The sequence below is a fragment of the Gallinula chloropus genome (assembly GCF_964237585.1).
Source record: "Gallinula chloropus genome assembly, chromosome: 17".
Classification (NCBI taxonomy): Eukaryota; Metazoa; Chordata; class Aves; order Gruiformes; family Rallidae; genus Gallinula; species Gallinula chloropus.
In genome coordinates, this window is record NC_140102.1 from 12815691 (window position 1) to 12887257 (window position 71567).

General features: G+C 50.1%; 1 protein-coding gene across 1 annotated transcript; it reads right to left on the minus strand.

The window, feature by feature from the left end:
* Positions 1-17520: 17520 nt before the first annotated feature.
* TBX5 (T-box transcription factor 5) lies at positions 17521-57185 on the minus strand (the record flags this gene model as incomplete). The annotated part of the gene is made up of 9 exons (XM_084271943.1): positions 57158-57185; positions 54407-54582; positions 52533-52627; positions 49593-49712; positions 48801-48948; positions 46462-46614; positions 37912-38003; positions 26241-26467; positions 17521-18104 (listed from the first exon to the last, which is right to left on the minus strand). Exons 1-9 carry the CDS (start codon positions 57174-57176, stop codon positions 17521-17523), a joined length of 1614 nt encoding a protein of 537 aa, XP_084128069.1. The 5' UTR covers positions 57177-57185.
* Between the last annotated feature and the right edge of the window lie 14382 nt (positions 57186-71567).

Sequence of the window (71567 nt, forward strand, 5' to 3'; positions counted from 1 at the left end):
TTGGACAGGTCACTTAGGCTCTTTGCCTAAATTCCAAAGTCCTAAAATCAGATAACAAGGACTCCCAACCCTGGTTGCAAGAACAGATGATATCTCCAGGAGTAACGTCTTCTCCCTCAAAGCAAGCACCAGAGAGAGTGGTGAGGGGCTGGAACAGGCTGCCCAGAGAGGTGGTGGATGCCCTGTCCCTGGGGGTGTTCAAGGCCAGGTTGGATGGGTCCCTGGGCAACCTTGTGTAGATCCAGGCCTGGAGGTTGGTGTCCCTGCCTGTAGCAGAGGGGTTGGAGCTCTGTGATCCTTGGGGTCCCTTCCAACCCAGACCAGTCTATGATTCTATGATCAGTGGGGATGGGGTAGCACTGCCAGACACCCCATTCTTCCCTGGAAGAGTGATGGATGCTCCTCTTGCCAGTGTATGGCAGGTGCTGGTACAGCCTATGCAAGGGGGAAGGCTTCCAAATATATTTTGGTTATTTTTAGTTCAGGACACAGATCACAAGAGACACCCGTACCGAGAGTTCTCAAAAAGGGCTGAGACCACCAAAACACATTTCTCTTCCAGCTTATTGCATCCCACCCCCCTTTACTTTCACTTCTTTCCCTCTGAGCTCCACAGACACTGTTCTTTTTCTATCAAAACGTCTAACTGGGTCTTGAAGGCACATACGGTCCTCGTGGCCTTCCTAGCAACTGCCCCCAGGGAAGCACTTTGCCTGTAATTCCCTCTTTACTAATGGCCAGACAGTGCCCCTCCCTCCCCCTTGACTTTGAACCTTCTCCCCAGAACCAGTACAAAGGATTCACTGTGCTTAGGTCCATTCCTGGTTTGAAAAACCTCAGTTTAAGGATATAGGTTCCCCTCTCAAAGAGTATGCTTTGGGCCTGGAGTCAACCAGATTGCCCCAGCCCATAGGACAGCAACATCCTCACAACCACAATGAAAAGCAGTCATCGTTTTAAGTATGGTCACCCTCCCAAAGCGATACCATAACTGCACCTCACTTAAGTTCCCAGCTGATTCCTGGGAACCCCAGTGTCCCATATCCTTTTTTTCACTGCAGATTTTACCCCAGTGTAGCTCTTGAGCTGAAGGCATCAAAAGATTTCTGTGATTTATGAGGAGGCTTTATGCCTTCCTGCTTTTCCTTTTGTTCTAATAGTCTGGCTTCTCAACATGACCTTGAAAGCATTCTGATGTCTCATCTTAAGGTTTCAGAAGTACACATTTTTGTGCCAAGAGGAATTATTATTGACCAGGAATAAAAGAGATCTTGTTATTCAGGCTCTGGAGAGCAGAACAGAAAGAAGCATCTTGGTACCTTGTCCTGAGTAAGAGCAGAAGCAAAGCCTATAAAGCTGTCTGCCTCTCTACCTCACTCCCTTCCAGACACATCTTTCAAAGCTTCACCTCCAAACATGAAATTCCCCAAAATACAACCTTATCAAAAGAGAGGGAACACAGCCCAGTCCCTGTGATTCCCTAGAGAATCCCAAATTACATAAAACCAAGTAAACTCAAAGATTACATTACAGAAAACTCTCCTGATGCATCTGAGAGACAATACATATAGAGCTGCATATTCCAGACTCTTGGGCACTGCAAGCTTCAGGGACACTTAAACTTCTTCCTTTTGCTCACTGCTCACACCAAAAGCCAAAGTTATCCAACTCTTATCTGCTCCCCTGCCTTTATCCAGCTGGGAAACACTGTGTATTCATTTGGCCATCTTTCACTAGGCACAGTCTAGCTAGTCATTAGATCTCAACGTGGTGGCTCCAGTGCCTCGGACAGCATGTTACCACTTGAAAGATGAGGGATGGATTTATCAGAGCTGTGGTTTTCCACTTGTGGCCATCATTCCCCAGGGGCTCTGTGGTTTATGTTCAAAGGGAAGGGCTGATGCCAGTGGGCTTATGCTCACCCCTGCATCAGGACACTTTTCAGAGATCTAGACAGGCCAATGATCAAAACAATGGTAGTAGAAGAAATAAAGGAGGGGATGGAAGCCCCCCAGGACATGGAGAAGAGCAGAGATGGGATGAGAATACAGCCCACTTGTATTGTGCTTCACTTCCAGCATAAATGCTGGCATTGTATTTACCCCAGTGGAAACCAGCTTGGGTGGACATAGACCTACAGAGCCACAGCAGACCAGGGAAGAGAGGCACTGCACTGACACTCACTGGGGTCCAGGTCCCCAGGTCAAAGCCAAATTTGCTGTGTGATTCCCAGCCAACATGCCCACTGCCCAGAGGGCTACTCACCAGTTGCCATTGCTCAAAACATGATGCCCCAGATTTCAGCTCCATCAGATGACACACAGGAGACCGGTCCTGCTCCGTGCACGAGAAAACCGATGGCAGAGGGGCAACCTGGGAGTCCCTGAAATAACCCTCTCCCAGCTGAAGACCCCATCCCTCCACCACACCAAATTGCTCACAGCTGCCAGGAAGGAGGAGCAGGAGCGATTGGTGTTAGTGGAGTAACTAGCTGGAGGGACAGACAGACGGAGGTAGATACAGATAAATAGACAGACACACTACACTGAGTTGGGTGCACAGAGAACATTACAGTTTCTGGAAGCAAGTTTCTCCCAACAGCTTATTTGACCTCATATTCTGTTTCTCCCTCACTAAGCTAATAATCTCACTTGTGGAACCTTATCAAGTGATGTTTGACAATCTGGTAACTATATGGCATCCAGGAGGCTTTTTGCCCTGCACCATAGCAGCAATATCTCCAAAGAACTCCTCCTAAAGCCAGGCCCACTCCTCATAAATCACACACACACATTGGCCATCTCTTAATCAATCTTCCCCAGGTGTTCCCTCACTCAGCCTTGCCACGATCATCTTGAGGGTCTTCCCAGCAACCCTGATTATTGTTTTTTTCTAAATCAACAGCCTGGCCATACTCAGGGTCTCTGGCTTTTGTGTTTTCTCCTTGGTAATGTCCTGTTCTACCACTTTCCTGGTTGTAGAAAGTCTCAACAGTCCAGAGATACCTACTTCAAACGCCTGATGAGGTTGTAATTCCTCCCAAAATTTTATGTTGGCATCTCTACCTCAGTGTTTGGTTGCCCACAATCAAGAAGATTAAAAATATTTTAGGGATACCTTACAAATACTATATATATACACACACACACACACACACACACCCCAAAAAAAAAATCAACCCACTTCATTCCTTTTCCCTATTAACCCAGCATGAAGCTACACATCTCCAGGAGCTCTTCATTGCTACCCAGAGAAAGCTTTTACTCTTGAAACATACATTTTTTCCAAAAGAAAAATGTAATTTTTCAACAGAATGATGATTTTCAACATAAATTGCCTGATATATTTGAAGACAGCTGATAAATCATTTAAAAAGTGAAACATTTATCTGCATTGAATCATTTTGTAATAAAAAAGATTAATTTTGGCAGAGCTTCACTTTTGGCAACTTTTTTTTTTGGTTTTGGCTTTCATCTAAGCCAAAAAGATACCTTTTGCTAATAAAACTTCTACAACTTTACATTTAGGAAAAAAAAAAAAGAAATTTAAAAAATTGTACATCTTTTTAATTCCTATTTTTGGTAATAGCTCAGGCTTAGCACCATGCTGACAGAGCTACATGCCTTCCAGCACAGATCTGGCTGACATCCAGCCAGCTGAGGGTATGGGCAAAGAAGGTCATGTCTGCTTGCGAAAGACCACATAGATGTCCCCTGAAATCCCCCTGAGGTTCTCACCCAAGTGCAAAGGGAGGCATCAAAAAAATACCCACCCAGCTCCCAATCCTGAGGTAGCTTTGATCATCTTCTGTAAACAGGAGCTAAGGAATGACCCACGGCTGCCCCTTCTCCATCCTGAACAGCTTTGTCCTGCCTCCCATCAGGCCCTGGGAAAACTCTTGCAAAGGGAAGAGATGCTGTGTGACACCCCTGGGCAGGGACACGGCTGCCCGTGTGTCTGCAGCAGCACAGAGCTCATTAAACCTGCCTCTCCCAGCCAGAACAGGGGCTACGAGACCGAGGGGCACCAAGCTGCTCCGGGTACACAGGCCACTTCACAGTGGTATTTGAAGTGCTTGAACACGTCCCAGAGAGCGAAGTGTCTTCTCCAGGGCAGCACGTGGTCCCCATGCAGAGCCAGGAGCTGCCGCCACTGTCGGCCGCCGCTTCCGATGCGCACACGAGCGGCTTCCCAAACGCCTGTGTCGAGCTGGGGACCAGATGTGTCCCTCTGCAGCCCTTCCACCAGCTGGGTGAAATGCAACAAGTGCCACAAGTCAGGCAAAGAAAAGCTTTCCAACATGGTGTTTCTCTGTTACTACCTGGGCATGTCTCAACTACCTTTTCCCCCTGACTGATAATAAAAGCTTGCTGTGCATAGAAAGTTGCATCCCACTCCCCTTCTCCCAGGACCATTTACATAAGAGTCCCTGCTCTGAGACATCACTGGAGCTGCCTGAAAAACCTCAAGCTGCCCCAACAATCCAAGCTTATGTGGGGTGTTTGTACACAAAGGATTTCCTAGAGAACAAATAAAATAAAGTCACATTTCTAAGCAGCTTTAATACACAGGCAAAGGAGAGCTGCTCCTCTGAAACCGAGCCTGTCGTGTCTGAAGTGTTAGCCACTTGAGATAGCACAGAGAAGTCACGGTCCCTGCCCTTTTTATATCTATTGCCTAGTTCTGGAAACCATCCTGTGAGTAGCCACTTGCACTTTATTAGGATGAATCATTGTTAAAACCATCATGCGCTTATAAATGTTTACATGAGTGAGCCTTAAATGGAGATGCTGGGGGGCTGGGAAGGGCAAAACAAGCTAAAAGCTGCAGCCAGAGCTGAAGGACCCTTGTCTGGAGGGTTTCAGATGTGCTATTTCTTGGTTTGAAATCAAACTTTCCACCCCCTCCTGGTCCAGAATAAATAACTGTAGCACTTGGGAGCTCCTCAGAGGCAATTTCCTCAGTTGATAAATGAGCCCAGTAACGGCAGCGCCCAATGCAGAAGTAGTGGCAATAGTAAAGAGATGAGGAATTCAAGGGAATAAATGTCTCCTGGCACCAGGGGTCACAGGAACACTCATTTGGAGGAAATGGCTCATGGGAAGGTCTAAACCCACAACAAGAAGCCCATGGTCATCCAAGAGAGATCACTGAGTAGCTGCAAAGAGCAGCAGAGAAGGGGCAGCACCTTTCCCCTGAAGAATATCCAAAGCACATGTACAGACACGTACTCCACTCCAGTGAATAATTTCACTCTCTGCCATCTGCCTGTAGAAGAAATTCCCATGGCCATTGGTCTGCCATGTCTTTCTGAGTTTATCCTTTACTCAGGGTATCACATTGGTTTTGCATATGTGAGATCAATTCTCATCTTGGACATAAGTTTAGGAAACTGTGAGGCCGTTTCTTGTAACCACATGTTATTTTTAAATAACATGTACACTCAGGGTACTGCCAGGCTGTGTGTGCTTAAGGGCACAGTAAAAAAAGTTCCTCAGGGTTAGTGGTGAGATTCCCACCAACTTCAGCAGCTTTCAGATCAAGCCTTCTACAAGATAAACCTTAGACCCATACCAGACTCCTCTGGCACGAGATCTGGGAGGTCTGCCCTTGGCTTTGAGACTTTGAATCGGGGCCAAATGATTGCAGCTCCTGGTTTAGGGGAAAAGGAAACAGAAAGGAGCTATGGGCTTAAAGGATTAGAAGGAAAGCTAAAAATAAAGTACCAGCAATGCCAGACCCCAAATTTTACTGCTTTCCTTGCAAAGAGACCAGGTTTTCCTGTTGTTTTACTGAGAGGAATCAGCCTTCTGTGTTACTTGGAAGAGCAGGACACTGATGGGAAGCTTAGTGGTATTACTGTCCAAAAACAGAGCTGTTCCTGTTGTTCTTCCTTCTTCCTGGGACTCATTCTTCAGCTAAACACAGAGAATGAATGATTCAGCCTCTTCCTGGTCATAATTTCTCAGCCATTTTGGCCCTTTTCAATGAAAACTACAGTCAAAATGGTAATAATGAGTAAAAGAAATGCTGAAAGATAATACTGTTAAAAGACATTGGGCATTTCTACTTAAGCAGTCTATGACAGGGATAGAGAATAGAAATAGCCTTCCCTTTGCTTCCTCCTGCCTTTTCTTTCAGATCTAAGTTGTCCTTTCTATATCACAAGAGACGACACTGGGACCACTAAACTGAGAGAGAAACCATAGGTTGGAAGGGAAGTGAGATGGGAGTCTAAACAGAGAAAAGCTACATGAATTATGCTATTTTTGAGACAGGGAAAGGCAGCTCCACAGGTACCTTGGGCTGGAGGAATATTGTCACCTACATACTGGAAACTAGACATAATTTCAACTGCAGAGACAAGCAGGTTCCAACATTGCAGTAAGCCTGTCTCCATCAGCCCAGTCATGGATGGTAGAACTCTCAGCATTCAAATCCAGAGCTGTGTGAGGCCTGACTCACAGTGAGGATTACCAAAATCCTTCCTGAGCCTTCAGACCAAAAACCCCAGTTTTCAATCTAGGTGACCCTGCCTTGAGGCCCAGATGACCTTTCAGGGTCCTTTGAATCACATCTCCTCCCCAATCCATTTCCAGGTCACCCCACTGCAGGGGAACGTGAGCAGGTGCCACCAGGACCCTGATCAGCCAATTAAAGCTCAATGAGGGTTTGTTTGGGTTTTTTTGGTGGGAGTGGAAGAACAGCAGAGAACCACATTCAAACTTTTCCTGAGCAGGCAGTTCACTCCTGAGAAGGAGCACAACACTTGGACCTAAAAACTACACACACAGAGATATGTTACATATTTATTCGAGGCAGAAATTGGCCAGGAAATGGCTATAAAGCACACATTCTGAATAAAAGAAGGGAGATTTATGGCTCTTTTGCGAATCTGAGTCATATCTTTCTGCATCCCCCAGGCAGGAATACCCTAATCACTAACATACCCCAAACATGTACGCACAGTGGGCCGAGAATTGCTTCCTTCTGGCCACAGCTCCAGCTAAAGACGTGATAGGGATTGAGCTACTTTATCTGACAGTTGGTAAATGAATTGCCAATTCATTCTGAGCTTGGAGGGGGATTTTTTTCCCCCTTTAAAAAAAAGGGTCCTTTTATATATGTCTTTGATCAGTCAAGGCCTTGACAAATTATTTTCCAAGGAATTTCTTGAGCCGTAATGCCACAAGGAGTTAAAAAAAAAGGGGGGGATTTGCTCTCAAAGAAAAGCTTTTATGTTTCAAAAATTACAGCAATGTAAGGGGGTTTCCTTCATTTCCCCTCATCTCCTTTGCTTCCAGAAATGGAGGCAGGTAGCCTGAGGCATTTTCCATCCCACCTAAAGCCAGGAGGTGGATGAGGAGGAAGCAGTGTTGGGTCTCCTGACTCGATTCCTTCCCAACCCGAGGGAGCACTGTGAACTCCAGCACTGACTGAACAGAAAGGTCATGATCATCAGTGACACCGCTGAAGAGGCCCTTCAGCACTCGCCTGAGCATCGGGAGCAGAGAACAGCTCAGGGTTGTGCTTGCCACTACCAGCAGCACTAAGCACTTTGGAAGGGCTGAGATCCAAGGAGCATCCTGCCACTGGTTGCCCCAAGCACGAGACTAAAGCAGTGTTTGCTTTGCTTCTAATAGCATCCGGGGGTGGGGGTGTGGGGAGTTGCCTGGGTTTGCCACTTGACTCTCTTTATCCTGTCATTTCACCTCTTGCAGGCAAGAGTCACATCCGTGGTTGAATCCCAAGCTGCACAGGCAATGAGTGGCACAAGCCAGGTCTGGACAATGGCTGCACTTTTCACTGTCACTGATGTACAAATAATGCTTACCCCCATAAGGATAAACATGAGGACAGACTTCCAAGAGCACAGGATTCAGCTAATGCAGTTCTTCTACAACAAACTTCATCAGGGTGGGTCAAACTCAAAAAAAAAGGAATCCCCACAACACCTCTTCTCCAACCAAACCCTGCATGCACACAAACATAACCTGTCTAGCAGAATCCCAATGACAACTCCACTGCAGACATCACAGAATCACAAGGTTGGAAAAGACTTTGAAGATCATCAAGTCCAATCATTCCCATCCTGTGCTAAACCATATCCCTAAGTACCTCATCTACCCTTTTTTTAAACACATCCAGACAAGACTGATGGATAAAGTTGTTCAGCTAGTTAGTCCAGAGAGTATGTTGTAGCTTCACTTCCTAAATAAAAGAGCATCATCAAATCTCTACAGATGTCTCTTAGGAGCTTTTCACCTTCATCAACAAAATTCAATTCTTTTTCATAAAAAGAATTAAAAAATTCAGGTTGAATATTGTTGAAGGTCCTGAGTAAGAAGACATTGAGCTACAAGAGCTCTTCAAGTTAATTTATTCTTTAAATAGTACCTGTTAATTTTTTCCTGGCTCGCAAACCCTCCAGATCTGGCTTCAGATTAAGTCCTAATTTAGGCTATGTATATCTCCACCTCTCGGGCATAGGGCCACCTCTCCTGCTTTTATAAGTCTGTCCTCCTGGAAAGGGCAGCAGCTGTCTGCCAGCCAGCAGGAATAGGAGACAGCACTACAAACTGGACCCAGCTAATGAACTGAGGGGGTTCATTCCCCATCCATCACTAGCTGATCAGGTTACTAAAGGTGTCCTAAAGCTGCCACGATCAGATGAGAAACGAGATATCATAGACAGCTTTCCCCATACTTTATTAACAGCTGTGTAAATATGAGTAAAATCTGAGTGAGCCAACATTAAAAATAATCCCATATAGGGACCAGTAATACCCTGTGACGGTGATAATCCTGCTCAGACCAAGAGCTCACTTCCTTATGAGCAAGAGCCTTCAAATGTTGGCACACAGACTGGCCCATGAAGTCTGGAAGACAGACAGTAGGAAAATATATAAAGCTTTAGAATTGCCTTTTTTTTTTCCCCTGATGCTACAGCAGAGCTAGGAACAAGGTGACCAGCTTTGGTTCCCAGTCCTGACTTTGCCATGTTTCATTGTTCTTTCACATACTGGTTAGAGATGAGTCATGGTTTTGGATGGTGGGGTAGCATGAGGTGAGGATTGTCTTTTCTTCCCCACAAAACTAAAAAAAAAGGCAGATGAGATTAAATTGCCCTTATAAAAGAATTCAGTGACTGCTATGAGAGCTACCCTCACCTCAAAGCTTAAGCAGTTCTGATGTTTCCTATTGTAGGAAACGCTTTACACAGAAACATACTTTATCTTTTCAGAGTATTTGTTTAAAAATGGAGGGAAATGTATAATTATTCCTTTTTAAGATAAGCAAATTATGTCATTCAAGCCTAAGCAGTGTTTTGGTGTTGATTAAATACACCCCCAAAAAAGCAGTTAACCACATTGACCCTACAGTGGTATTTAATTTCCTTGGCAAATTGTTTTCAGAGGCTCTGAAGGTGGCACCAGCAGTGCAAGGTGGCCTCATCTGTGGTCTGTGACCCTGGCTACACAGTGCTGCCTCCTCCCCTCGTTACACAATCTTACCATAGGACAATTGGAAAGGAACCAGAACAGAGTTTTATTATTTGCTCCCCACATAGGCAAGTGCTCCAGTCACTGCCAAGCTGGGTTTGTCGTCACCACCTTGGCTGGCGTGGACCCAGTAGTAATATTGGTGCCTGTCGCTCAGTGAGGCTGTTAAAGTGTCTGTGCACAGCCACACACCCTCATAATTCACTGACCAGCTCCAGACTCCTTACAGTATCACAGACCATCCGTGGTCCATTGACCTTCTGCCTTAAATTATAGTCTGTCCGAGTCTAGAATTACATCTCCTCTCCTGCCTGGGCATACCAAGCACCAAGCCCAGGCAGAGTAGCCAAGATGACTTGAACAGCAGCAAATACATCATCTTAACTCAGCTTTTCAGCCAGGTTCCATCATCCAGACTTGCTTTCCCCAGATAAGTGCCCCACGTTTCAGTGGGCTGCAGCATTTCTGATTAAAAGCTCTGAAGAAGGAGGAGCATGCTGACATCCTCAGGTTTGCAGTGAGCTTGAGATGGAAAATGTTGGGGGACACCCCAGCCTAAGTTTCAGATGAACATCATGACCTACAACTGCCTTTGATGGTCTCCCAGGCCCACACTGACATCTGGACTTGATAAACAGTCAACAAGGGAGGTGGAAAAGTAACCAGACCAGCAAGTGCCAAAGTCAATCATTAGCAGCAAAACATCCAACTGGTGGTTGGCTACTAGCATCATCCCTTAAGGATCAGCACTAGCCAATGCTCTTTCATACTAGCCATTAATTAATTAACAGCCAAGATGATGAGACAGAGCACACTCTCTCACGTTCACAAATGATACCGAACTAGGGGAGCAGCCCATACTCTGTGAGGCAGAGCTGCTATTCAGGGGGATCCCAACAAGCTGGAAAAGTGGGATGGTAGGAACTGCATCAAGTTCCAAGGCTAAGTCCTGCCTTTGGCATGGACAGCCCCACACAGCAGGACAGGCTGGGGCTAGAAAGCAGAAAATGGCCTGGGGGTCCTGGTGAATGAGTTGAACAGGAGCCAGCCACACATCCTTGCAGCAAAGGTCAACCACACCCTGAGATGTACAAGCAGAAATGCAGCCAGCAGGTCCTGGGATGTGATCATATAGGATGCATCAGACGTCCAAGAGCAGGAAAAGAGGAAATAATATTCCCCTGTGACCACCTCATTACCTTTTGATGAGAACGTTCCCCTGAAAACCCCAGGGACAAAACCACAGATCTCTGATTCATCACAACATGGGTCTAAGTAAAAGCTGAAATAAAATATTGATGACTTTGGGACCCCTGGAGCTAACCATGGGGATATCACCGCAGCACAAAGCCCTGCAGTGATACAGACACGCATTAGCAAAGGCATTCTCCACATGCCAGATCACACAAAGTAGAGAAAAAGCAACAGTATGTTGTTACCATTGTGGTAATAAAAATAACAATGGACTTGTTTGGCCTCATGCAACAAAACATCTCACCACCAGCTTTTATAAATACAAGTACTACCGGAGCCCTCAGTCCCTTGCTAGTAAGGAGCACCACAGCAGGTTTCTGCTTCTTCCCCCCACCAGCTTAGGGTTGTACTGTCTGTTCATAATTCAAGCAACATTTTCTTGCCCTGAGGCAGATTACATGTTATTTGTTAGGTCTTAAGTAGAGGCCAAATCTCCCTGACACATTATACCCCGAGTGAGAGCCCTACACGTTACACACAGACCTGTTCACAGGGACCCATTTCCATCTCCTCATCATATCCTCCTTCTTTACTTACTTGGACTTCAATGCAGTCCCAGGAGCAGCAGTGCTGAGCTGACAGCATCACCAGCAGCAAAACCTCCTCAGCAAAACCCAACTCTGGCCTTATCCCTGCCTTTAATCCCTGTGGTGGGTGGGCTCATCCAGGTGGAAAGGATGCTGGTGGGAAGCTTTGGCTAACTCAGGGCAGCTGTAAGCCCCACAGGACTCTCCTTCTGCTGATGGGCAGCAACAGGCCCAGGCATTCCCAGGGTGAGGGGTGATGCCTACACTGTCTGGGATGCCCAACCCAACAGCATTGCCCTACCACCAGCCCTCCTGATAGACAGGAGAAGTCACTATACCCGAACGTATTTCAGACACTTGCTGACTTTTAACTATATTTTCCTATAGCTGAGTCCTCACAGGTACAGGGCAAAGCCTGCAAAACCCCCAGCAAAGTGCAGCCAGAACCAGCTGCAGAGGCTGGTAGATTTGTTTCAATCAAAGAAACGAAGTAGAAGACATGGGAGCTGCAGGTGTGGTGGGTTCCAGGTGAAATGAGTCAGTCCCTTGCTCAGCTTGAGAAATTTCCTTTGGCATTTCAAAAGAGTGAAATCTCCTAAATGTAAACAAAATATTTCACCTTTTGGGGTCTAGGAATTTATTCCAGGCCCTTTCTGAACCCTTTCCATTCACTTAAAACTTTGAAATGTTTATTACTCAAAAAAAAAATGCAGAAAATGCATTCACTTTTCCAGCAAGAGCCCCTCCCAAAATCAAAAGGAGCTGAATAGGTTTTGTCTGGTGATGAGTTCTAGTCCCACCTCCAGACAAGTAATTTCTTTCCTCTGCCTTGCTTTCCTCAGTAGTAAAATTCCCAACTTTATTATATATTCTAAAAACCAACAAAAAGGAAAAAATAAGAGGAGGAGGGAAAAGAAAAAAAAACCCAAACCAACCTCTCAGAATCCTTTGAGAATCAAATATAATCACAGGACTCCAGGAACTGGAAACTTCAAGAGAAGAGGGAAAAGAAAAAAAAAACCAGAAACACTTCAGCAAATCACAGGAGACCCATCATAAAATTGTCAGGGTTGGCAGCACCATAAAATCTATGATATTGTGGGCTGGATTTATGAGCAAGGATCCTGAGGCTTTGGGATATTTTTTCCCCTCAGCCCTCGAGGCACAAAGGCTGTTTTCAGCCCCGGGAAGCAGAGGGAGAGGACGGCTCTGTCCCCAGAGCGTAGCCTGGACCAGCACCGAGAAGGAGAGGGGTGACAATGACCTTGTCCCTAAAAGAAAAACCTCACCAATGCATGTTTGGAGCTGCTGATCCCAGCAGGTACCACAGCGGGGGGGAAAGTCACCTCCCAAAACCACCCAGCATCCTGGCTGCTGAAACTAGAAACGTGGAGGTGAGCTGATAGGGACAAACAAAGGGCTCTCTGTGTCCACTCAGGGCATCTGCAGCCTCCCCAGGTACAAGCCACGGGGACTGTGGGGAGTATTTTAGCCCAGGAAGGCAGCTGAAAAAACAGCATTGTGACCACAGCCTGGGAATTCATGTTCCTTCTTTACAAGATGTTTTTAGCAGAGGTTGGGTTTCCTTCTCCCCTTGAAGGAATTGTACAACCTCAACTTATTTATGATGGCTCTTATATAAAACCCTGGTCGTCTTCTGCCTGGTGATTTTTCTCAGCTACTTTCCATACTGCTAGAGCAGTGAGCTTGCTCCAAGGCTGTCACCAAAAGGTTTATGGTCAGGAAGGTCCTCTGCCCACAAGGAGGATGGTGGACCACCATTGCCTTCTCCACCCTCTACACCAGCCCTCCTCTTCTACTAGCTCGGCAGGGCATCCTCCCTTGGTGCCCAAGCTCCCTCCTTGCCTGGGAACATGCTTCACCATTCAGGTCACTTCCCAGGAAGGGACCAGGACACTTCTACCATCTCTGTCCCCAGGCCCATGACAGAAGCATGGCAGGTCCAATCCAGCCCAGCCCAGCCCCAGCCCCCCCACTCCCCCCGCACATTCAGTGATGTCTGTGGAACTGGGAAGCCACCAGACAATGCTGAGGATTTTTATGGCTCCTGGGACTTGCAAGCAAGAAGGGAAAGGCTGGTGGTGGCCACATTGTGTTCCCTTGTACCATGCTGGGATGGGCTCCTTCAAGTTCCAAGGCCTCCTACGGATAAATTACCAGTTTAGCTCTGAATAGGGTGAATTTTGCACCCTCATTTTGTTTCACTGATGGTAACTCCTATTTATGTATTTTTTCCCTTTTTTTTTTGTTTGTTTATTGCTATCATTATCATACTCTGCTAAGGAGTAAGTCCATAAGAAGATAAATTAAGGAAGTCACTTCAGGTTCTTTGCAACATAAAAATCACAACCAAAGGGAGAGAACATCCTCCCTCCTTGACAGCTCCAGGTGTGTTTTGGACTGGTTGGGAAGAAGTACAAGCTGTTTCTCCAGGCTCAACACAGACCAGGCACTTTCACATCCTGGCTGGGAGTCACCATGGGCTTTTGAACAAGTCCCCTTTTCCTTTCACATCCTACCTGACTCCTCACAGTTCAACTCAATCAAACAGAAGAACAGACTGTGCTCACATGACACAATGGGGCTCCATCAGGGCTAAAGCCCAGAAACTCCACATTGAAGCAGTAGCCAATGACAAACTCTTCAAGAGGAGGAGGAGAAGGCTCTATCACATCCTCCCACCCACTTTTGCCTCCATCCCAGACACTGCCGGTGTGACAGGTCCATCCTCCTGCCACTGATGGCCTCCTTGCTCCTCATGCCAACATAGCCCACCAAGTCTGCATCCTTAGGGAGCTACCTGGATTTTCAGCAGCTGAACCCCAGCAATCAGAGCCCACCACGGCATCACAGGGAACACCAAAGAGCCTCAGCAGTTCCCTGAAGAGCTGAAAAACCAATGAGAGGAACTCAGAGCAAATTGAAAGCTTGAGGCTTTCCTTCCAATGCCTGAGAAATAATTTACCATGTGGGTTTAGTGTCCTCAGTGCTCTTTGGGATGCATAGCCCACATTTCTGGTAAGACCTCTTTACTTACAGAGTAACCACTGGCCATCTAATTACACGTAAATTACCATATAGTGATAAGATGATTACAAGATTAGCAGTGGGATAACAAAGCCTGGAAAGCACAATGTAATTGACAGCTAAATACAGTGTAATTTTTTATTCCTTAACTCAAAACACAATTTACTCAGTCATTAATCTTGGGACAACTGCATGTAGTGTAGGAACAGCTTGTGATTTACTGAGCAGCACAACATTTGAGCATTTCCCTGGGGGTGTCCATGAAGACAAACTGTTTTGCACATTACTTGAGGTCCCAGCCATGGTGCCTGCACCTCCTTCTGCCTGCACGTGTGGCCAATACCCAGACCAAGCTCCCAGCACAGCATTGTGGCTGGGTCTCACCCAACATTTGTGAAAACCAGTTGTTGCAAACAGAAACCAGTAGAAACAGAGGCAGCCAGAGGAAGGAAGCTGCGTTTTAGCCAGTAGATCCCATCCCTGGGATAGCCCCAGCAGATGCCACTCACCCCTCCCCTCCCAGGTCCCACCTGCCATGGGACAACTCAGCAGGAGCATCACCTGCAAAGGGGTTCTACTAGTCCAACTCACTGTCTGTCCCTTTGCGAGGTGTCCCTAGCTCTCTGGTGCACAGGAGGACACCAAGACTGCTGGCCATGTGTTGGCCAGGTGAGCTGCTGATGGTGGGGCAGGCTGGGGCCACCACCCTGGTTCGTTCTCAGGACCTGGCTATGCTCCCTGGGGTTCCGTGCTCACTGACCACATGGAGAAGACCTTTCTTGGATACCATCTCTTTATTTCTCTGGATTGTCTCATAATCTCCAATCCACAAAGTGTCCAGCATCCCCCTCCTTTTCTGAGGCTGGGACACAGCCCCACACACCACCCCCATCCCCACCCCCTCCCATATGAGATTTCCCCCTTTGATACCTCCTGCCTGGGAACAGGGGGCAGCTCTGCCTCCACGAGAGCTTCCTGGTGTCACCCCAGCACCCACCTGGATTCCCAAAGCTTCTAAATCTGCCTCAATAGGAAAGAAAGCATATCCCATGGGAACCTGATTGCCTTGGGGACAGGTTGGGTGGGAAGAACCCAGGGGACATGTAGCAGACAAACACACAATGAGCCCCCAGCACAGTGATCTCCCATTCAGCCCCTCACTGCCTAACAGCCTTCTCCACTGGGATGCTGTACCTCCCATGCTACACCAGAAATAAATAAAAGTTACACTTATGGACATCAAACAGATGGAAAGGACCAAAAAACCTCAAAACAACCCCCCAAAAAATTAAAAATAGGTGGGCAGGTCCCTTGCTGTTGAGAGCACGTGGTATTTATTAGACATAAATTGGCACACAGGAGTAGGAAAGCATAGCTAGGTAGGGATTATGTTCTTCTTCTTGGCTACATGGCTTTGGATACCTGTCTGCAATCCCTCCCACGCACCCACCAGCATTCCCATGCATTCTCAGCTGCTGACACACAGGTATCCCTCTTTCGTCAATTAGAATGGCTTTTAATTAAAAATATATATGTAAATTATATAGAGTGTGCACAGCTTGGAGAGGGGGGGAAAATAAAGAAGAGCAAGGAAACTTCTGCTTCCATAAACCTTTTAACCCTGTGAATCAGGTGCTTTGCCAGCTTTGTGACATACCATGAGTCATTTGAAATCTCATGTGTAAATAAATAGTACCAGGAACTTTTACACCTGAACAAGGCTGCAGCAGACATTTTTACTTACACACACACTTGCTTTCTCTTCTTACCTCCCCTGCCCCCAGCCTCTCATGATCATTTTCTGCTCCTTTTAAACACATTTCCTCAGTATCTCACTTAACATATCCTTTCAGTTTGGGTTTTTTTCTTTTTTTGAGAGGAAGAAAAAGAATACACAATAAAATGAAAGTCCAGGGTTGCAAACAAGCGTCATCATCATTTTTATGAGCAAACCTTTTCCTTTCACTGTCCTTCTCCCCCCACCTTTTCCTCCCCCTCGCAGCTGGCTCAAAGCCTCACCTTCTGCATGCTGGTAAAGATTTGGCAGAACTGGGAAAGACCAGGAGATGAGAGAGAGAGAGAAAGAGAGAGAGAGAGAGAAAGAGAGAGAGAGAGAGAAAGAGAGAGAGAGAGAGAAAGAGAGAGAGAGAGAGAGAAAGAGAGAGAGAGAGAGAGAAAGAGAGAGAGAGAGAAAGAGAGAGGGAGAGAGAAAGAGAGAGGGAGAGAGAAAGAGAGAGAGAGAAAGAGAGAGAGAGAGAAAGAGAGAGAGAGAGAAAGAGAGAGAGAGAGAAAGAGAGAGAGAGAAAGAGAGAGAGAGAAAGAGAGAGAGAGAAAGAGAGAGAGAGAAAGAGAGAAAGAGAGAGAGAGAAAGAAAGAGAAAGAGAGAAAGAAAGAGCAGAAGAATGACATGCAAGTGGGAAAGGAGATGAGTTTACAGGGCTGGTTCCTGCAGAGATGCGTTCCGGGGTGTTTGTAAGGAAAGCCGGCACTTTGCAGGGACTGAATCACTCGTGGCACAATGCCTGGGAGAGGTAGGTACCTGCTTTTCTGATCTGTGGGTTCATCAAACCTCTTTCTGTTGAAAAGTAACAATGAAATTAAAGAAAAAATAAAATAGAAAAAGAAGCACCACTCCAAACTCTACCCTCAGTAGAAAGGGCCGCTGTCTTTTTTTCCGAGAGAATGGAAAGAAAATATATATATATTATTATTTATTATATAACATTGTCAACATCAACACCACAAAAAAAAAAGTAACATCCTAGTTGTTTTCGTTCAAGCACTCTGACTGTGTTGAGAAAGGCAGCAGGAGTTTGGTGTCTCTTGGAGGATAAAAAGAGCAGGAGGGCAGAGGAGGGGGGGATGAGGGCTCAGGGCTGGCGGTGGCAGCAACACAACCTGGGAGGGGGGGGGACGGTGGCAGGGGGGAAGTGTGCCCATCTGTTGATTTTTCTTTTGAAACAAAAGTTGGGGAGGGGGGAGCAAGTCACCACGAGGCCGATGACTGTTTCCTCCGTGTTTCCATCAGTGTCTGTCCCTCCTGAGTGCTACCGGTGAACATTCACTTAAAGGAGTCTTGCAAAACACTCTCACTTTTATTATCGACAGGGTATTTTTTTTTTTCCCCTCTTCCCATTGTTTCCCTCCCCACCCCCACCATGGCTAATTGTGCTTTCCTGACCGCCTCGTTAGCTGTTCTCACTCCACTCTGGCACCATACCCACACCATGGACCGAGTGGTACTGGTGGGGCGAAAGGGTTCGAGGCACGCCGTGGGGATACAGGAACTCTGCGGGCTGTAAGCTGCTGGGGGGGGACTGGATGCCGGTTTGAGGTCCACACTGCCGGACGATGGGTTGGTGGGAAACCGAAGTTTGGTGCTGAAACATGCTATGGGTATCTCCTAGTTGGGGAGAGGTATGGTTGGCCACGCTGCTGAGCCGGGGCATCAGCGGCCCCGAGGTGAAGTGGGCAGAGAAATGCTGGTAGGGTAACCTGTCCATCGGCTGCATGGCAGACACTGTGCAACTGCTGTAGGACGGCACGCTCGGCCACGTGTTGCAGCTGATGTCTTCTAGGCTGGGCACGGGGTCCGTGGGGGGAGCAGAGCTGGCATACATACATGCTTGGCGCTGGGCTGATTCAGTCCTGTATGAAGTGTTCAGTCCCTGCTGCTGGGGGTAACTGGACCTGTAGAAAGGATCCTCTTCTGCCGGAGAAGTTTCCATGTAGGGCTTCTTGTAGGGATGCTCGGTGGTGGAACATTCCTCATCTGTTGGGAGAGAAAACTGGTAGTGAACAACAATACTGTGCCCTCAGCTGAACACACACCTCCCCCATGATCCTCGTTTTACCAAGGACACAGCCTGCACAGAGGCAATACAGACACTTCTCTCAGCTCTATCAGTATAAACTCAGATCCTGCCCCTGGAATCGATCCCAATCAATCCTGCTGAAGCCAAGCCTTGCACTTGGGCCTGTCTGCTGCACTGGGGAAGGGATTAACTAGGAGGTCTCTGAGGAAAAGCAAGATATGTGATGTTGGAGGGATCCTGAGGTCTAGCTTGCTCGGTGATACCCCATGCACACCCCCACAGCACCAAGCTCCTTGTCTCCTCTCTTCTTCCAGAAGAGTAACGTCTGCCTGCGGACACAGGGCACCTAGCAGAGGTTCCCCACTCCCAACTGAGAGGCTCTGAGCTGATGCTGTTAACTAAAAGCCTTTACAATTACATGTTTTCACAATAAATGAGACAAAAATGGAGATCACAATAAAAATCCCCACAGGAGAGCGCCAGCAATGGCACAGTTGAAACAATCAGATTTGGAGTTTTACAGCTCCAGCCTTTAGCTGTGCCAAGGGATTGGGCACATAAATCGACACAGGGCTGAGTGCTGGAGCCAAGTGCCACAACAAAAGTGAATTTCACAGTTAGGAACAACGAGGGGCAGCGTGCAGAGCCCTTTGTTTCCTGCAGCATCCCAGGCCAACAGAGGGAAGAGATAAACAATTTAGGTGAAATCTCTAGGGTGAAGCAAAATGAATAAATGAATATGCACTTATTTATTCATCCGCAGGGTCATCAAATGAAATCCAGCTCTGCTGGAATGGATGGCGAAGTTCCCAGGGACAAGCACTTCACCAAGAGATTTTAAGGACAGTGAGGCAAGGGAAGGGGAGCTTGTTCTGACCCAGATTAACTTTGCTGCTGCTGCTGCTTCAAGAACACAATACCTGGCACGGGCAGAAAAATGCCTCACTTCTCTTAAAGCCCCCACGGCTGCATCTCTTCAACAGGGCCACCATTTGAAAGATTACTGCAAGAAACAGCCCTTTTGAAAGCTTTCCCAACCAATATATTTTGAGCTGCAGTTTTTGTTCACCCCAAAAAATACAAAGGGGTAAAAAAATCCCCAAAATAAAAAAAAAAAACCTAAAACAAAACACCACACACCACAAGCCACAGTTCCACAAAAAGAGGACTAAAAGAACCTTCCCCCTAAGAAGGACTTGCCAAAACACAGATATCCTTGCTTCTGGGCTGCTCCAACACGAGTGCTCATGCTTTACCTTCAGGAGGTGCAGATGGGCAGTGCAGGCACCTTTTGTCTCTTGTAAGCAACCCAGCATACCCTTATTACTACAAAGAGCCTTGTGCTTTCTCCTGGAAGGAGAACCCACCCTGCTTGTAAAATAACCCATCACTCCCACTCAGGTGCTGACCAGGTCCAGCTGGAACAACTGCTGATGCTGGTCTCCTGGGACCAACAACTCCAGACATCATCAGATGCTGAGGTGCACACCACAGGGACTTTCCCCTTGGTGTCCTCAGCCTTCATAGCAGCAGCCAGCCGTAAATTCAGCTGGAGATCCACAGTCCCATTTCATGCTTTCTTCCTAACAGCAAACCCTGGCTCCTTAGTGCCAGCCCTGATAGTCGAGTTATCTCCCTCCTCTGCCTCCTCTTGCAGCAGGATGGGACAAGTGAGCTGTGCAATCACACCTTTAAAACAGCTGAAATTGGAAGTGGGCAGATGCAAAGCACATCAGTCTCCCCAGTCCCGATGAGGTTTGGTTTATAGAGGAGCAGCAGAGGGGATGTCATCCCCCAAAGGATAAAAGCTGGAAGCGGGGGTTTAAGCTCCCTCCTCATGGGTCTATCTCAGGAGGTAGGCTGGGAAGAGCAGCCTGAGCTCAAGCTTTTACAGACAGCTCAGAAGTTTTGGATCCCTAACCGACCGCTGAGTAATAAGAACACTAGGGTGGAAAAACAATGGCTTGTAAAACGAAGCATTGTTCTGCTAATAAAGTTTTCAGCATTAAACCGCGTTACTCTGCTGGCATCAGAAACCACTGGCTGGGGTTTGACTGTTTATTTTATTTAATTTTTTTCTATTTTTTTTAAATATACAACACAAAATAGTCCAACTCTGGTTTTCTGTTGCGTAAAAGTGTGCCTGGCTCACAACCCGAGGATGCTGACTTTTCCATCTAGCCTGGACATTTCTCTGCCTGCCAGAGCCCAGCTGAGCAGAGCCCCAGTTATGCATCTCCCAGAACTCAGCACAGGTGAAGAGACAAAACCAAAACCCACCAGAAGTTCAGTAGGAACCCTGTGGGTACCCTCTCCTCTTCTGTAAACTCTTGCTATCGCTCAGTTGGCCTTTCTAGAGCCAGGCTCACTGATGTTGTGTGTAGAAAGGGTACCATCACTCTGTGTTTTAAGCAGTGTAAGGACACCTTACTCATCTCCAAAGATGAGGTGGCCGCTGATGAAGGGTTACAGCCTATCCTAACAGCTTCTGCCTACCCTCAGGCCTCTCAGCCCGATGATTTTCCCATCTATGTAACCTGAAAGTGCCAAAGAGGAAAGAGAACCACCCATTGTCATCATCAGATGGGATGATGCAGATCAGAGATCCTCAGCTGGTGAAGTTACTCTGGTCCCAACTCTCTGATCAGACTTGACATTGTCCCACCACTCCTCACAGAGGAGACAGGTGCCAGTGTGAGCAGGCAAAGTGCATCACCGTGGTGAGCAGAGCAGATGTGCAGGTGGGAAGGGGACATCTTCAAGTAAGAGAATGGCAAAAGGAGGACAAGTCAAACAGCGTTCTCATGCAATGCTGGAAGCAGCAGTTTGAAGTCAACCCCACCTGCTCTGGAGACTGGATGCTACACCTCAAGGCCATAATCCTCTCCCTGGAGGTCCTCTCACCTCCTCAGCATCAGTGTAAGCAGAACACAGGAGATACCTGGGTTTGATTTTTAATGTTGGTTCCCTGATAGCACTTCATTGTCCTTTTCCTGTTGCCACTGAGTCCAAGGAGGTGCCGGGCACCCTTGGGAGATGCTAACCGTCCTCCACATTTGTTGCTATTTTTGGAAGCAGAGTGTGGTGATTGGCTCCTGTGACCAGCCCCTCGATACTGGGCAAACCTCAAAAAGCAAAAGGTTCTTCAAAGCTGGGGAAGCTGCCAGCACTTGGGAGAAGCTGCTCCGAAGTGGATACAAGGAAAACTGAGCCTGCAGAATGGGGTGGAAACTGGCTCCCTCACAAGGAATTTCATGATCTATCTAATGATGGAGCTTGAGCGAGAGCGTAAGTAGTTCCAAGGTTTCCAGTATTTACTACTTCCAGCTGGGCTGTAAATACCACACAAATGGCTTTTTAAATGGAATTTCCACAATTCCAAGACCAGGACCATCCAGAATGAAACACAAACATGTAAAATCACTGGGCCCACCTCTTCCCCTGGTGTAAATCAGGAGAGCTCCTTTCTAATTCATGACAATCAGCTCCCCGGGAACAGAAGACAATGGAGAACAGGACTCCATTGTTTTAGCTTTTAAAGCTCACCCACACTTCCGGGGCATTACAGTAGGTTCATCCCAACTTTGTGAGGGAAACACAATGGGTGATTATCGCTAACGCTGTTGTTTTATCCAGTCTGGATTCTAGCATGAATCTAGCTTGAGCCCAAATGGCCAATCACAGTGTGTGAGGCTGGCAAGGGCTGACAAGGAAGAAAAGGAAAAGGCAGATTCCAACCAAAGGAACATCCCTGAAGGGCAGATGTGCATCCTGGTTTGTGAAACCAGAGACACACTGGGTATTTCAGCAATCACACGGTTTGCAACTCAGCCATGCTGCATTGCAGGGGAAGACGGCTGAAAGGCTTGTGGGGCAAAGATAATCCACCAGTGAAAGCTGGAAGCTCTTCCAGAGGCAGGGAGTTGCCAGCACTGGCTGCAGCAGCACAGGAGGCTCCTCCTGATGGGAGAGGGGGATGCTTACATGTAGTCCCTGAAATTACAGTGACACAAGCAATGTGGCTGCATGGCAAAAGCTGGGTGCACACCAGCCCCCCCACCACACAGGCAGGCTCTTCTTCACCCTCAGTGTCCCACCTTGCTCTGGGTTCCACTGCATCTACCCACACTGCCTTGATGAACTCATTGCATCTAACATCAGCAGGGCAAGCTGCATGTCCTCCAAGATGACATCCCAAACCTGACTTTCATCCTACAGGTTCTTCGAGTAAAAGGAAAGTTGGGTGGGATGAGGAAGAAATCAGTTCAGCCAATGAAGAGGTCTATCCAGCCCAACTGTGCTTGTCCTTGAGAAGGCAGAAAAGCATTGCTGTTTCTCTACCTCCTCAGCAGAGGAGGAAGGAGATGAAAGATATATTCTTCCCCACGAGCAGGGTCACATCCAAGCTAGAGGGCTGAAGGATACAGTCCTCACTGGCTGAAGCCAGTGGATTCTGCCACATCCCTCTTCTCCCTCAGAGTGCCAACATGACAACTTTTATAACCTCCCCAGGGAGAGGCTGTTCCAGTCACCTCCTGTTCAGCATCACAAGCATCCCAGAAATCTGCCAAGTGGTTGAGATTGTGTAAGGCTGGGAGGGAGCAGAGGTTTGGAGAGATGGCTTTTTAGTTCACAGGAAGTCTGAGGGAGAGGATAACACAAGGGAAAATGAGCCTCAATACCCTAATTGGGACGTGGGGCTAAAATGAAAGACAGAAAGCAAGCTGGCTGCTGGTAAGTCCTTCTGGGCTTCCCCGAACACAACAATGAGAGAGGGAGAGGTGGAGAACAACCAGAAAAAAGGCAAAGCTCCAACCGGTCTTTATTGCGGCTTAAAAATCCACATCAAGAACTGAGGTCACTCCTTGGTAAGATACACGATTGGAATTAATGCATCCTCTCAAGACCAGTGACTGTGTGAAATGCCATAAGCAATCTCAGGGTGGAGCTGGGATACAATGTGGGACACTTCTCACCTCAAGGACTGCCATTCCCCAGTGTTCAGAAGGTACCTGGAGCAGCAACCCCACTGCACCATGCTGGGGTCACTCCCAGTGCTGCAAGCCTGGACTCCCACCTGTGCACCAGGAACTGCCTGGTTCAGGGCTCTGGGACAGGTCCTTCCTTCCTCACCCAGAGGAGAATCAGCTCCCTGAAACAGAGGAGCCTTCAGAGATAACATCCCCTCACAGCCCTGCTGCTCTTCCTTAATGTAACTCCATATCAGATCTCCAGAGCAAATCCATCTTGACTTGACAGCTAAGAACAACACTGTCAACCACAGAGCTAAACCTTTGTCTTGGGTCACCAAGGAAGCAGAAGGTGAATAAGGTGCCTCTGAGTTGCTCAAATACAGACCTATTCTTAACTGAGCCTGAACCAAGGCTTGACCTCCTGATTAAAAAGGATACAGAGAAGCATCATGAGATGTCAAAGCTAGAAGGAGCTTTATCAGAGAGGCTCTCTTGGAAAATGGTGGTGTTATTTTTTAGGGAAGATACAGACAACAGCTGGTCTCAAACCCAGTTGAGTTGCCCCTGCAAGCACTTTTCCACAACCACAGCCTTGCAAGAAGGGAATTACCCGCTTGAGATAAATCCTAAACTGATCAAGTCATCAATGTTGATGATCCAATGAAGTCAATAAAACTTCCAGTCCAGAAAATGAACAGGAGGTATTAGGAATAAACACACTCTTGCCTTCACACTTTTTTAGATGGTGGGGCTTCTTACAAATTATGCAGAAAAGTAAGAAAGTGGGAGAGCTGTGAGGGAAAGCTGAATATCACCCTTAGAAAGGGGAGACTGGAAAAGGAAGAAAAAGAGGAGAATCACCAGTAAGGTTGTTTTCCCAGGTTTAATAAAGATCCTTTCTCCATGCTAGAAAAGAGTGCACGCTCGGTCCGAGTTTGAGATGAAACCTTGGATCCCATTCTGATTTATCTGAGCAGAACTGCTCATCTCTGGTGACTTCTTTTTATTTTTAATTAATTTCACTTTGCAGAGAGCTGCTTGGCAGCTTACGTTGGCTCTCTGTTTCCCATTAACTTTGTGTTTCTTTTCTTTAAGCCCCGGTGGCTGTTTTCGATTTACTAGATGCATAGAGAGGGGGGAAAAGGCAGGGAGGAAGGCGAGACCCGGGGTACTGAGACATAAGGCTTCACGGAAGAAGCCGGTGGTATCGGACAGGACACTGCTTCTCTTTGATTAAAGCATTTGGCGGCTTTGATAAAAGGCCCTTAACTGCTTGTGCCACTCAGGCCATCGTACAGATAATGAGGGGCCATCAGCCGTACAGACAAGGACTCCTCTGCCAGTCTCCTGCACTTCTGCAAGGGCCACGCAGGCCAAAAGGGGCCATGGAGCTTATTACGGGGCAGATAGTCGTCTCTTTTGTGACAATAAGAGGAAGTGAGATAATTGGGGGATTGAGGGAAACCACCCATGGAGACACCACTTAGCGGGAATCCCAAAACTGGAAGGAAACCTCTGTTGATTCCTTATCGCCTTACAATGCGGAGGCGAATGATGAATTGCCCTGCGGTGCGGGGACACGCAGCAGTCGGAGATTGTCCAAAGGGTTTGTTGCCATTTGGGATGGCTTGTTTTGCTTAGGTTTTGCAAAGGGGAAGAGGAGCAGTGAAAGCTCAGCTCCCAGGGCAAAGGAGCACCCAGGACAGATCACAGGCTGAGGGATGCCAAAGGCAAACGCCATCTGCCTTTCCATCGCCAGCAGCGGGGCTTTGCGACAACCCAGTTGCATCCCAGCACCTCACACCCACAGTCCCATGCTGTCATGGGGGTAACAAGGGTTGCACCCCTACCTCTGACTGTAGGGAACACTCTGGGAGGCCACTGCAAATCCTTGTTCCCTACCTTACAGCTAGCTCAAGGCTAGCATCACCGTTTCCAACACTCTGGAAGAGTCAGAGAGTGACGCCTCCACTTCCCACTGCTTAGCTCAGCCTCAGGGAAATATTAAGATTTCTCAAGGGTCTTTTTTGTTTTACATATATACTGATACACAACACACGTGATGCTACAACACTCAGGGGTTTCACCAAGGATGGGAGAGAGATTTCCTCTGCCCTCCTGTCTCATCTGCCAGCACTTCCCAGCATCCGCTACCTTAGACTGTGTGTCTACACAGCACATCCCAGCGCCCCAGGGGTTACGTTACTAAAAATAATGACATGTGGCTGACTGATAGGACTGCAGGAAGGGATCCACTGTGGGGAGAGGCTATGGGGCTGGACAACTTCTTGGTGCATTCACATGGAGGGTGCACGCTGACTCCGGATAGCTTTTCCCATGGAATGTGGACCAAATCCTGAGAAAGGGGAGTAAGGGCAGGCAGTATCCATCTCCTGCTCACCCAGGGGGTTGCATTCAGCCCTGGAAATGCCCTGTTTTCTGAGACTTTTGCTATCTATGTCCTGCAAGAGTTTCAGCGCCTCAGCATTCCCATTGCTTTGGGTGAGCAAGGGAGAGACTGCAAACTGCTCGCTGCTGCCCGGGAACAATTATCCCATGGATACCATGGGGCTCTTCACGCCAGGACGAGCTGAGCAGTCAGTGTAAAGCCCTCACAGTTTGATCCCTTGAGCTCTGTCAAAGCAGGTCAGTCGCACCAGAGGGGAAGGAACATGGATATCATGATGTTCAATCCCACGCCCCGTTCATTAGACCAAGCATTTAAGTGGAATTGCTTTCTGCACACAGACGCTCTCCCAACTGAGAGACTCGCAGTTGAAAACTGCAGAACCCAAGCTGTCAAGGTATCTCCACTTGGAGATTAACCCTGTCTGAGGGGCTGGGAAGGCAGATAACTCATCTTTATCTCCAGCACCAGCTATCTTGCTGAATGTGGATTCAACGTGGGTGAAAGGCACTGCTGCCCCTCGCTCCCAGCCCAGCAGTGGAGATGGGCTTTGAGGCTAAGACCACCTTCAGCACACAACCCTCATCCCTTGCTCAACCCTCAAGCATGCTGGGGCTGTCCAGCCTGCAGGAAAGGGGAAACACTGGGAAACATGGCTGGCAGTCAGCATTAGGAAGGGGAAAGCCCCAAGTGGGGAGCAGCCAAGGCCTGACCTTTTCTCTTGGTGCAGTGGTAGATCTGGCTGTGCTCCTGGGAGATCGGGTAGGGGTTGGCAGGCGGTAGCAGGTCCTGGGAGGTGCTCGACACCCCATTCTCACACTGGTACTGGGAGCCCAGGTTGGAGGAGGCAGAAAGGACCCTGGTCTCGCCACTGAAGGGGCTGTGATTCGAGGACACTTTTTGTCTCACTGTGCTCCTGGGAACAACCGGGTACTCTTTACTAAAAGCAAAGAAACACAAAAACAAGGCAGAAAAACAATCAATTAATAAATAGATCAGTGAATTAATAAACGAAGGCTGCACATTAGCGTCATGGCATTTGTTTAGACTTCCAGGGAAGCAGAGACACCCCTCCCAGGAGACTGCATTCCCGTCACCCTTTATCAGTGCAGCGCACTCTATTTTGCTTTCCTTTTAGTATCTTCCCCTTTAGATTCGTGCCTCTTCTACCACAACTGCTATTTTACACCCATACGTCAAGTAGACGTATGGAGTTCCAGAAAAACACACAAGATTTCTATTTACATATTATGAGCGTGTTTATAAATTATATACTATTTATATTGTGGATGTGCACATGCACATAAATAAAAACCTCGTTTCTACCAAGATGGATTAAATATTTAGGTCTACTTTTCCCCTTATGGTAGTTGTCCCCATTCCCTTTTCCCAGGGTCTGCCAGCCTCTTTGTCCTGGACCAGAGAACAAGCTCCACTCCAGAGCATTCAGAAAAGAGAAATAAATCAATCACCAAGACCTGATGCAGGCCAGAACCACACGCCTCAGCAGAGCCAGGCTGGGAGGGCGAGCAGTGATGGAAAGTCTGGTTTGCTCCCTTGCTCTGGTTTGAAGTGGGAATGCTTTGCCAACACTGTCTGGAAATCCCCTCTCCTACAAGACCCTACAGTGTGTTTTGGAGACTTTTCTCCGAATACATCAGCAACGTGGCTAGACAATATTATTCCTGTTCTGCAGGGGGGAGAGCTGAAGCAGAGTAGGACATCTCAGAGACTTCAGTTGAGGCACAAGAGTCCCTCCTGGGTTGTCTCCAAGAAAGCTGAGTGCTCCCTAAACCCAAGAACTTCCTAAAATGCATAAAGATGAGATATCACAGCAGCACTTCATGAAGTGCCACCAGGCTCAAAGCAGCACAGTCTCCAACCCAAGCTTTCTTCTTTGGGTCTATAAACATTGGACCAAGTTGTCTTTAAGGTGTCCTGCTCACCTACTCAAAGTCATTATGCTAGAGCAAGCACAAATCCCATCAACAGACTCACCTGGCCACTTACATGTGGAGAAGGAGCCCCGAACCTCCAGTTACACCCCTCAGAGAGGGCCTATCGCTGTGGCAACTCAGAACTTATTTACAGAATTTGACAATACCAATTATATAAACCTACTCACAGCAGGGAGCTTTCATCCAAACCACTGCTGTGGTGGCTGCCAGAAACATCAGCAACCGAGCTGTAACAGAGCAGAAACTCACCCAGGAGCTCAAAACCAAATAAATGTGTCTCTCATTGTGCCACAAAAGCTTTCCAAACCCCGGGCACTGCTGGCTTGCCAAGCCAAGCCAAGCTGTTCCAAAGGTGGAGTTTCTTGCCCTGGACTCTGAGCAGGAGGATGGCTTTCCACAGCTTGGGCTGGCTGACCAGACAGCTTTTTCCCAGAACTGAAGTCCAGGCTGTGCACAAGGAACAAAAGAAAGAGACTGGGAGGAAGCAGCAACTTATCCCTCACATAGCAAGCGCAACAATGGATGCCAGGGTGTGTGGTGGGCTTCAGAGGACCTCCCTGCCCATGGGCACCCAGCACAAACATTTCCATCCCAGGACCTCTTGCTGGAGGGCAGTTTTGGTGGCTTTTCAGGAAGGTCAACCTTCTAGGTTCTAGGGGGTAACCCTAACCGACCAGGTCACGGTTTTGAGCTACCTGCTCCTGTCAGATTCAACCTTCACTCAGGGATCCTTATGGAAATAATATCAGCCTGACACCCCAAAGCTGCATCCCCACCACATTTCCCTTCCAAGGAGCAAGCTGCAAGGTGGTGGGTGACACATGGACCTTGCCCTTAGCTCACCAACCTAATGGGAGGTTGCTGCATAGATTGTCTGGTTCCTTCTTCCTGAGCTCCACCACCAACAGTGTCCAACTGCCCAATCCCCCAAGGAATGACAGAGCTTTCTTTAAGTGTGGTACCTGTGAGCCACAGTGGAAGAGCAGGAGGGACCATGATACCATATTGTGTTCTCTGTGGGGTTTTTTGGAGGATTTGGAGATGACTCTTCACAGTGTCTCCCTGCTTCAGTGGGGGAAGAATTAGATTTGGGAGCTGGAGTTAAATCTGCATGGGGGTTTCGTACCATAAATTCTCACAGTAGCTCAGAGACCCCATCAACATCAGACCCTCACTGTGTGAAGCACCACACAAACACCAAGCAGCCATCCACAGATACTTTTCACCTAAATCGATACTTGGTCTCAGTGGAGAGCTGAGAGGGGCAAAATTTAACATGATTGTTTTTCTTGAAAGAATATTTTCTTTCCATAAAGAAGCTGTATGCCTGAAACAGCGATGGTTTTGCCCCAAGTGCCAGCATAGGTGGTGCCATGATCCCACACCCTCCCTGGGAGCTGCACTGGAATTTGGTCCCTGGAGTTGCACTGAATTCCTTTCAGATTGCATTTCCCACAGGACTCAACAGCCTCTGTGTCTGCAAGAGAGGACCATGATGTTCTGAGGGAGACACGGTGGGAGCAAGGAGTCACGCTGGAGAGGGATGACGTTGGAGACACCACGTTTCCAAACAGCAGTTCCCAGGGGGTATTGCAATGACTTCTCTCCAGACTGAAATATTTCCATTTCAGTCAAAACATGTTAGGTGCTGTTTTTGCCAAAAAAAATCAACTATTTGAGGAAGGAGACAAAGGAAAGTATTTTATAACTAAATATCTAAAATATTCTTTCTCTCACTTTGCTTTTTTTCTACACACAAAGGCAATTCTCTCTGTATTTCTAGCTTTTTTCTTCCTTACAGGAGCTGAGCTCCAAAGAGATATCTTTGGTACCTTGCAAAGCATCAGTCTTGAAACATTTATACTGTTTCCTGAGCCCACTCACCGCTCAGTGTGCACAGCCACCGTTTCAGTTTGTCCTTCAGTCTATTAAAAATGTATCAGATTCTTTTTTTTTTTCCTGGTTTGGGGTTGTTTTTTTTTCAGTGCCTAAAAGCCACTATTCCCAAAATAGCTGGTTGTAATCCCGGGCCACAGTTTAATGGAATGAAATGTTTTGTTCATCGCTGGCACAAGCTGAATGTTGTGTCCAGAAATTCTGCTGTCCAAAAAAAATTTGTAGCAAAGTAGGAAGGGAAAAAAGGGGAAAAAAAAAAAAAAAAAAAAGGATTAAAGCTGGACTTACACAGGGAATGTAGGAAACTGTCCACACAGCAAGGAAGAGACTGCTGTACTCGGGCCAGAATGTGAGTTAGTTTTACATGGGAGTGTTAATGGGCTACATTATTTTTGCATTTAAAATTGTAAAATTAGAAGGGGGAAAAAATAAAAGTTGGTCTGGGAAGGAATTTACAAGGAAGGAAGCTGTCACTGGGCTATTTAAAGTCTGTTGGAGGATAATGATGAATATTCAGTTACCATAGTTGGTGTATTACAATAGCAGAGGGGATGGGGAGGAAGGGGGAGCCGCGCCGCGCAAGGTGCTGTACAGTCTCTGCACCACGGGGCTTCCACCTGAAGGGCTACCAGGAGACAATATTACTTCCATTTTCATTAGTTTGGGGAAAGAAATCAGGGATGAGGTCCAGTCTGGATTCAGTTCTTAACTCCCACCTGGCTCTGTGTTTCCCAGGCCCGTAGGATCGGACATCAGCTCCATGTAACCGTTTCCTAATAGATCACACGTTCTTCTTTAGACCTCATCTTACAACCCCAACCCTACAGATAAAGCCTTACCAGAGAACCCTTCCTGCAATTCCCAAGCACTTCCACCCAAATCAGACCTCTGCCAGCTGGAATTAGCAAACTTGTTCTCATTTTCCCTCACAACATTTTCCCCTTCCCCTGGCCAGAAGATGCCATCGCCATGGCCGACTCAGCAGCTCTGTAAGATTACTTAAGCCACAATTTCATGTCTAGCAAAGAATTCAAAGGAGCAAATTCAAGGAGGTTTTGTAATCTCAGAGCTGAAACCTCATTGTCCTCTCCAGACTAATGAAAACTGCTGAAAAACTATAAATATAGACCTTCACAGAGTGACATCCAGTCTACTTTCCTCTATCACTACACTGTAAAAAGAGTAATAATTTTCCGTGTATTTTCATGTGCAGACTTGGAGTTTCCCAATATGCCAGCCAACACACAGTAAAGCGGCTGCCAGACAAAAACCCTTGTTTAAAATCTCTTTAAAGAAGCACAGTTTATAACCAGGAAGCTTCTGTGTTGAAGCATCCAGCTCCTATTGGGTCTAAGCAGAATATTTTAGAAGATGCTTCTGATATTTCTGCAACAAAGCATTTTATAACAAGTTCCTGCTAACAAGGCTTCAAAAGACTTCTTACATGTCACTTCCCAAGGATCACACCAATATCTGTTCAAGGTCAAGCTGTGGCATAATACAGACAAGGATTTCCATGGTTAATTGCTGCTGCTGCGTTCTCACAGCATCCTTTGAAGCTGGTCACTGTCTAGAGCTTGTTCACAATGGCAATTCCTAGTTTAAAATATGACCAGCAGTATATCAGTGGCCAGGCACAGTGATTCCCTCCACTCTTTCCAAATTTCCAGGAGATTTTAACTCCTCCTTGGTCAGTCACTATGAAAGGACAAACGTTTGCCATCCTATCCATCCTGTCCCCTCAACCCATCCAGCGCCCATGGATACAGCAGTGAATCAGACCACAACTCCAGATGTGCAGGCACAACTCAAAAGCATTTAGGTTTATATTTCCCAGGCCACCAATTGTTGTTCTTCCTGCTGAGACTCGAGAGCAGGAAAGAAATGGAAGTCAGACATAGCAGATAAAGAAAGAGGAAGAGGAAAAAAAAACTTAAGGGACCGGAATAAATATGCCATCTCCCAGGAAAGGAAAAAAAAAAAGAAGGAAACCCCCAGAAAACAATTGTCCATGTGTATTCATTTCATCTTATTGAAATAAAATTGAACCACTCTCAAGAGACTGTCTGGAGAGTCTGAAGTAGATAAACCAAAGCAGGAAAGGACTTGGTAGGAGAGGAACTACAGAGTACTTCCTTCAGCCTTAACCTCAGATCAAATTTGAGTGCTCTCTGCATGAAGAATGGGGGCCAGCCCCACAGAAAATAACAACCTAGACTGGGTGTTTAGAAATAGAAGGCAAAATATTCACTGGGAAATATGGGAGGCTGTGCACTGCAGCGTTCTCCACCAACATATCAAATGGACCCCTCCACATTCTGGCAAGGGACAAGCCAATGGCCCTTTTCTTGGGTGCACACATGGTGTGTTAACAACTGGCACTTCCATCACTTATCTGAGCAGTGCAGCCTAAAGACATCACTGGAACAAAACCAAGAACCAGCACTGTAAAAGAACAAACCAAAACCAAATCAAATAGAGATCTAGAGCTATCATTATCAGGCAAATAACATATTAATTTCATGCAGACAAATACCACTGTTCGTGTTGGAGTAAGAGGAACACCAGAAGCGATGGAGAATGGATATTGGCCAACAGAGACAGCATCAGCATCTCTCCATGGCAGGCTGAGCTTCTGCAGGTCAAGTGCTGCTGGGCAGATTCCCCAAGTAAGGGGCAAGAGAGGAAACTGCATCTCCCCTGTGTTTCTTCAGCTGACTTTCTCACTTTATAAGAGCTGTGGATACCCTCCAGTGAAGTGTGTGAAGACTTGTTTTGGATTTCACCTGACTTCCATCAAATGCTATAGAATTACAGTTCAAGCCTACAGTTTCCACTGGGACTTTGAGCAGAAAAATTTCCTTGAGGAAGTTTGCTGGAGGAAAGCCTCACCTCTCCAATGGGTGTTGTAACTCACACCAAAAACCATTTCAGACAGCACACAGCTCTTGGGATCCTGATTTCAGTGGCAGAACATGGGAAGCTAAAGTGGATGTAAAGATGCAATGAGAAGATGCAAGAACAAGGTTGTTTGCAGTAGTCAGAGTGGCACCTATCACTCCAACATGACGTTAGCTCACCAGGGTAGACCACCCTTTTGTAGCCTAGAGGCTCATCCATTTATTCTACTGGCACCCCAGAATACAGAGTCTTCTCCTTTACACTGGCTCTGAATCACGGTACTCATTTTACATGTCTATGTCTGGTCCAGTTTCTGTTACTGGCTACACCAGAAACTCTTTGGAACAGTTCCCTTGGAGCCAGGAATTACTGTGGATTAATGCCAAAGGCTCATGATCTTTGACAGGGAAAGTGTGAACACAATGTCAAACTACACAGCTCCTCTTCTTTGTATCCTGGTTTTGGCTGGGGCAGGGTTACTTTTCTTCCTAGCAGCAGGTGTGGTGCTGTGTTTTGGGTTTGATAACACACTGATGTTTTGGTTGTTGCTAGGTGATGCTTAACATCAAGTCAGAGACTCTTCAGCTTCTCATCCTGTCCTGCCAGCGAGGGGCTAAGGGTGCACAAGGACCTGGGAGGGGACACGACTGGGACCCCAGTGACCAAAGGGATGTACCACAGAGATTGGTGCTCCCTATCTAACTGGGTGGAGCTGGTTGAGGGTTTAGACCACAGCTTGGGAACTACCTGGGCAGTGGTGGTGGGTGAGACACTGTGCTGTGCATCGTTTGCTTTATATATTGTTATCATTATTCTCTTCCTTCTCTACCATACTGAACTGCCTTTATCTCAACCCACAAGTTTTGCTTCATTTTTTTCCTCCAATTTCCCCCCCTCCCCTTGTGGGGCAGGGAGTGGGCAAAGGGATGCATGGTGGTTGTAGCTTGGCCAAGTGGATCAGTCTGGATCTTTGTCTCACTTTGAAAGGACCCAGGATACTCATCAAGGAAGCTACCAGCCACCCTTCCACACAATAATCTTTCCTCTCAACAGCTTTCCCAATAAGAAGCTTCAAGGACTAAATTGCATTCATTTGAATTAACAGAAACGATGGCCTGAGACTTCCAGAAGCTCTTCAGCACCCATAATAACGGCTGCAGAAAATGGGAGTCACAGATCATCAGCAAGAATTGGTCAGAGGGTTGAACAGAATTCCTCTTTCACAGTGCCCTAGCCCCAGACTCACAAAGGCTTCTCCCTTGCTGTCTTTAGGCAGTCACAGATTTTTAAAATAAAGAAATAAAAGCTACAACTTGCACACACCAACCCCCACCCCACCCCACCCTCAAATCCCCCAATAGCTATGGTTTGTTAGTACAGCTCCATTGCCTCTCATGCATGGGGAATTTTAAGGGCAAAGTCCTACGCTGGCATCTGCAATGCAGATCTCATCGTCTCTCTGCATAAGCTTCGCCCTCTGCGGATATCTGCTGCGTGTTTTGCTCTTGCTCTCCACACCAAATTCCCCTTGGCAGAGGCAGAAGTTCTAAGCAGAGACAAAAGGATTTTTTACAGGACAGCAGGGCAAGAGATCTGCAAAAAATACTTTGCCTAAAATTCCCAGCCTCTTTTTTTTTTCTTTTTTAAATTCCCAGCTACATAATTTTTACCTGATTTATGTTTTTCAATTGCAGCATGATCACAGGATACAGACACAGTGTAACTCACATCCCTCTACTCTTTTTCCTCTATCATGTTTTCCTTTTTCTTTTTATTTTTTTGTTAATCAAAGAAATAACAAAGTTGATCTCATGCTCAGAAACTTGAAAACTTGAAAAGAAAAAAACCCCTGCGCTCTCAGAGCACTCATCCTATCAAAGAAACTGCTAGAGGGGTCCCACATCTCAGGGAAGAAAGGTGGAGGGGGGGGTAAATGAATGTGTGCTGACAGTCTGTGTTCACGGGAACCTGGTGCTCTCTGAGGCTCATGGCTGCTCTTTTTGAATGAAATCAGCTGCTGCTGAAAGGCTTAACAGCACTACTGAAGGGAGCTCTCTACCTGGACAGACTTGGTAACTTTCCTTTTGGGAAATCAGAGGAGTAAACAAAAGAACACGGAGGCCTCATGAAGGAGAAAGCCCCAGAGCGGGCTGGACTCGCAAAGACATCCCCACCCACCCTGCAGAGACCCTACCCCCAGCAGCCACTCAGCCAACACCTTGCTCCAGAGCACACAGAGACGGAGGGCCAGTCCTTGGCAAAGCACCCCAGACCTCACTCTGAGCTCACTCTCAGTGTTGGGAATTGTCTTTCTTCCCTACTTCATCTTCCTTCCTCCCAGTCTCTATCCATTGCCAAGGGTAGGTGTTCAACAGATGAATTATCAGACCAAGTCTCCACTGGCACCCAGACCTACTTCCAGTTTATTCCACTGCAAGACCTGCTCCGAGGTGAGTGAAACCAGTTTGGACCCAGCAAACTGGTCTGCCTCCCATCCTCACATCATCAACAGTGTAAGGAAACTCCCAGAGGGGGCCAGGGACAATTCTTTGTATTAGGGCGGGGCTTGACCTGATGCAATTTCAGCTCTTTAAGGGGGAGGGATCTACTCTAAGCAAATCATTCAGACTCTGCAGGTGAGACAGGCAGGAGGACTCCTCGGCCAAGCTGCCTTCTGTGGAATGAGCTGCCAAAGAAAAGCAGCTTTGCTCTCTGAAAGCACCCATCATGCTCTGCTTCATGCAAGGGGAGCTCAGACACCACCCCAGCCTGGGGATGATGCTTCTAGATGCTTCTTCAACCACCACACACCTAGTCCCACCTGATCCAAGCCCCACACAACACAGAAGGACCTGGGGGTTTAGTGCTGGAAGGAGGTTCAGGCCTCCAAGGCTGCTCCAAGGGGTGCGAGTGTAGAGGGGTGAGCAGAGGGACACACTTTGGCCAGGGCTGGGGCCAGCCTTCCCCAAAAACACAGGATCACACACCCAGCCAGGTCAGCAGCTGCCCTTCAGCCTCATCTGCTGGGGTTTGCTCCTCCCAGGGCTGCTTCCAGCTAGGAGATGCCCCTCTGCAGCAGCCCCTGTGTGGGGAACTGAAAAACATTGGAGATTTAACTAAAGAAAACAGAGAAGTGCCAAGGCTTTCCTTGGCATGAAAAATTCATTCTCTCCATTGCTGTACCCCTTAATGAGATGATCAGTGACCTGGTGAATGTCAGGTCACTAGTTTCCGGTACAGGAGGCTGTGTGCTGTTTTTAAAAAGCATGTTTTCCCCTATAATGAAAGAGCAGAACTAAAAACATATCCCACCATATTCTCCAAGGGCATAAACAGACACCACTCCCCTAAAGCCAAGATAGATGTACCTATACCTGCCAACTGAGCAGCAAGTCCATCACTTGCTACAACCTCACTACGTATGCACACACTTCTATATTAAAATACTTTTATATAAGTTTAATTATATTTTATAATATATTTATATGTTAAACCTATATAAACCCACAAAGGTAGGTCATACTTCTCTAACATACTCAATCCTGAATGGTTCTTTGTCTTACATACGCAATTTAATTTTATATACATAATTTATTTTATATATTCATATCTATAATTTTGTATATATTCATATATAAAAAACCCACAAAGGTGGGTGCATATTTGCCCAATATTTCCAACCTTGAATGGGTCTTTATTTTACTATAATAATCATATCCTGCTGTCCCTCAAGGAAAAAAAGAAAAAAAAGGCATCTTTGTAAAGGTACAGAGTCATTTCTGTGCTATCAGCACACAGGATAAGTCATTAAGGAAGCCAGTATCAGAAATTATCCCATATAAAGCCCACGCTGTGGATTTTAACTCTTTCAGCCCTGCCAGGTCTGAGCGGGTGTGTTTAGATATCCCCAGTGTCATGGGCTGTGACCGCAGGCCCACATCGAAATGCCAAGCAATTTTTAGCACAAGCTCGGCATGGCTGGATGCCATGCTCTTCGTATGGCATGAAGCCCTTCTAATAGTCCTCCCTGTTTCACCTCCTCCCTCCCGCTCCAAAAAACCCCCATGATGAATGTAAACCTTCAAATCTTTCCATTGGCCATCATGAAAGGGCAGTTTAGCAGCAAAAATGCGCAGGGGACAGCGGTACTCAAGTTCCAGTTGAGGTTGAGCAGCTGGCATGGGAAGGAAGGGGAAGGGATGGGGTGGGAGGGGGGGGGGAGCTATTTCAAGTGGCAGTGCACCCATAAATAAATAAATATTGAGATAATATGCCAGGGTCTGTGCTGTCATTGGAAAGGGCAGGTAGGCAGGGAACACAGGGCACATTCAGGAGACCACAGAGATGATTTAGATAGAGAAAAGCATTATATATATATTTTTATATGTATATTTATTGGCTTTTCTGGGTCTGAGCCTGAAAGTGTTTGTACACAGGAGTACATTTGCCTGTTTGAGTAGTAAGCATTTGCAGGATTACAGGCATTACTTGTTGCCTCCTGGCACGATTTACGTGGCTATGGAGAGCCACGCTCAGGTCACCAACTATGGCAAGGAGAAGGGACTCCTGCAGCTACACCAGCATCTTCCCCCAGCCTGCAGCAACCACCCACAGCATGCAGAGCACTCCCAGCAGAAGGTCGTAATGCAGGTGCCTACAAATCTACACTGAGAACCAGCCCCACTGGTCATGAAGAATAAGGGATCTGAGTCCTCCTGGGTGGAAAACACTATACTGAGCACCTACATCTGCTTCAGGTGTAACCATGGGTATGGCACTGTTCCTGCAAAACATTTGCACCAGGAAGCAACTTGACACATGGATGAAGTTCCAAGTGAAGTGAAAGGCATGAAGTTAATTACCAACAGGACCTGACAGTTAGGAAAGGACTTTAAACAGGATTTAGGGTTGATTTTCAGCTTAAGTACTTACATCCAAAGCTGAGATTCAAAAAGACCTCTTCAGCCACCTGGCCCTGGAGATCCCAACGTTTTATAATACCTTCCTTCTTCAACCTGAAACCACCACATCTACACTCCTGCACTGCACATCCAGAAGCAACCAAACACTCCTCTCCTGCCAAAGACCCTCCGAAAGCCAGAAACCAGCACAACACAGGTCTCCAGAGGCACCTGGAGCATCCTTAACAAACTTGCTCCCAGAACAAGGCTGTGACCTTTGTCTTTAAAGTACTACCACCTGAGGAATAAAACCCCCAACAGCTCTCCTGCCTGATGACCAGAGCTTCTCAGAGTAAGTCCTTGCTGCTTTAAACAGGTTTAAGCCCACGTGCAGCCTGAGAGACATCTGTTTCACACAAAGGTAGAGATCGTTCTGGGTGGGGACATGTCAGAAGGACATAAAAAGTCCCTGCAGCCAAGAGGACAAGCCACAAGTGAGATCCTGCCTCTGTAACCCAGCAGTTAAGGCATTCACCTCAGAGTGGGAAGCCCTGGATTTTGGCCCCACATCCTGATTTCAACAGCTTGATGTAAAATGCACACGCAGAGAGCAGAGAAGGGACCACCACTAAGGCCTGGCTTAGCACAAGCCACAAGTGACACCCAAAGCCAAGCCCAGGTGGCTCTCAGAGTCCTGAGCAGGCCCCCACGATGGAGGCATGTGTTACCTCTGCATCCTGGACATCCTGTGGAGCTCCATGTCGTCGCTGCCGCGGAAGCCCTTTGCAAAGGGGTTGTTCTCAATCTTTAACTGGGTGATCTGAAAAGGGAGGAAATGCAACGGGTTCATCGCAAGTCCAAGGCACGGCCTGGGAGAGAGGGATGTTGCTTATTAAACCCAAGCCAATAGGGAGGTGAGCGAAAACACAGATCTCAGGAACTCCAGTCATCCTTCAGCTCAGGCACTGACCACTCCAGATGGGCCTTCCTCTAGATCTCCCCACTGAAGAAATATCTCCTGTCAACAACCTCTCACTTACTCTCAGGCTCGTCCCATAACTAACACACAGGACTGAGCACACACAAACTCCTCTCCAGAGAGCTGCTCACTTAGCACTACTCTCCTTTTGCTGTTGGGAAAACAAGGGCCAAACTGACCAAGGATAAAAGCCATGATGCCTGAGGAAATTTCACTGACCCTGATGAATATTTCCTCATCAGTGTGCTGCCATGACTGAAACCTCACCTCTGAAAGCCCAAACCCTCTCACCCAGGCTGGAAAGGCCCACCCTTTCTGTCTTTTAGACCAGATGAATGACTCCAGGTGTCCTGCATTTGACACCCCACCCCAACCATCCCCACACCTGTAAGCACTGCATGGAGTAACTACCAAAGGTACTCAGAGGGCATCTCCACCTCTGGCCATCCTGCCCCAAAGGAATATTTGTCTCCCTGTTAATTCTACACAGAATTAAAGAGGGAGTAGTTTGCTCACTTAGTTGGCTACCTACAGCAACTGCAGTTTTCTGGGGTGAATCTCAGATTCCTAACCTAGGTCCTCTTATGACATCCAGGCTGAGCATTTAAAGCAGCTGCTGTACAAAACATACCCTTACCCAAAGCAACTGTGTTGCTCAAGCAGATCCAATCCTCTCCTTCACATACCTTTCCTGAAGGCTTTGGTGAGTAGGCTTTCTCAAGCTAGAGGTTGTCATTTAAGCAAATATTAACTACAGACCAGCAGCACCCTCAGATGCTCTGCTGGTCTTGCACAAGCTTGCTCTGCCATGTCGAATTTGATGCAAATGCTTTGGTGCCTTTGCAGAGCAGGGCTGGGTCTGGATCAGGTGTGACCTAGCTGCAGTGCCCTAATTCTCAGGCAGAAGAGGCAGCAGCTCCCCTTCTGCTATTTCTCCATCACTGCCTGGCAGTTTAAGCCCTTGGTAAAGAGTTGGGAGAGCCACTTGCACTTGCCCAAGAGGAGAGACAACCCTGTGTTTTCCATCAGAGGAACTTCAGGCACTCGCCGTGTTTCATGGAAACACCATCCTTCCTTCCTACCAAAGTCAGCCAACAGGAAGGAAAGAGCTGGAAATTAATGTCAGGAGAACAGAGAGAGGTTCATGTTCACCCAGTCCAGCAGACACAACCAGACCCACCTCTTTGCCAAAATGCAAGGAGAAAAGTCTGGCTTGGGCAGTGTCAATAGCAAACCTCGCCAGGTGTCTGCACAACCAGGTTATTTTGCTATTTTCTCATCTTACAGCTTTTTTTTTTTTTTCCAAAGGCCATTTATTTATCTGCCTCTTTTGCCCAATTCAGCCCCAAATCTCACACAAAGACCCCACCACTTGTCCCCATGGGCATTTCCATTAAATCAGGACCTAATTTAGTACCTCAACAGGGCCTTGCTTTATTAGTTTTGGTCACACATTTCAAAGAGAAGGGTTCACAAACAATCTATTTGGTCTAATGTGCCATTCGAGCTGTTCTCTAGTAAAACAGGGGCATGTTTTATAATTAAAAACCCTGAATAATTAGACAACCAGCTACGTATTTTGCAAAGAAGCCGCCCATCAGTTTCCACCAGAGTGGTGGCAGCGTTTCTATAATGGACAATAGGCATTATTCAGCTTTTTTTAACTGTTTCTATGGAATTTGTGTTCTGGAGCTCACTAAATGTAGGAGTTGTCCTCCCTTGCTGAACCCAATGGCAGTGTTTGCTTGCACAAGTGAAGTCCTTCACTGAGCGGGGATTTACGGCGTTGGCACCGGCGCACAGATGTACAAAGGGACGGATTCATCCCAATCTAACCCAGGGCGTTTTAACCGAGGCGCCTGCAACTGGGAACCTCGTCTCCTGGCGTTCCTGCTGGAATCAATGGAGGGAGATGGCGACTGCCAGAGGGCACTGGGGCTCTGAGGTGGGTGGCATTGCCTTCACAGGTCCCCAGCGCTCTCCGTTCACCCGAGAAGGAGCCGTCCACACGCTAGCTCCTAATTTAAGGACCTCAGATGAATGCCCTGCTTGATGGATCAGGCCTTTAATCACCCACAAAACATCAGACAAAATATGGTATGGGACCATGATCCTGCCAATACGTTGCTTTATAAGAAGTCCTCTAACCTGCATTGGGAACACCCTTACAAAGAAAGCTATGAGTATAAATGTCAGTGGCAGAAAGCCCCAGCTGAAGCACAGCTGACTTCAGCTTCCTTAAAATTAGGTATCTGCTAGACTGAAGGCATCTAGAAACCAGGGGCTACAAAAGCTTTTAAATTAGGTCTCAGCTCTTTGATGTACCTCAGATGCATTCAGCAGGACCTTTCAGAACTGTTTCTCTCACTGGTAACTCATGGCATCAGTCCTAGCACCCAGCCAGGAGAGCCCAAGCCAGACTTAACAAAACCATACACAACAAAGTACAGAACAGAGAAAAAGCTGGAGAATGTCTGCTGCACAAAACAACCCGTGGAAGATGTTTTGTTTGGCCAGGTTTTGTCTGACTTACAAACTATTTCAGAGGTGGAAAAGCAAACAAAGGGGTGGAAATGACCTTCTTCTGGATCAGCTTTGCTGTGGCAAAACTCTGCTTAATTGACTGGAACTTGTGGTGGGCAGGAGGGGAGGGGGAGAAAAAGCTGTCAGAAAGGTGAATGACAATTACATCATAAAAAATAAAGTAAAATTTAAAAATACAACGTCCTGCAAGGTCGTTAAGACAGAGAGTCCAGGGCTGGGTTATATAGCACGGATTCAATAAAACTGTAGGGCTTTGTTTATGTGTTTGTTACTGAAAGAAACCGATGGCAAAGTTCACTTCTGACCACTGATTTCTAAAGCTGCTGCAGACCCTTCTGAGACAAGAGCTTTCCAGGATGAAGCCTCCCAGATTTACACTTTCCAGGGCTTGTCTGACCTATGGGTTCATCTTCACTTTAACGGGAAGCGACAGTTCCCAATGAAATCTCAGCGCCGGTCCTCTGCACTCCTTTCTCTGGGCTAACTGACCACAAAGCACTTCTGCTGAGACATTTCCAACGGCATCACTAGCTCCAGCATATTAAAATTTAGCTTTGCATCTAGTTAGGTCAAGGAAAGATGCTTTGCTGCTTTTTGTCTGGTGGGGTTTTGCACAGCCACGTGTTTGTACTGGTATTTGTGTCTATAGGCTCGTGGATATTGTTACAACCAGGGTCAAAACTACTACTTAGCATTGCATGCGCCCCACTTGGGCAATTTAAAAACCATGAATGGGGGAATAAAATCGCCATTCACATTGCCCCATTTGGTGATGAAGAGGTTGAAGTGATTCTCCTTGAGCTGAGCACGCACGGACAACCCCAGGCTGTGGGGAGAGGTGCTGTCCCTGTCCGGCAGGTGACCATGGTCCTGCTCAGCGTGGCAGCAACAAGCCAGGGCCATCCCTGCCAATGCTGCTGCTGGCTGTGCTGGGAGCAACTGGGAGTCTGGGCTTCAGCCTGAAAGGCCAGAGCCTTTTTCTTTTGCACTCTCACGTACCCCAGGTGGAAACCGGGTCAGCGTGGTGGGGGAAGCCAAACCAGAGAAGTGGGAAGGAAAGAAAGAGATGGAGATGAGGTGTCTGCTGAGACTACGTACATCTGCCTGGGCCAAACAGAGGGGCTGGGACTCAGAGCCCAAGGTACAGTTCAGGAGAAGTGGGGAGGGCTACTGGGGCAGAGGGGGGTGGGAGAAGATGCCAAAGCCAGTGAAGGAAAAGGGAGGGACTGAGAGCCAGTGGCTGGTCAGAGGTACTGGTGCAGGAAAAGAGTGGTCATTGAGGATGCTGTTGGCTGAACTGGGAGACAAAACCAGAGGATGAGAAGAGACAGACCTTGTGCAGTGTTGGGTTGGGAGTAAGGAGGTGAGTCGGGAGAGGTGAGTGAAGCTGGACAGAGACAGGGTGACTTTGCAGAGCTGAGGAAGGGGGTCTGGATTGAGGACCAAAGTGGGCTGGCTGAGTACCCTGTTCTGGGGCTGGCAGGGAGGCAGGGACAAGACAAGGGGGCAGAGGGAGGCAGCCACAGGTTGTAAAGGATGTAAGTCTTCTTGAAGGAAGCACTCTCCCACTGAAGCCTGGAACAGGACTAAGCATTTGAGAGTAGAGATGTAAGGAGCCCCAAAGAGCATCAGTGAGAGGAGAAGAGGTCACTATGGTCCCTGAGCAACCAAGGATGCACAGAAACTACCAGTCCTGGAGGGGAAGAGGAGATACATGGTCTCACCCCACGTAACCCCAGGGAGCTTTGCCTCTCTCAGTACTGGGGGACCCCCCTCAGAGCAGAGCCTGCCCTGGGTAAGCAGAGGGGCTGCCCCTTCTTGCTATGGAGGCGGGAAGACACAGACCCAGCGATCCCAGGCTGGGCAGGAAGAGTTTGGGGGACACCGGACCAGGTCCAGTCCCTGCACAGAGGCACTTTACAGGATGCCAGCTGGGCCACCACATTGGTAGCTTCTTCTGAAGTGATGGGGGATGGCTACCTCCACCCAAAGACAAGAACAACTGAGCTCTCAGGGCAAAACATCCCAAGACCAAGGACCTGCCTGTTGCCAGCAGCAGCTACACCTACACAACCCTGGGGTCTTTCTGGGGGTGGGATGAACCTATATATTCAGAAAGCCCACCAGCATGTTTCTCTGTGCCCACTGGCTATCTGCGAGAGCATCAGATTAGTCTTCAGTCAGGCCCTTCCCTGGTCCCATGCTTTGCTACGGTACATGGAGCATTTCTGGGTACCTACAGCATCCCAGACGGGGCTAACGTTTCCTTGAAAGAATTTGGGCTACCAAGAATGTTAAATAACTTGGGGTGGGAAGAGAAATCAGCATAAAACCGGATATCCTGAGGGGGGGAAACCAATATAAAGCCCAAGTTCAGCTAACGGGGAAGGTAGGTTGTAAAAATTAATGAGAATAATTGTTGTGAATTCTTGCTTTTGAAAGAACCCTCGTGAGGGCAGAACCTTCATTATTTCTGTCTATTAGGGTTCATTTCCTGGGCCTAAGCAGAGAGCTAGTACCTAATAAATACGAGCTAGTAACACAATGATTTAAGCTCCAGCAAAATGGTACTTAACTGCAGGGGAAGTTAATATTTAGGAATCAGCCTGATTGCAAGCGCCCATTGTGTAAATGGCAAGGAAATGAAATGTGCATGTGACCTATTTTAACACCTCAATATTTCTGGGGTATTTTTTTCAGGGCTGCAGAGAGGGGGGAGGTGGTCAACCGAGCTGCTGACAACCGCACTGAAAACTTTACCCAAACTTTCTTCGTAGCTTAAGCCTGCTTTTGGGGAGCAGGGCCGGGGAAGAGGGAGATCCCAGTGTGCTTAAATATCTTTTCAGGCTGTCTAAAATATCAGGGGAAATAAGCACAAGCTCTGCATTGGGTTTGCAGCTGTGCTATTGAAATAAATCGACGGATTGGGAATCAGGCAGGTATTTCTATGAGCTGTGTAAGCACAGACCTAAATGCATTTAGGGGCAAGTCATACAATTAATACTGTAATAGCCTTCACCTATAACTAGCTCTTGAAATATAGAACACATAGGTTTATTTGTGTATGTGTGTATATATGTGTGTGTGTGCACGTGGGCAAAATACATGTGTGTGTAAAACTATGTGTAAAATACGTTAGTGTATACAAAGAGTGTGTGATTGTGCAGATAGGAGGGTTTGTGTAAAGGATGCATGACAGGTGATGGGTGGAAGAGGGAGAGAGATGGCTGTAAAAATAGCGAGTGCACTGACAAAGAGACGTGGGGATGGAGAGGCAGACCCTCCTTGGGGGGCTCGATGCCGACAGGCACAGACCGGTGGGACTGGGATCACTCAGAGTCTGCATTACAACACGAAATATGCTTTGTTGAGCAGCATCTCCACTGTGAAAACTGAACTGGGGCTTCTGCCTGTGGAAAAGACCCCATTGCCACTCGACTCCACTGAAGGGTGTTCCCCCCCTCCGCACAGCCAGCATCCACAGCAGCATCAGCTGCGCGCTGCCTCAGCCCCAATACTATTCTCCATCTGCACTGGGGCAAGCTACAAATTTTATTCCCTTCCCTGGAGGGAGATGCCATTTAGGGTAGATCATTCCCTGGTTTATTTTTATGGCTCTATCTTTCTCAGTTGGGTCTTTATCTTGGGGCTACAGCCACTCTTTATTCATCCCCCCAACGATTCAGTGCAACAAGAGGAGGAATGGGTGTGTTGGGGGGGGGGGGTGGGGAGGAGGGATGTAAGCCTGTGTAAAATGTGTAGGGGGGTGTGTAAAATATGTCGTGGTGTCTGTGTGCGTGTGCATGTGTCTGCTGGGATGCGGGCGCATGTGTGTCTGTGGGGATTCATGCATTTGTCAGTGCCTGTGTTTTGACAGGGACGGATACGCAGATGTCATTCCTTATCAACCAGATGTTGTTGATTTACAATCAAATATTCCTGCTCCTCCTAATATGGCAGTTTTCCCAAACTACTGTGCTTACATGTCTCTGCTTGGCTTTTTTGGTTTATTTGCATGATGATTTTTTTCTATAAACCAGCCCTATTTTTCTTCAAAGGCAAGCAGTTAAACTGGGGGCTGTTCTCTCACAGGGAAATGCCTTTAAAGCGAGCAGTGTGTCCTGTTTTATTCACTCCCAGTCCTATTAATATGAGATTCTTTCTCTGAATCCATCAGGCAGAAGTTAAACTTGATTTTATAGCGCACACAGCGGAGTTATAATTTAAGGCATAATTTGGCGAGGACTCAATTTGGATTGAGTTTGCTTGTCCTGGTTGTGCCAACAGCTCCTATTTTAAAGGGCAGGGAAGTATTTTCTTTTCTCCCTAGTTACAGTGACACACTCTTTCTTCTCCAAGCCTACCTCTTGCTCTCTGCATCTCCCTTGCCAACTGATGGACGGAAGAAACAGGATCATTTCGTGGAGGTTTAGGAGCTTCCTACTTAGAGGAAAGCATCCAGGATTTATCCAGGGTGTTAAATGACCTTTCTCCGTTTGAAAATAACAAGTGTATGATTTTACTCTGTCAAGTGCAAAGGAGCCATCCTACCTGCCCAGTAAGTACCAGTAAAAGCTTGTAGTAGTTGTTGTCTATAAAATTTGGGGAGGAATTTGGGGTTGTGGGGTTCTTTTAAAAGGAAAATTGGTTTTTCATGGGGCTCTGCAGTAGAGAGGGGCTATCACTGGGGTCTGCAGGCAGAGGTGAAGGGCAACTGGTGAAAGACATTGCTAGTGCATCTGCTGAGATAACACCAGCCCTAAGCCTTCCTCCCCAGCCCTGTGCCTTCCTCCACCTCCTTCCTCACTGGATGGGGAAACCCAGAAGCCGAGCAGGGGAAGGAGAGGGGGCAGCAGCCCCCCAGGAGAGCACGCTGGGGTAACCAGCAGGATCCCACTCCTGTGGGACCCCGAAAAACCTTATTTGACATATTCCATTTTTTTTGTTTGTTTGGGTTTGGTTTGGGGTTTTCTTTTCGTTTGTTTTACTTGGGCAGGCAGGGAAGTGGGTCGAGGTGCAGAGCCTCCCTTTCCTTCCAGGGCCTCCTCACTGCCAACCCCACAGCCCCCCACCGACCTCCCCGCCGGGCTGCCCGAGGAGCCCTTCCCCGAACAAAGGGCCGGAGCGCGGCCAGCGCCGGTTATCAGCGCCCCGGCCGCGGAGGGGAGCGCCGGGCTCCCTGCTCCAGATTACAAGGCTTTGACCGATGCGGGGGTGGGGGGAGAAGATAAAGCCAACTTCCTCGGTTGGTCGTCTCCTCTCTGAGCAAACCATCCTGTTGAGCTAATTCCCCCTCAGCTCGCCCTGAGCCCTGTCTTTAGATGCTTTGTATGGCCAGGAATAACAGAGGATGGGATGGGTGTTTGGTGAGGGGAAAGCGGGGAAGGAGGGGGGGTATTAAGAAGAAGGGGGGAGAAAGAAGAATAAAAAAAAAGCGAGAAAGGAAGAAGAAAGGGGGGGCAAGAAGAAGAAGAAAAAAGGGGGGAGGAAGAAGAAGAAGAAAAAAGGGGGGGAGGGAAAAGAAGAAGAAAAAAGGGGGGAGGGAGAAGAAGAAGAAAAAAGGGGGGAGGGAGAAGAAGAAAAATGGGGGAGGGGGGAGGAGGGGAAAAAAGAGAAGGGGGGAAGAGAAGAAGGGAAGGGGGGGAATAAAAAGGGGGGTGTGAGGGAATAGAGGGAGGGAGCCGAGGGTCGTTGGAGCGGGGGTAACCGGAACGGGACGCGGTCTGCCGGTGCGAGGCCCAGCCCAGCCCCTCACCTTGTGGTTTTGGTAGGAGGTGACGGCGATGAAGGCGGTCTCGGGGAAGACGTGGGTGCAGAAGGCCGTGTTCTTGGAGCCGAAGCCGTTGTTCTCGTCCGCTTTCACGATGTGGAGCCGAGGCTGGTATTTGTGCATGGAGTTGAGGATGATCTGGGTGAGGGGAGAAGGAGAGGACATCCTGTGGGAACGGAGGGGGCACCCCCACACACAACCCCCACCCCCCCCTGCTGACTAAGGAGGAGGAGATGGGCCCTCAGGCCCTCACATCCCCCTTTCCCAAAATCTTCACCCCAGAACGACTGAATTAGGTGCTGGGGTGGAGGAAAATCTCTCTCAAGAACAACACACACACACCCCCAAACCAAGAAGCCCGTCAGGGCCAGATGATGGTATGAAAGGTGACTCCTCACCCACTGTGCCCCCCATCCCCCTTGGTTTGTGCTGCTGTCCCTCCACACCCCCCGGAGGGGTGTGGGGTGGTTGGAGCTGCTCCCCCAACACGTATTGCCATCCTGATCTTGCAGCTGGTGGGGTGTCACTGCCTTTCCAGGCCCTCCACAGCCTCCCCGCCCCCCCCCCCCCCAAACCTCCCAGCTCATCACCACGATGTCCTGGGCATCTCAAACACCCCCGGGAGAGCAAAGAGGCGAGAAGGAGGGGTGGAAGCAGAGGGCTGCAGTGATTTAGTGTGCCCCCCTACACCTCTGGCCACCCTTCAGAGGGTGGGAGAGGAGGGTGGCGGGGGGGACGACGCTCTGTGTTCAAGATAAAAAGCGGTCCCTGCTCGGTACCGGGTTAATCTCGGGGGAAGGTGGGGGGGTGGGAGGCGGCAGGGGGCCGCTCTGTCACGATAATGACTGCCGGACCCTGGCGACAGCGAGACGCAGCGCGCCCCGCCGCCGCCTCCCCCGTCCCGGGGGTTTAAGCAAATTGTTTTGACATCCAGGAAAGTCGTAGACATCAACGGTGAACGATCTAATGGTTTTTAATTTCATTACAGCGACTCTAATTGAGAGGCTCCTGGTGCAGCTCCTCCTCTGAAGTCCCTCATTGTCCCCTCAGCGCCTTCGGTTTGTTTAGAGGGACTTTTCCCTAGAGCCGCCTGTGCGCAGCGGGGGATGCTTGGCCCCATTTCCCCCCTTCCCGGGTCATATAACCCCCTCCCCCCCGGGACTGCTCCCCAAAACCAGCCCGGGGGGCTGGGAGAAGCCCCGCCAGCTGCGCTGCTGCCTTTTCCCGGGGGTGGGAGTTGAGGAAGGACCTGATCCCTGGAAAGCAGCTCTTGCAAAGCGCTTTACCTCCAGCTCCAGGCGAAAATAAAACTAAATTAAATTAAATTTATAAAAAAGAAAGAGGGGAAAAAAAAACCCAAACAACCCCACATATCCCAGCTGGAAGGGGAAAGGAGCGCTCAGAAAAAGATGCTCAACATTGGGGTGGGCTGGGAGCTCGCCTGGCCGGTTTGCCCTGCGGACCCCCGTGTGTGTGTGTCCCGGTTCTGAGCGACCACGCGGGCAGGGATTTAATAACAGGAGATTTATCACTAAAAAGCAGGGGAAAAAAAAAAAGCCTGAAAAAAAAAATAAACTGAAGTGTTGAAATGAGACTGGAGAAAAATACATTCTTGGAAAGGAACGGCGGGATCTGGATTCGCATACCGCTTAAGTAATTATATATATATATTTTTATAGAGAGATATATATATATATTATTCATACATGCACACATATATTTGCCCAGAGGAACACACATCTTTGGAGACCCTCGGAGGAGGGCTGCTGCTGGCTGCTGAATTCACACAAGCTCTCATGGCCCCACGAGTCCTGCAAAGACTTTTTTTATGGCCAAGAAGCTCTAGCGGGATTTCAATTTTTTACTTTTTTTAAAAAATTATTGTTGCTCGGGGGGAGGGAATCGAGGAATCCACGTGAGGTTAGGTCCTATTTCTTCGACTAATTATGCCTGATTGGTTTTACCTGTTAGGCGAATTCACGGAGGCAGTGAGCAGACTTTAATGCTCCAAGACTCCCATGGGATTAAAACCAGGTAGCTAAATACTCAATTATTCCAGGCGAGTTTCACCCACTCGTGGGGTCTGCAGTCAATTGCCACGCAGTGCTGGGCAATAGCCCATCTTTAAGGTTTATGCTTTCGTTCTTGGGGGTCTCCTTCACTGGGGGATTCATCCCACCCTTTCAGGGAAGAACCCCCAGCACAACGGGTGTGGGGATGAGTGACATTGCCATAACCTTGGTGACTCTAGCTGTGATGGGGGAACCCACGCGTGGGAGAGGCCCGTGAGCCCCTGATAACCCTCTTGGGCCCCCGGTACTTACATGTCCGAAGGGGTCGAGGTGGTTGTTGGTGAGTTTGAGCTTCTGGAAGGAAACCAGCTGCCTCATCCAGTGGGCGCCGGTGGCCGGGGAGTCAGGGTGCACGTACAGCCTCCCGGGCATGGCCGGCTCTGCCTTCCCCGTCACCGACCTGCGTGGGGACACAGGCACTGAGCTCCGGACCGGCGGGGGCCTCCCGTGGGCTGCGGCACCCCTTCCACCCCCTCTACCACCCGTGCCCTCCCGTGGGGTCCCTGCCACTCAGGTATCCCCGTTAGGCGGTCACACCGTGCCTGGGGAGAAAAGACATCTACAAACACGGCTCGGGGAATTAATCGAGCCCGTTGGCACCTTTCCCGACGGAGATCGCTCTCGCTGTTCCCCCGTTTAACCCCATCCTTCCCCCCCTCCCCAGTTACCGGCTCCCAAGCCAGGTGCCGAGGACGGACCGTGTACCGATCCTTGAAGATTTTCCTGCCCAGAGATATTCCCTTCCTTAATATAATTAAACTATTATCTTCGAAACAGCCAATAATCCCATCGTCAAACAGGATTACAGTTATCATTAGCTAATTGCGACAGGTTTTGCTCCTTTATTTTTGGATGCGTTCCTCTCCCAAGGACTGTGGGAGCATCAGGTGAAGCCCCTGCAGCCCAACACCTCCCCTTAGCAGGGGAAAAGGAAGGATGAACGGCTGATTCAAAGGCATTCCCCGACCTGTGCTACCCAGGTTTGGCCAGCCCGGAAACCCCGATAGAGGAGCCTCCCACCCCCTCTCCCCCACTCGTGCGTACCATTTATTATCTGCAAATTTGTATCTGTGGTCATCCGCTGGTACAATATCCATCAACAGGATGTACTTAGTTTTTGGATTAAGTCCAGTGACCTTCACTTTGTAACTGGGGAACATGCGCCTATTAAAAAAAGGGGAAAAAAAACCCGTCCGTCAGTATTAAGGTGAGGAAGGAAAGAATTCCAAGGTGGTTTCGGCTCTGTGTGTTTGCCAGGAAGAGACTGGGCAGGGGAGGGGGTCATTTAACAAAAAGGCAACGCCACCCCCTCAGAAGGGTCGTCCCAAAAAACTGGGGTAGAGGATGGGTGCATCCCTTCTCCCGGGGCATGGGAGAAGTTTGGCTGCCGCTGGGTACCGCTCCTGGTCCCCAGCTGAAGCGAAACAGGCGATTTATCAAAGCAGAATCGTAATTAGGAGCTCGACGGGTTTGTTTACTCGTGCGCCCGTTCATCTATTCGTATTTTTATTGATTGTTTCGCCACGACTCCGACTTCTTTGAGCAAATCTGGCCGTGAGAACTTTTGGAAGCAGCTTGCTTCCCTCTGTACATAAACGGCTGGAACAGGAGGGGAGATGTGCCAAAAGGAATAAAAAATATACATGTTCCTTTAACTATATAAATTCACACACACAGAGCGAGCATCGAGGGTTCTGTGTGCGGATATGGGGAGGGGGGGGGAACCAAACCGAAGAAACCCGCCCGGGCTCAGACGTGCCCCCAGATCTGTGTGCAGCCGTTGCACACGCACGGAGACACCAGGAAACACACCTGACAAATCCTTGGAAGCCCTCGGATACACACTGAGGACAGGGGCTTTTCGAAATAGTTTCCATTACTGCAAGGCAGGGACTTAAAACACCGATGTTATTTTAGTTGGAGCTTTCCAAATATTTAAAAATAAAGCAGATGAATATGTATCCCTGGACTTAAAATACGCATAAACAAGAACCCCACACCTCTAAAAATACGGCTTTCTTCTCCAAGGCTCGGGCTCTTATCTCTGCGATAGGGCATCTGGGCTGGGCTTTAATTCAGATGGAAAAAGCTGGAGGGGGGGGGGAGGGAGGGAAGGGAAGGGGGAGAGGACAAAGCTACCAACGAAGAAAGCGAAGAATTAGACTTAACGTTTTAAGGGAGAAGAAATCAAATTGGACCTGAAAAATTATCCGTAACTCCACGGAAAACACCTGACCGAGAAGAACACAGATTTCAGCAATAAACGTAGGGTTCCTCACTGATAAAATTCCCATCTCGCATCTCCCCTAAAGCCCCTGCACCGTAAATGTCCATTGTGTGGCTCTCTAGATGAGTCCTCTGTCCACCGCGATACTTGTTTGGAATCTCTGCAAGGTGGTTTATGTCTCTCTCTCTCTCTCTCCGTACGCCGCTTGTTTCCCTCCCCGTGAACTCAGGGGGTTTCGGGAGGTCCCACTGCTCCCCCAGCCCCGAATGGGGCCAGCGCCCAACTCGTGGCCCGGCCGCGGGGGTCAGCAGGACCCCTTCCCCCTCCCCATCTATCCCCCCACTCCTTTCTGTACCACTCGGCCACAAGACCCTTCTTTAAACCCGCTTTTCCCCGCAGCAGCAGCAGCGAGGTTCGAGGCGAAGGCAGACTCAAGCCGTGAGACACATCTCCTCGCTAAAACTTTATACAACCACTTCAGTTGCCCCCACCCCCACCTCCTCCCCTCTTCAGGCAAATTTTGGAAGACCACAACAAATACCAGATGACAGAGCAAAATGGAAGTTTGACTCTGCGCTGCTTATTATGCCCTCGCAATCTAAAGCTACTACTATTTCTACGCGGGGAGGGTTGGGGTGTTTCCCCACCAACCACCCCCCAAGACACACACACACACACCCCCTTCCTCCGAGGACTTTAGTTTTAGATCACAACGAAGAGAGCTTCTCTTCGGCTGCTCCCAGTTTACTGACGGGATTGGAGAGACTGTTTTACTGGGTCTCGCTGTTTCAGGCACTCTTCAATTTAACAACCCTCCATCATATTAATATCAAAGATAACGTTAAATCGCCTCGAATATCCACGCGGACACATATAAACATCTATAGATCGGGTTTACTGAGCCGGTCATGGATTCGATTACTCGCGGTCCCAATAAAATCGGATTTGCAAGGCTGTATATTTCCCTCCACACCCACGCGGCCAAAAACACACACACACGCAGAAATTTGTGCCTGGACACAGTTAGATCCGCCTGGTATTTATCCGCGACCACGTCTATCTGCGCATCTAGGCAGCTTTGCTATCGGGATATAAACAGGAGCTTAAGAGCACATATAATTTTAAGAGGGCCGGCATGGGTGTTCTGGGTACATTCGCCTCAGTTCCTTGCAGAATAAATAAGAAACTTCTGTAAACAGCCTAAGGCATCGCAATCTCGCACAAGGGCCGAGCTGCTTCTTTAATTAAAAATAATAGTAGTAATAATAATAATAACAACGAAGCGGCCCTGCTCTGAGCAAGCTTTTGGCCAAGTGGCTGCAAGTCGCGTTCGCCTGGAAAGCTTCCAGAGGCCTGAAACTGGGATTAACGGTCCAACTGTTCTGGTTAAGAAAGAAGCCAGAAGAAACAGTTTCTCCGCAATACATCCTCGCAGGGAGGGTTCTCCGCACGGCCGCCCCCGGGGGGATGGGGGGGCTCGGTCCGGGCAGGGCTCTGCGGGGGCCGGGGCACGAACACACGCAGGGACACCGGGGTATGGGGGGGGAGGGGGTCGCACACGAGAGACGCGATCGCATCATGTTCAGGGAGAGCGGGGTCGCCGACACGCACCCCCACCCACGCGGCTGTACGGACACGCGTGTGTGCCCTGTAGCACCGTCGTGTGTGCGTGGGTGTGTGTCCCCTTCCCGCAAACACGCACAAACGAAGGCAGATTCAGCGCCCCCCGTCCCCCACCCCCCCTCTCCTCTTCTTACCTCCCGGCCTTTGTTATGATCATCTCCGTCCCCACTTCGTGGAATTTCAGCCACAGTTCCCTTTCGTGCAAAAACACTTTGATCCCCTCCATGCCCTGCGAGGGAGAAAGGCACAGAGCGTAAGTCCCGAGCGCTGCGGGGAGACCCCCGCCTGGGGCAGCCGAGGAGGGGGCGGCGGGGCCCCGCACGGCTCCAGCGGGAAGCTCGGAGGGAAAAGGCCGGGCGATGGGGGCCGGAGCTCGGGGCATTCCTGGGTAAATCCAGCCGCTTGCGCGCTCGCAGTGCCGGGGAGAGCGGAGCTTCAGGCCGGAGCTCGGTGATGCCGGTCAAGGGCGGAGGGGATGCTGGGGCAGGACCCTGCGGGCCTCGGAGCTCCCGGGGAGGGGAGAGCTGGGAACACCCGGAGCCAGCCCCGGCCCAGCCCGACACTGGGAGAAATACTCCAGCGCTTCGGCCCAGCTGCTCCCAAGAGCCAGCCGAAGGAGATTTACACCCCTCCGGTGAGTGATTTACACCCACCGGCTCCTCTTCTACAGGCTGGCGCGGCGTGGGGTGTCACCACTGCTCGTTTTGCTCGCCCCCAGCCCACACCCCACGAGGGCTGCTGGCAGCGGCTCCCCGAGATCCCCGCGCTTGGCACCGCGGATGCCACGGCGGGGACAATACATCCTCCCGCCGTGGGGCTGGGGGTCCAGTGGATCGCGTAGGGCCCTTTCCTTCTCCCCCCCACCCCAAAGCAAGCATGTGTTTCCCCACTGAAAACACAGCCGAGGCTCCTCGGAGGGAGGTTTACAAATACACACGGTGGCCCCGAGCCGCCGGACGAGCCCGGAACCGGTACCCGCGCCCGTACCCCCGCGGTGGCAGCCTCTGCAGGCACAGGTTCCACCACCGCATCCCCCCTCACCCCCCCCCCGAGGGTTTACCTGCCAGGGAATAGCGGGGCTCTCTGGAGAAGCTCCGCAGCCGCCGGAGGCCAGTCGAACTCGGTAGCAAAGCCCCTCTTCCCCGCCTTCCCCCCACCACCGCTCCCTTCCCCGGGCTGCCCGAGCCGGCTGGGGCCGAGCGCCGGGGGACGGTTCCCAGCACCGGCCGGTCCGGGCGGGGAAGGCCCCGGTGTCGGGATAGGAGAAGCCGAGGGGCGGCCTGGCCCGCCTCCGCTTCGGCCTGCTCACCCCTGGGAAGCGCGGAGGTCCGCCGGGAGCAGCGGCCGGCGGGTCCCGCGTAGGAGCCCACGCGTGTCCCCGCAATACACGGCGCTGGGGAAACGGGGGCTGATGAGGGGTATGAGGGAGGACTCAGTGTCCTCGGGGGTCTCCACGGGGGTTCCCACGCGTGACACCCTCAGGGCCCCGTCGGGTGGGTGCGGGCAGGGCTGTATGCGTGTGAGCGCGGCTGCGGCTGCGTGTGCACGGGTACGCCCGCACGTACCGTAGGTGTACAACCTATATGATTGTATCTTATAGGGCACAGCAAGCACACACACACACACACACGCAGCCGCCTGCACGTGTGTCCACACGAGCGTTTGCACACTCAGGGTTCAGGATCCTGCACACGCCGCCGCACCAGAGGGTGGCTGTTCCCCAGGATTTTGGGTGCTTTTCCGTGGGTGCCCCCTCCACGCACCCCAGTATTCCCAGGTGCACTTCCCCGTATGTTTAGCGCACGGACGCGACCCCAAATAACACCCCAGGGGGGTAAGGCCCACGATCAGGTGAGGCTTTTCACTCCCGTGGGGCCTAAAGCGACTCATCACCGCCCAGAGCCGCAGCAACCGCCCAGCTGAGCCGATATTTGGGGGGGGGACGGACCGCAGAGAAAAGGGGGGGGGGAAGAGCGAGGGCGGGGAAAAGAGGAGCGTGGGTCCTTACCTGCTGGGTGAAGGCTGCCTGGGGCGAGGTGGGGGACTTGCTGGTGGCCCCCAGCTGAGTGTCCTGCTTGGCCTCAGCCTGGAGCTCCTTGGCCTCCGAGTCAGCCGGCGTGGTCGGGAGCCCAAAGCCTTCCTCGCTATCCGCCATGTTACGAGCTTCCTTCGCCGAATCCCCCACTGCAGGCACACATCGGGGAGAGAGCAGAGATAAGAGACGCATAAGTCAATGCTGACGTTTAATAAAATATATATCTATACACGTATGCGGCGGGGAGAGGGCCGGAGCGCTAGGCAGGGCTGCCCGGCAAACCCCACGCTGCCAGCGACTCACTTCCAGCTACCCGGGGAGGGAATAAGGCCCTTTAACTTTGGGAGAGGGAGAAATAAAGACTTTTATTTATTATCGCAGCCCGCAAGGAATGATAGGATTTGGGGGGGGGGGGGGGGGGAGGAGGGGAGGAGGGAAAGGGAGGGGAAGGAGGAGGCGGTATTATTAAATGCATCTTTTGGAAAAGGTAATTTAGGTCTGTCTGGCAGGACACGGGGAGTAAGGTACCAGGGGGCCGTGGACAGGCCCATTCATCGCACAAGTGAATGACTCTGGAGGTTGGGGTGGGGGGGACACCAGAGCCTCCTCGAGCCCTAAACATCTCCATTTCCCCGCGGGCTCGCTGCGGCCGAAGGGGCTTAAACACCCACCCACCTACCCACCAACTTTCCTCTCAGGGCCGTGGAAGCTTTCACCCCACCCCAGTTTTAACCAGCCAAATGTCACCGACACGCGACGCTGCTTATTTAAATCCATTTACAAAGAAAACCCAACTTCTCGCACCTCTACGGGAAACAAAAATATATTTTTTTTTTAAGTAAAGAAGAATTAAAAAGCCTGTCCTCCCCCCACCCAGGACAGTTAGGAGCAAAGCAAAGGATGGGCGAGATAATTACAATATAAAAGTACAAATAAATCAATCGGCCGAGCCGCTGCGCAAGGTAAACGCGCACTCGGGCTGGGGAAGGGGGTGCGGAATTTGGGCTGAAGCGAACCAAGCCGTTACACTTGGAGTAAAACTGCGCCCGAGGAGAAAACGAGCTTTAAAAATACACGGTTTGCATCGGGTGCGAGTAACCACAGCGCGTTTTAAAAGCGGTATTTTGACGTGGCTTTAAGGGCTCTATCAGGACTGGTGAAAGTTTCAAAGCAGCTCACACACACACACACACAAAGATGAAAGCAGCCGAATTATCTGTTAGGTTTTTTGTTCTTACGGAGTTTAGAGTTTTAGCAGCTTTAAAGAATATCTCTCGCGTGTTTCAAAGAAGGGGATTCATTTTCGAAAGGCCAGCCATATGGAGGCAATATTGGGTTTGAGTACATGAGAATGTTTTGAAATGAGTTCTCTTTCTCCCTGCAACGACATTTAAAAGCCGTTTTAAAAAAGAACAATAATAGCGGGGGTGGGGGGAAGGCAATTCTCCTTTAAATGCAGAGGAAAATTGGGAGTCGAAAGGAGGAGGGGGGTATGTGATCTTCCCTGCTAGTGGTGGGTAATATATGCATACACGTATATATAATTTAAAAGGACAAAAAGCGAAGAGACTCCAGGTCCGCAGCTCTGTGTCGTGCACAGAAACGGCCCGTGCCCCTCTTCCTTTCCTCACCCCCTCCCTTCCCCGTCATCCCCCCCCCCTCCTTCCCCCCGCTCTTTTCCCACCGCACACCATCAGGCGCCTGGCAGTAAGAGGCTGAAGAGAGAAGCAAAACCGCTTACTACGAGCGCGGAAAGTGCGCGGAGCGGGGCCGAAGAGCGCTGCGGGAGCCCCGGGCCCGGGCACAGCCCGTGGGGGCAGAGCCGCAGCTCCAGGGACCATTTAAGGCTTTTCTCTTCCCCTCCTCCTTTCCCCCCCCTCACACCCCCCCCCCCTCCCCTTTCATTCCCGGGTTGTTGGCTGCTTTGGGGGTTGTTTTTTCCTTGCTGCAGCTTGGGAAGCGCCGGTTATCCCTTTTTAAAAATCGATTTCCCTCCAGCTTGGAGCTGTTATTCCCCCAGAGCTGGAAAATTTTGGGGGGGGTGGGGGTGAGCAAAGGGGAGGGGGAAGAAATAAAGCATGTTTATTAAAACAAAGAGGCTCCCAGCTATGGCAGCGCAGGGCAGAGCGGTTCCAGCGAGCCCCGCGGTGCCCTCCGCGTCCAGATGTAATTAAGCAGATAGACAAATAAGAATAATTATCTTTTAAAAAAAAGGGCGGGGGGAGAGAGGGGAGGTGTGACGGCAAAAAAATAACCCAACAACTAAGAGCACTTGGCCATCCGTGGCTTCTAATTTTTTTTTTTCCCCTTTAAAGAGCTTCTGAGAAGAAATGGAGCTTGACAGAACCAGGCCGCGGCGGCTGTATGAAAAATGCATCTTGCCTTGCTAAAGTAGCACCGAGTGGGTTTGCGGGAGGAGGAAAAAAAAAGGGGGAAAGAACAAAAAAAAATAAATATCCACCCTCTGCTTTTGTTCCAGCTTCACCCCGGCCACCCTCCAGCCCCGCACATCGCCGCGGAGCCCTGGGGAGAGCAGCCCCCCCCCCCCCCCCCCCCGCCTTTCCGCTGCACCCCGCGTCTCCCGAGGCCTCGCAGCTCCTCGGCAAAGACAATTTGTGTCTAACAATGCCCCCAGCCAGCCACTTTCGCTCTCCCTCGGTCACACACACGCAGACACAGAGTACAGACACTGACGGACATACATGGCAATGGAAGAGCCGTTACCTTGCTCGTTGAATTCCATGCAATCAATGCATCTCCGTATATATAATGTATGTGTATATTTTCCCCCTTTGCAATGGAAATTACAATGGGATCAGGCTTCTCGTGTGCATATTTCCTTTTATTTATTTATTTGCGGATCAGCATGTGAAAACCCAGCCTGGAAGAAAAAAATCTATCCAATGCAAGCCTGCTTGCCTGCCTCTCCTTCTCTCTCTCTCTCTCTCTCTCCTGCTCTGCCCAAACACTTCCAGGTTGTCAGACGCACCAGAAAGGATCCTGAGACCAAGATAAAGCCCCCACCCCCACCCCTTTCTCAGCCTGATCTGGAAGATACAGTTTTCCCCACCCTACTCTTGCTATTCCTCACCTAAAAATAATAATTAAAAAATGATAGTAATAAAAAAGAGAGAGAGAACGAGAGAAAGGAAAAAGAAAGCAGCACCCTTTGGGGGAAGGGAAAAAAAAAAAACCCAAGAAAAAAGAAAGTTTCGGGCGGGCTGGCAGCGGCCGCTCCTCCGGGCAGGTCCGCGGCGCTGCCGCCCTGGCTGCGCGGAGCCGGGCGCGGAGCGCGGAGGTGACGTGGGCTGGTCCAGCTCCGTTCGCCAAGTGCCGGGACCCACTGCCCAACCAGCTGGGATCCTGCTGCGGAGAGACTCACTCTCACACAGCCCTCCTCCCCCCCCGCCCCCTCCCCCCCAAACCTCCTTTTCCAGCCTATTTTTCTGGCCGGCAAACAAGAACAAGGCACAAAGACAATCATCAAACTCCACAGCAACCCTCCCCCTCTCCCTTACCTCCTTCCCCGCTCACTCACTCCCCCCCTCCTCCATCCATCTCTCCCAACCAAAGAGAAAATTCAGCGCCTGGGAATATCCCCCCCACCCCTCCCCTCCCTCACCCTTTTAAATAAATCTCTGGCTCCTCTAACCTCGCACCACCCCCGGCCCCCCCTGCCCTCAAAGGCAGCCTAGAGGTGTGGATTTAAAGCCAGCTCTATATTTGCTCACAGAGGCCTTTTATTGGGGGGGTGAGGATCCCCCCCAATGCACTCGCCTAATGGGTATAACCTGGAAAAAAATGGGATGAAACACGGCGTAGTGGGACCAAAACCTAGAGAAGGTGGACCCCAGGGCGTGTGCGTGGGGTTATGGCCCTTGTCCCCGCTTTTGGAGGCATCCAGAATCCTTCCCTGCCCTTCCCCATCCTCTTCCTCACCCTTCGCAGCGCTGCCCGGCCGGCGGCTTGGCTGCCCTATGGCCCCGCCGCCACGGCCGAGGGCCGCAGCCCCCCGGAGCTCTTTGCCGTGCTCAAATAATCAAACCGTCAGCGAGGAACGGGGACGTGGGTTTATCTGCATCTTCCTTCGCTCCCTCTCGCTCCCTTTTTTTAATGTATTATTTGGAGGGTAAAGTTGAATAGGTCAGCGCAGGGTAAACAGCCTCCCTGTCGCATTCTGCAGGCTGAAGAGAACCAGATTGGCGAGGCGGATTTTTGATAAGACTCGGAATAAATGGCATGGTTTAGATCTGCTCTGCCCACCCTCCTCCTCCCGCCCCCACCCTCTTCTCCTCGGTGTCGGCCACCTCCCCCCCCCTTCCACACACACACACACACACACACCCATACCCCCCCAAAAAATAAAATTAGGAGGGGGGAAAAAAACTCTCCTTCTCCTTTTCCCGGCCTCTCGGTCATTTCTTTTTTGCTTTTCGCCGAAGTTTTCAGAAATCCACCCGCGCTCCCAGCTCCCGCAGGCGCGGTAGCACCGCAGCCCTCTGAAACTTTGAGGTGAGGAAGAGAAAAGTCTGGGGGTGAGCGGCTTTTTTTTTTTGGGGGGGGGGGGGAAGGAGGAGGTGGGGTGCGTGTGTAGTTTGGCATCTCCCCTCTCCATGTGCACGCCAGTTCAAACAGCCACTTGAGAAGAAACAGCCAACAGCAAACGGTTGCAAACAAGGATAATAAAATAACTGCACTTGTAGCTGCAGAGAATAAGCCAGAGAACGCTACTTAAACAAACAGAACACAGCTCGCCCCATATTTCATTATTTTTAGAGGGGAAAGGAGCCGTGGAGCCCTTCCAAACACAAACAAACGAGCGAGCAAACCGGGCGGCTCTTCCCCCCGCGGGGAAGGCGGGCGGCGGCAGGGGCAGCCCCCGGCTCCGGCCTTGCGGGGCGCGGGCAGCGTACGTGTCCCGCAAAGCCCTTCCGACCGCCTGCACCGCTGCTCCGAGAGGCGCAAATCGTGAGGGGGAGAAGAAAAAGAAACTAAAGGGGAAAGAAAAATATACAGATAGATAAAATAATAAAGCAGGAGAGCACCGTGCTGCGGGAAAGCCGGGGAAGGACCGCTGAGCGCGGCCGCGGTGGATGCAGCCGCCCCGCACCGCACGTGTGCGGGGAGCATCCCCCGAGGTATTCAGTTCGCCCGAAAGAAGATGTTTTTCTCTTTAAACCCCCCCCCACCCCACTCCAGTATCATTAAAGCAGGGAGGAGAAAGGTTTCTCGCAGCTCGTAGCGGGAGAAAACACGAGCTTCCCTCCCCTCGCCGCAAAGAAAGGCAAAAGTGGGGAAATCTCCCAAGTTTGCAAGAGCGAACCCGAGCACGGCCGCTGCCTGGGGAAGCACTCACCTCTCCAATGCCAAACTAGCTCTCAAACACCTTGAAGACAAGTTGAAAACGATGCAAATAAATCGAATTTATTTCCGTCTGCAGGTTGAGGGAGGGGGGGGAGGTGAAGAAGGAGGGGAAAAAAAAAAACCCCAAGGACCGAGTCCAGGCTCCCTAAGACTGTAATGTCAAGGCGAAGGAGCCTTCCAGCTAGAAGCCGATTTGTGGTCTCAGACAAATTAAATATTACTGTTTATTACCAGCCATACTCCAATAAAATAAAGAGAGTTCAAGGCGATAGCTGCTATCTCACGAGCTTTGCTCCTATAGGACACGGAGACGTCACCAACCACGCAACTGGCCTATTCTGTCATGGTTGACTGCAGCAGTAATGGAAGGTTAATTTGTATTATTCTCCCCGTTTTAAAGCCCTATCAGGGAGATTCCTGCTGCTTTTTTTTTTCTTTCTTTCTTTCTTTATTTTCCCCAAAGAAATCCAGCCGGTGCAAGGCAAAATGCAGCGAGGCTGTGTGAGTACCGTATGGCTGCGGATGTGTCTACGTACACACACACACACACATATACATATATATTCACGCGGCGAGACATACAGTCCCTATATATATATATGCCTGTGTGAGACGGAGTATATATCATATATAAGTGTGTATCCCCCAAGCAGGCACGGAGGTGCTGGAAATTCCAGGAAAACCCACTCTTTCTTGGAAATTAAAAGGGAGGAAACCAGTAGCAACGCTTCACCCAATTAATCCAACGGTATTAGCATTATTCATCTTAGTTTATTTTTAAAAATATATATAAAATAACGTGTGTGAGCCGGAAACCTGTCAAATGAATGCTCGGGCGCCTCTGGATGCAAGCACGCGGGATATATATAGAAAATGATAACCTGGTTATATTTGCACGGATTCAAGTGCTTCGGGAACCAATTATTTGGTTTGGTTAAAAAAAAAATAAAGTAGTAAATTGAGGCGATTATTTGCCAAATGAGTATGACAAGAGGGGGGGGAAAAAATCACAACCCACCCAGAGCCCCCAAAATCCTTCCAAGGGCAGCCAGTGGCGGCAGAGGAGCCGCTTCCCCGCGTCCCAGCTCTCCCCTAACCTGGAGGGATTTTGGGATGCGCTCGCAGCCGTCTCAGAAAGATTTCACCCCCCTCAAAAAAACAGGAAAAAAAAAAAAAAAACAAGAGAGATGCTAAAACGTTGTTTCCTCCAACAGAAAAAGAGAGGAGGAGGAAGAGGAGGAGGAGAAATAGGGAGAGAGAAAATAAAGAGCAACACCTAAAGAAGAGCGAGAAGTTCCTGCAGGACCTGGATACTGCAGAGGGTGAGTGTTCCCAGGCAGGGACCTCCTGCCCTGCTCTGGCCAGGGGGGCTGCAGGCAGCCTTCCCCTCCCGGCCGGCACCCCTCTGCCTGGGTTTACTGCTTTCCCCGGGTTGAGCTCTCCACCACCAAGCTCTGCAGACACCCAGGGGAAGCCAGGCCCTCAGGAAAAAGCAGTAGCCAGGATGGGGGAGAAATTAGGGAGGGATGTCGGAGAGGAAAAGTCCCCCCACCCTACGCCGATTTGTCCCAGTGCAGCGCTGGATTAGACCGCGCTCATCAGCTCGGTGTGTCGTGTCCATCCCTCCCCCCCAAATAACCGGGATGGGGGGAAAAACTCCACGGAGGATGAGCCTGCACTTTACCACGCCGCTTCCCTCGGGCAGCCAGGCCGGCCCCGACTGCCCAGGGCAGGATGGGACCCTCCTGCCGAAGGCTTACGCCAAAAGAGAAATAAAAGCCTCGCTCCGCACCGTACAAACACCCCTTGCCCACCCCCCCAGTGTCGCCTGAGATCCCCTCGAGGCGGCTGCAGCCAGGGGACGCGGAATCGCTCCCCGCCCGGCCGCGCTTGGGATCCGGCCCGGGAACCGCTCGGCCTCGGAGCTGAGCCCAGAACCGCTGGGGTCCCGCTGTGCCCGGACCCCGAGCTCCAACGGGTCCGGGAGAGAGATAACCGGCGGAGAGAGATAACGCGTGCATGCAGATGTATACAAACATACATACGCGCGGGTGTAGGTGTGCATACGTGTGTGAGTCTGGGCACACAGGCGCGATGCTTCCTCCTTGCTCAAGTGATCAAGAAAAATTTCTATCAGCAAGCGGAACGTGCAACGCAGGCGCGTAAGTGCAGGGATACGCGTGCGATACGCGTCTCGGTATGTACGTATATACATACACAGACCCACAGGCGCATCACAAAACGGTCTGTGCGTGGATCCGCGGATAATGAGATCGTTATGCACACTCGCTCAGCAGCCTCTGTGCAAGTGCGAGCCATCCGTGCCCCAGCCGTTACACATACGCGTGAATATTTACATTTCATCACGGGGTTTGGGTGCGCGCAAGCATCAATCTGCCCTCACCCGCCGCGCAGCCCAGTGCGGGTGTAGATCTGCGCGCACCCAAAACACCCGGGCGAGCGGATAAACACAGCGCCTGCACCCCGCACCCCGCCTCTGTCTCTGGGGATATATAAGCTCCCGCACGTATGGAAATACCGGAGCGCCCAGCAAGCAGCCACGGACCCAAACACCCACAGCGTGGGGACTTACCTGCGTGGGCGTAGGGGTGCGTGGCTGGGGAGGGGGTGGAACAACATACAGAGACCCTTAGTCCTCTGCAACCCCCGGCCCCGAGGGTCGATCCCTGTTGCTCAGCTCCTCGCTGCAGCATCAGGCCCGCGCAGTCCGGGCCCCGCCGCCCATCTCGGGGGCCTCAGGCCACGGGGAGCTCCCGTTTTTGGGGACCGCATGGCCGGAGTCCTGTGCAGTCCCTCTGCCTTCTTACTACCCTTAGAGGGTGTCACTCACCCTGGAGGCTTCTCCTTTCGGATTTTACCCTGGAGAGGTGGAGGGAGGGGGTGGGGGGTGGCCGGGGTGCTGGCTCACAGTGGGGTCGAGGTGTCAGCAGTAAGAAATAGTGCCGAGCATGAACTCACTCCCCCCGCACACCCTTTAAAATCACGTCTTGGGGCGGCTTAACCACTCCGAAAAGCCTTTTCCTTCCCTTCCGCAGCCGGCGGCTCCTCGGCAGCACCGTGCGCGGGGACGGGCAGCTCTATCAGCAGATACACCTCGGCTTTTTTGCTAATTAGCAGTTTGGTTTCTTTCTTTTCTTTCTCAGAGGTTTAGCTCCCCCGTAGCACTGATTTTATTTTTTTTTCCCCCTTTCCATTTTTAGGTAATTTACTTCCCCTTTCCGGCCAGGTCTCTATTCCTTAATTTCTAACTCCCACGTACCCGCTTTGGCCAAACACGCACCCGGGAGAAAACAACCATTTTATTTTATAATCATCCCCTCTGGAAGTATTTTGGTCCATTCACTTGGGTTTGGTTTTTTTTCCTTTTCCCTAAATCGCCGTAGCAGGGGCTGTCTGCATTTATTTAAGGGTTTATCAGCAAGATGTTTGTCTCGAAGCCACGCCAATACAGTTCTCGCCGTGTCAGTATTTCCATTACAAAACCCTACGTTTAGTGGTCTAGAATTTGTATGCTGAGACCAGCCTTCGGGAGTAGATACCTGGCTCGAGTTTTGGGGTGGGTTTTTTGGTTTTGTTTTTGGATTTTTGTTGGGTTGTTTTTTTTTTTTAATTACAGGTGAACAATAATTTTCTTTTAAAGTTTGTGGTTTGGGTCCGGTTTTTTCCCGCCCTTCTGGCTAAAGAAAAGAAAAGAAAAGAAAAGAAAAGAAAAGAAAAGAAAAGAAAAAAGTTTGCAACTAAACCCCATTACCCAGTCCCTTCAGCCCATGCATTCCCCAGGCGAACTCCAAACTTTAAAACGGTGGCAAAAATGACAAATAAGGAGCCGGGCAGAGCAGGGCTTTAGAGCCCCGCACAGTGCGGGCGCAGCGCTGTCCTCCCACTTGTGCCCGTGGGACGGGGGTCCCTTTTACTCCCAGATGGCAAACTGGCAGGGGGAGATATGAGAGCCAAACTAGAAGCACACCTGGAGCAAGAGGGATCTATTCTCTCTCCCCTCTTCGCCTCCAAAAAGACATCTCCCTCGGAATTAACTGCAGCCCGGGGGGCAGCCGGAACTCGGCCCGCTCCCCAAATTTTCCCGTGGGCAAGGGGGGAAATAAGCTGCATTTCTGTTCCCCACCCCCTCTCAGGGAGCCAGTCCTGGTAATCTAGTCTCTTTTTTTTTTGGCACAGGGCGCCCATCGGATCCCCTGCCCGATCAATGACTGATGCTCCCGATGGAGCGGGGCGCGTTATCGATACCGGAATGGAAAGGCTAATCTGCTCGTGCCAAACAGGGTGTCAATCAGGGCGTTATCTCGGGCCCAAGGAGAAAATAAAAGCAGATAAGGCCTTCGCTCTCGCTCCGGGAAGAAAGCTAATGGGGGCAAGAGAGGGGAAACCTTCAGCGCCCCGTGCCTTTCCCTGAAAATGATCTTGCCGTGACCTTGAAGGGGGAGCTGGGGGGCGGGATGGATCGGGGGGTGGGGAGAAGAGCCCAAACCCAAAGGCTTTGAGCCAGTCGTTGAAAACAGGCCCGAAAACACCTGTGGCTGCTCCTTCCTTTGCCCCCAACGGCCCGTAGGACCAGCCCGCGGCCCCAGCTCAGCCCGGGGGGCACAGGCAGCTCCCTCATCCCGGCAAACTTTCTTCCTCCCTTTCTTTCCAATTCGTTTTTATTTCTCTCTTTCCTCCTTCCCTGGCCATTCTGCCTTCTTTCTTCCCCTTTTTCCGTTTCTCCCCTTTTCTCTCCTCCGTTCGCTTCCTTCCCTCCCCTTCCCGAGTAACGCAGAGCTTTTGAAAACGATGTGCTACGACCAATATAATTCTTTATATTATCAGGATACACAGATAATTCGGGAGCTGGGGTGACGAAGGCTGCGCCTCCCCCCAGTCCCACTTCGTGGACGGGAACCGCGTGAACCTGCATCCTAAACCCCATCATTTATCCGCGCGGGGAAACTACAGATTATGAGAACCACCTAAACAGCTCCTGAGACTTTGTTGTTGTTGTCTTTAAAAATCGTTACGTGCAAAAATAATAAAAATAAAATATTCGCAGAAAGAAAAGGAAAAAAGAAAAAAGAAAAGAGCTTTTTTAATCCCGTTTTAGGGACTTGCCCCCTTGTGTCACGGCTGGATGAGGCTGTAAGCTGTACATTTTAGGGCCCGCCGCGCTGAGCGGCAGCGGTGGCTCCGCGGCAATCAGCGCAGGAGAGAAACCGGTTTGCGAGGGGCAGAGAGCCCAGGGGTGTGCGGGGAAGGGCCAGCGATATGTGCCAGCAGCGGGTCCCGGCCACATCCTGCTGTCCGGAGCTCTAATTCTGGGGCTGCAGGTAGCTTTTCCCACACAAACAGAGGTTGGGGTGTGTGTGTGTGTGTGTGTGTGGAGGAATGGATGCTGGTGTTGGCACTCGGTTTGGTGAACCCGGTTTCCTACGTGCGCCTCCATCGCTGCGGATTTAAACCTGTTGCGTGTATGTGAAGCGTTCGTGCTGGGTGCGTGTTTGTCCGCCCTGAGAAGTGGCTGCGGGTGCTCGGAACCCCGCTTTCACGCACTGGAGAGGTTACTGGGAGCTCATTTCGTGCCTGACGCTGGGGATTTGGGGGTTTTTTGTTGGAGACAAACGTCCTCGTTACCTGCTGCGGTGCCCGCTGTCCGCCAGCGCAGGGCTCCGGGGCGGTACCTTTGCCGAGGACGTTTTGGGTTCTGTGGAAATCATTAATTCCCAACACATAAATATTGGCTTGGGGGGGCACATTTAAAAAAAGCGCTCAAATCTCCGCGGATAACCTTCCCTCTTAGGAGCCCGGAGCCCAGAAGGGACCTGCGGAGCCGGGGCCGGTTCCCTCTGCTGCTGCCGGGCTCAGGAGCCGCCAACATCCCCGCTCCGGGGCCGGAGTAGCCGCCGCTGAAGACAATGCCTATTTTCTGTCATTAATAACTCGGTTCTTTTTTTTTTTTAGAAAAAAAACCCCTCATTTGGATCCAAGATTGTTTTTTATGATTCAGTTGGACAAGACGGAACACATGTTAGTTTAAGCAGGTTCATGAAATAGCTGTAAATCAAATAAAGTTTACGAGTTTAGCAGGAAATACTGAAAAGATGAAGAAAAAAAAAAAAATCCGCCGAGGCAGAGACCAGCAGGCTAAAAAATAGTCGGTGGAGTTTTGTCCTGCTCTGTGTTTCTCTCTGTTCTCTTGTGCATCTTGCCGATTAAAGGCCTCAAGACCCCGTGTTGGCGCCAAGTGGCATGTTATTAATCAGTTATCCCTAGGTTCAGTCCACATAAGAGAGAAATTTAATCACCAGAAACCAGACCCGACATAAAAGAGAAATCTAAAATCAATTCCCGCCCGTCGTCCGTCCCCCCCCGTCCCGTCCCCCCCCTTCCCGCTTCCCCACCTCCGAAGCGATCAGAAGGAGCAGAAACAATCAAGATCTCTCTCTCTTTCCCTCTTAATTGCAGGAGGGAGAACGGCAAATTTCTCTGAGTTTTACTCCGAAGAGCGTTTAGAAAGACAAAAAAGAAAGAAAACTAGGAAAAAAGAAAACAACCTCCCCCTCCCCTGCCCCCCCCAATGCCACCGCAACAAGTTTCTCCTTGATCTCACTATAAAAAAGTGATGGGGGAGAAACATCCCAGGCGAAGCCTTTTATAAGGGGGGGGAAATACCACATTTATCGCTGTTAAAATGACCTTTGAAGGTTCCCAGGATAAGGACCCATTCGGGAGCCCCCCATCCCTATCCCAGATGCTCTTCGGGGTATCCAGCCCCCTCCTCCCTTACCCCCCCCCCCCCCCCCCCCGACCTTTTCCCCCAGCCCAGGTTCCACTCGGGAATGCGAATGCTTGGGGGTTGTCTCTCCCAAAAAGGGGGTGTCCCCACAGGAGCTGAGCGCTTCCTTCGGGCACTTCTCGACCTACCAATGGGGTGTGTGTGTGTGCGCGCACGTGTGTCCCTTTTTACCAAGGTGCTTTGGGTGAAAACGCCCAGGTTTGGGTTAGGCCGCGTGGGTAGGAGAAGAAACCCTTGGCTCTCCTTGCTGTGTCCGTGACGGGGCAGCCGGCGTGTCGGCTCTGCCGGGAAAGGAACCGGAGGAGACAGCGGGGGTAAAGTGACCCAAACGTCCCATTCCCCCCCCTCAAAAAAATCTGCCTGAAACCTGGGAAAAAGGGAGGAGGGCGGCCGGACTCGGCCCCGCAGTTTCCACGCGTGTTTTGCGTGGGAGTAGTGTCTGTGTCCGCCCGTGTCCCCCCCTACCCGCTTCCTACACACAGCTCTGTGTGTGTGTGTGTCGCGACTGTCCCTCGGCTGCGACTCAGCCGTGAAGGGCACCGGGGAGAGGCAGGAGGGAGGCGGCGGCCCCGGGGCTATATTTGGAAAAGAATTTAGAAACTCCTCCAGCAAATCTGTGCGAAAGGTACCGGCCCGATGGCAGAGGCTGCCCCTTCCCCTGACACCCCCCTCCCTACCCCAGGCTGCCCCCCGCCCCGGTGGCAGCGTCCTGCTCCCCAGCTGCGTGTTTGTTCCTCGGACGCAAGAAAAACCCTGGCGCAAACCTTTGCCTGCTCCAGCCCGAAGAGAAGCCCTTCACCTCCGTGTACCCCCACCCCCAAGCAAACATCCTCCCCCGCGCCCCACCGTGGGTTCAGGGAAAAGCTCTCACTTCAGCCCACAAGATTTTTTGTTCTGCTCTAAAAGTAATAATAACAACAACAATAATAATAACAATAATGGCTGCTCCCACCCCAAGGCCCCACCTGAGCAAACCTACAATGGCTATTGTAACGAAACCCATTGTTTCCCCCGCATCCCCCCCCCCCTTCTCCACCCCCCCACCCCCCCCCCCCCAAAGAACCTAGAGAGCATCCATTTCATTTGGGTTGCCTGACATGTATATTTTCCCCTCTCTCCCCACGCTCTATCCGATCGCTTCCCTACAGCCCAAATAGCCTGGAAACCACAGAGAAAATAATCAAAGTGCGGCATGTTTTCCCACAGTAGGAATGCATGTTAGCACTCTCTCCACGGCTTGATCCTCTGCTTGCGTGTGGGTATCCAGGCGGGGATGTGGCAGGGAGCGCCCTGCACAGATGCAGAACGCTTTTGGGTGTCCAGAACACACCCGGACTCGCGGGAGCCCACGGCCTCGGGGTGTAGCTACAGGTGATGCTCGCTGTGTGCATCTATTTCTATATAAGAAACATGTGGGAGCGAGCATGGACCCAGCTTCCACCCACTCGGGTCGCTGTATTTGTCTATACCCAGTGGACTCATGCTAGAAACCCCATGGGCACAGCACCCACTCGTACCCGCGGGTGCTCCTTCCATGCTCAGGCCATCAGCGTTACCCTAATAACTCATCTGTTCCCCCACCCCCATCCCCCTGTCTCGGCACGATGCCTAGGAAAAGGGCTGGAAAATAAGAGGGAAAGGCAAGATTTTGGGAAGGAGAGGGGCTTTGCGGGTGGAGGGGCCCCCTCCCCGGCCAGGCTGCGGCAAGGGCGGGGTGAAGAAGAGGAGAGGGCTCGTTTTCCAGCAAAATAGAGGTTTTTTCCAAAAGCCCCCTCGCTGTCAAGCACATCCCTAACTCCTCCTCTGTCTGCGGAGCGGCTCCTCTCCCCCCTTCCCGGCTCCCGCAGCTGGGCGGCGTAGGTAGCTCCAGATAAGTGAAAGTGGTATTTTTATAGGCTGATAAAAGAGACTTATCTCGGCTTTCCCGAATCTGACAAAGATTCCCTAATTGGTCATTTACCCACAGCAGCCTTGCCAGCCCGGGGCCCGGCAGACGCTATTTTCAGCCTCCAAAGGGGGTGTCGCGCCCCCACCGCCCCCGGGCTCCCGCTTGGCTGCTGGTCCCCGGACTGTTCCCTTCCCAAATCTTCCGAAATCACTTCTCCTCATTCCCACCCACCGCAAGCGCTGCGGCTGCAGCAGCCAGGGAAGCTCCACATCCCTAGGGCAAGGGCAGAGCCCCGCTCGGCCCCACGCACAGTTTGGGGGGGGAAGGGGGGGGGGAAGCTGGGAGACCCTCGTGGCAGCCGCCGGCTGTAAAGAGCCTCGGGGGAGACTTTTCCAACCCTATCTTCCCGACGGCAATCACTGCCTTTGGGCTGCCCACTGAAGGAGGGCTTGTCCTAGCAGCCTAGCCCCACTAACCATGCTGTGTCTTGGCTGAGAGCACCCACAAACTGCTTATTCGGTCCCTTTGCCACCCCAAATGCATGTTATCACCAGGGAAACCCCCTCCCTGTCACACCCAGGCACACCTTTCAAGCAAAAGCTCCCTCATACAGATGGGTAACGGGCAGAGGTGGATGCAGTTTTGCACCAACCCTGCTTCCCCTGACCCACCGAGTGTTGAGATTAAAGAGTCTCTTAATCCCTGGGACTAAATGCAAGAAGGAAAATGGGGTGACCCCCTTTCTCCCAAGGCTTCCCACAGAGCCCAGGTCTCCCTGACACGCACTACCCACCACCTTGCTGCTCCACTTCACACATGAACTGAGAGCTTTTTTCCCACCAGTTTAGTCACCAGGCTACCAAAAATAAAAACAATCACCAAAACACGGAGAAAACACATTTCTGAGCCCCCAGACCTCTCAGCCAGCTTGCATCACACCCCTTGAAGTGAAGCAGAATCAGAAGCAAGCCGGGAAGTTGCCTGCTAAACTTATTTCTCATTTTCCTTTTTCCAGGGAAGGGGGAAGGGGCTCGGGGATTAACGGCCCATCTGACCTACCAGTGGTGCACGCACATGAATCAAGTGCAATCAAAGGCCCCAGTGTCAACATCAGCTTGACCCCTCTGACTGGCTTGGGGCTCGGTGCACAGCAAGGCCTGTTCTGGCCAGGGCAGCATGACCCTCCCGCCGGGTTATTAATACTCCCAAAGGCTCTTCCCAGCCTGGCTGAGCTGACCAAATTGGGGTTACAGCCACCACAGCCACCCTAGGGTGCAGTGCCCATGGGGATGGACCTGGGTCTGCCCCACTGTGGCAGCAGGCTGGGATGGTCTCGCTCAGTTAGTCAAAATGGGTCTCAGCACTTTAAACCATGCACCCAAAGTCACAGAGAGAAGGCAAGTGGGTGGGTTTTGAGGTTTAGTTTGGGTTAGTTTGTATTCCCTTTTCCTTGTGCCTTTTGCCTCACTGTGACTTTTTTTTGGTAATGATATCCCTGGAGTGGTTTTGGAAGGGGAAGCAACTCCTCACATCCCATTGGACCCCGTGGCACTTTGCTAGTGCCAACCCCACTGCAAGGTGATTCAGGACCCCCACCCCACCAAATGTGCCCCAGCCCTGGACTTGAGACTCAGCAGGTGCTGAAGCATGGAGGAACTGAGCTTTGCAGCAGTCCAGACAAATTCTCCATGCTCCATTCATGGACTATCAGAAACAGGGGGTGGCCCCTGAGCACATCCTTCCAAACTTTCCATCCTTACACAGAGGAACAGAGGAGCGTGTCACCTTGGTCCCAAACCAAACCTCCAGCAGGTTGATTTGAACAGGAGCTGGTTCTGACATGAGCATTCCAGAAAATATCCCATGTCCCCTCATTTCACTGAGCTTCTCCCACACCCAGAAAGGACACACGAATCAGCCGGTGACTATCAGGAGGGAAACTGTGCAGCCCTGGCTCTGCCCGAGCAGCCTCCAAACCAGATGGACACGGTCTTGTCAAAGCTTCAAGCTCACTCTTCATCTAAATGTCATTTTTAATGGAAGCAGTGCAACCTTCTCTTCTCCCCACCTAGGCCAACCTGGGCTATTTTTATCTCTCATGCACGCTTTAACTTCACATTGACTTCTCCTTTTAACCTGCTCTTCCCAAAGACATGCAGATAAAATCCTCCTATTAAAAAAAAAGAACAAAAAGATGCTGCTGTGCTCTTGGCAGCACTCAGTTCTTCAAATCTAATGGGTTAGCTGCCACCAAAACTTCACCTTTCGTAAAGCCAAGCCATGCATGGGAAACACTGGGAGCTGGGCATGGGGTCTGACCGCCAGTTCTGAGCACGGACCACACTCCTGCAGCAAGGCTCCCAATCGAACCCAAGCTGCCAGAAATCAGCGTGAGCTTCCTGAGAGTGAATTCAGAGCGGGTCTGGCCCTGGATGCCCCCCCAGAGCAGACTCCAGGCCAGGAAGAAGATTGAAGTTGCAGCTGGTTGAACCAATCTTGGATCATCACTGCTGGAGAGCCAGGCATGCTGGAAACATCACCGCTGCTCACAGCTCTCCTCTTGCCAAAGCTGTTCTGCCACCAGATTTCAGAGGAACAGCATGTTGCAGGATCCTGAACAGCAGATGCTGCCCAGGCTGCCCACAACCTACTGTCCTGGGGACAGAGAAGCTCCTCAGCACAGCCAAACAGTGATGAGGTCACTGGGACAGAGCAGGGGGGACAGATCCACCATGGTTGCAGGGCTAAGACCTCACCCTAAGGAAGTCCCTTGCTGGGGTCCTCCCTGCCCCAACTTGTTCTCCCATGGCTGCCCCCAGGAGTGCTCTGCAGCACCCATGGAGCTGGAAATGTTAGATAATCATTCTCACAATGCAATCAAGAGAGTCAGGTGTCCACTTCAACTTCAGTGGGACACAAATACCTGCATTTCTGACAGCTTTTTGAAATCTTGGGAGTAAGGGTTGTTGTTGCTCATCCCATTCAGTAGCTTCTGAGATGGTTTGGTGGTACCTGTGCAGTCCCTAGTGCACGAGTGTCTGTGTTATACCATGTGGGTCAGGGCCACCAGCACATCC